This window comes from Lemur catta, chromosome 12 (assembly GCF_020740605.2).
Source record: "Lemur catta isolate mLemCat1 chromosome 12, mLemCat1.pri, whole genome shotgun sequence".
Lineage (NCBI taxonomy): Eukaryota > Metazoa > Chordata > Mammalia > Primates > Lemuridae > Lemur > Lemur catta.
Window position 1 is genome coordinate 11,571,084 of NC_059139.1, and position 72,089 is coordinate 11,643,172.

Sequence of the window (72,089 nt, forward strand, 5' to 3'; positions counted from 1 at the left end):
TTCAAATTTAAAGCCTTATACTTCAGATTCTATATTATACATAGAATTTTAAATGTGGGTTTATCTTTAGACGTAGTAAATATTGTAGAAAATAAGGCTTGATGTTCTGCTTCATAGAGATACATCTATCTATATATACATTTTTTGTAATAAACTTTTTACTTTGGAAAAATTTTGGGTTTACAGAAAAGTTCCAAATATGGAACAGACAATTTCCATACATTCCTCATGCAGCTTTGGTTTCCCTCATGTTATCATCTTACATTACTGTGGGACGTTTGTCAAAACTAATGTACCATCACGGGTACATTACTAGTAGCTAGATGCCAGCCTATATTTAGGTTTTCCCCATTTCTGCCTAATGCTGTTTGTCTGTTCCAGGAGACCATCCAGGAGACCACGTTGCATTTAGTTTACACGTCTCTTCAGGCTCCTCTGGTCTGTGATAGTTTCTCCGTCTTGTCTTGTTTTTCATTATCTTGACAGTTTTGGTGGTATTGGTCAGGTGTTTTATAGACTATTCTTCAGTTTGGGGTTTATCTGATGTTTTTCTCATGATTAGACTGGGATTAGGGGTTTTGAGGCTGAATAACACAGAGACAAAATGTCATTCTCATCACATTGTGCCAGAGGTTACCTGATGTCTGCATGTAATTGTGTGTCACTAGAGATGTTACCCTTAATCACTTGGGTGAGATCATACTTACTGGTTTCTGCACTGGTAAGAAATTTACTATGTTTCCCTGTCTTTGGAAGTGAGTCCCTAAGTCCAGCCCACGCTTGAGGGTGTGGGAGAAATAAAGCTTCACCTCCTGCTTATTTGGAATTCAAAATCATATTTTGATAATGTTTGCAATCTAAGTGGACCTGTATTTCATGTGCATGAAGACAGGAAATATAATACTTACACAAAGGCCTGGTGCAAACTCTTCTGTATTGTTTCTGATGCTTGTATTGGATGCCATGTTGACTGTCTTGAATCTTTTGTCTAAAACGCCCAACAATATTGACCTATGCAGGACTATGATGGAAGTAAGTGGAAAGAGATTTGCAAATTCTTTTGAATGTATTTTCATCTTCAGATGAAGTAAAGATGAATTCTAAATATGGAATAAAATAAGCTCATTGATTTTAAACCAAAGCTAGGGTATGACAAACACCACCTAGCTACACATTTATATGTATCAGTTTCAACTGTGTCTCCATGAACATGCTCAATGGCCATTTGATGAGTAGGTTTCTGTCTTAGTTTGCATCACTGCATCCTTCCTTGGACCTTAGCATTGATCCTTAGGGTAAATATTAGGGGTTCCATTATGTCCCCCTGCCCCCAAATTCATCTGTTGAAGCCCTAACCCCAGTACTTCAGAATGTGACCTTATTTAGATATAGGCTTTGGAAGATCAGTTAATATGAGGTCATTAGGGTGGTTTCTAGTCCTGTATGACTGATGTCCTTATAAAAAGGGGCAATTTGGTCACACAGATGCCCACACAGGGAGAACACTGTGTGAAGGTGAAGGCAGAGATCAGAGTGATGTTTCTACAAGCCAAGCTACACCAAAGATGGCCAGGAACCACCAGATGTTGGGTGAGAGGCATTGAACAGAACCTCTTTCCTGACCCTTGGAAGGAACCAGCCATGCCAACATGTTGACCTTGGACCTCTAGCCTCCAGAATTGTGAGAAAATGAATTTCAATTGTTCAAGCTATCCAGTTTGTAGTATTTTGTTATGACATCACTAGGTAACTGATGTAGCAGGGAATCAAATTTGGAATGTGCAACCCAGCTTTTGTGGCCCCAAGCTTGATTGTTTGTAGAGCTGTGTCTTGGTCACAGACTCTAGAAGAAATCTGCCACTTCCCATTTACTATAAGTCCTTTACGCTTTGACTCATCTACTAAATATTCATTCATGATTTTTCCAGGGTGTAGATCATAATGAAATTTTTGTTATTTCTGAACTGTATGTAAGGTCTTCACCTTCCAGAGTCATCTTCAATGCCTGACAGCTGTCTGTCTACCGACCTTATTGTGAGGACAAACCAATTCTGGCATGGGCAGTCAAATTCCTGCTCATTTCTAATAGTTGGATCACGCAGCTTTGCCTTCAGATTTGGTCACAAGTGAGATGAGCTGTGTTTCTTTTTCTGATAAAGCACCCCTTCTGGGGTGGAATGAAATGGGGTTGTTCCTTTGACAGTTGATTTGAAAAGTTTTGTGTATTTTCCATCTGAATCAGCCAGGGATGCATTAGCCATGGGCTACCTGTCCTCCCCACCGCCCCCCAGGTGTGTCTGTGTGTGTGTGTGTGTGTGTGTGTGTGTGTGTGTGTGTAGCGGGCTGTGGAAAACTCCATACAGCTACGCCTGGGACCTGATGGGCTGTGGTGGATGTTTCTTAATTCATTTAGGGACCAGAATATGTTCCCTTTTCATGGAGGAACTAATTACTTAAGTGACGACCTGGAGAGTGAAGAAAAGAGGTAGTGGGTGACCATAGTCATTAAAGGAAATTGAAAAGTAACTCTTTAAAGCTATTATCACCTAAGGCCTCACTATCATATATTCTATCCTTTCCCAGAAAAATTCAACTTATTTTTTAGGCACACCTGATAATAATCTAGGGAAATAGGACAGACTAAGAATCGTCATGTCTCTTTAGCATTTAAAGGAACTGAAATGTGGAAATGAATGAATGACTCATAGATGTACCTCTCCCCCACCATTACTTTAAAATTTAATTCAAATGCAACTGCAACCAACCTTTCTCTAGGAAGGTGGCTTGGACATTTGAATAGACTAATGAAAATGGGGCAGTTATGTGTGTTTTTCAAAAAAATGTAAAGTACAATTTTGGTGACTTGAGGGTTGTGGAAGATGCCATAGGCTGCCACAGCCTTCTGCTGTTCCTCCTCTAAAGAAAGAAATGCGAGAGTGGGAGGGCGCTCCCTGACTGTGGAGGGTGAACATGGTCTGGCCCCGAAGTGAGCTGAGACCCCCTGAGAACGGACTTGGTGCACATCCCTACTGAATTGAGGATTGCCAGTTGGGAGACTAGATCCGGATTCTGCTGAATCCACTGCCTTTATTTCATATTAGGCTTTTAAGTTTTAGAGTAAAAAATGTTAGTTCATCCCCAAATATGCCTATTTCATCTGTTTTTGGATTTAATGTATTTTTAAGGAAAGAGCCGCCAGCTCTGATTTCTCCAACTGTCAATTCCTTATCTCCTATCTGGAAATTACTGCAGAGCCTGGGTCATCTGGAGGGCAGTTTGGGGGGCAGTCTCCTATTCTCAGAATGACACCAAACCTTAAAGTGGAAGGTGTCCAAGGAGGGGAAGAAAGTATTGTCAACAGCAAAATGAGCTAGGTTAAAGAAAAACTCCCAAACAAAAAACTGAACAAATGAGAACTGGAGAGGCCTGAACTGGAGAGGCCTTTCAAGGTAGTGAAATTGTCACCTACCGGAGCAGACTCAAACAGCACAGCTTTCGGCTGCAGCCAGCGTGAGAGCTGAAAGGGCAGAGTCAGGGGAAAGAAGCGTGGAGGAGGGAGCAGAAATAGAATAAAATAAATCAAAATAAAATAAAAGCAGCCCAGTCTGGCGGGAAGGGACAGGAGTGGGGACTGACTGGCTGCAGATGGAGGCCGTAATTTACACAGGCTCTCAGCGACCAGCAGGCAGGGACAGGAGGTACCGGCTGCCAGGTCTGGGTGGAAGAAAACCGGAACCGTTTTTCTGTGTAGAAACTCACCCTGTCACACGTTGTGGCCCATCGGGAGTTGATTCCATTCCAGCATGAAAAACAGTGGCTCGTAAAGACGATCTTCAGGTATCAAGAAATGTCTGAATTATGCTTGTGTATTTTACTAAAAAAAAAAAAAGTAAAGAAGTTTATGATCCATGAGGTGTTTCATTTAAAATCAAAGTTTGAGTTAAAGGGTTAAATTCAATGATCTGTAAACGTGTTATATAGAGCCATAGATTCCTTGAAATATTGGAAAACTCACTGGAAATTATGCTGTACCTCGCCCTTGAGATGAAAAAATTAGAAATTAAATTTCATGGAAAAAAATTGTTGCCTTGAAATTATTATCAGTGCTTTGGAGACAATTTGTGGGACATGAGTGTTGAAGAATGAGGAATGAAAGGAGTAAAAATAAAGATGCTCTAACACACATTTACACACACTAACACACATACACACACTCTAACACACACACATACATGACCAATGCTGTCCCAATTCATGTTATTCTTCCCCCTCCCTTGCCTTTCCAGAGGAAGAGCTGTATTTACTACCCTTCCTGTTTCAGGATTTCTAAGTTTGAAATCTACCCAGAAGGTGGAAAGGCCAGTAAGAGAAAAGTCAGCTTGCTGAATAAAAATTCTTAGCAGAATGTGGGCTCCGAGAAAGCTATTTTATCTGATATGTGTCACCAAGTGACTTGTCTCTCCCCCTCCCACTCCCCCATTTCAAGTAGGCCTCAGGCACACATTTCTAGGGCTTTCTGTGCTCATGCATTATTCACAAGTAATCCCTTTCTCTGTTCCCACGGGGGAGGGGGCCGCATGAGCCCTGCGGTGAGCTAGCACTTTAGCAAGGGGAAGCGGGTGAGCAAGAGTCTGTTATTTCATCATCCCAGCAAGCAGCACAACCAACTGCCTTCCTACCTGTTGTTTGCGCACTAAATGGACACCAGCAAAACCTCATTAGAACAGCAAGTCTGGGATGTGTAGTTTAACGCCACTCCATCTCTGGCCCCTTCAAAAAAGAGATTGCTGAGCCCCGGGAGATGGTTTTGGAGGAGGAAGGAGGGTCCATTGAAGGGATCAAGGTCATTGCAATGGGGCTGGCTGGGATCACCTTGGAGACCTCTGGAATGCGTTATTTGTCTTCTCACTTTTAAAATACAGGGTTCTAAGGCACATGTTTGGGATGTTCAAAACGTTGAAGGGACAGGTAAACATTTAGACAGTGAACAGAAAAAGTAATGAGAGTTATAATTTCTTGAGCATGGAGAGAGCTTTGTGTTTGCTCTCTGACATATATTTACTCGTGCATGAGGCTTTTACAAGTGAATCCCACAGTAGGAGAATGACAGTGATCTCCGTGGCACCAGCTGCCTACTGGGCTTTGGGTGCTGTAGAATTTGTGGGATTCTGTGGGCTAATATATTATTATTTTTTTAACTGAAAGAGTTAGTGGGAATTTCCATTGTGAATTTTGAAATAAGTTGTAGAAGCAGGAAAAGGAGACTTTCTCTCTCTTTTTCTCTCTCTTTCTCTCTCTTTTTTTCCCCAAAGAGTTAAAATGAGCCAAATTTAGAGCTAGCTTTGAAAACACTCTCTCACTTTGTCTTAGGAATAGAGAGTGAGGAAAATTAAGTGTCATCAGCACTGGATCTTTGAATGTGGGTGAGAGGAAACGCAAAGCTCTGACTTAATTGAGCAGGATAATGTAAGAGATTTGGAGATTTTAGATTGTAAAACTTCTTTAGGGCCTATGAGTTCATTTGTTCCAAAGTTTCTCCTATTGCCATTGGGGAATCTAAGTTTCCTGGTGACCATCACTGGGGCTTCTGAACCAGGGTGACCTGCTGTGGGGGGTCTTAGAGGGCAGAGATCTTGGGCCAAGCTTCAGGTGTGTTGAGGAAGGAGGGGGAGGGAAGCAGGAGGAGTGGGAGAACCAGTGGGGATCAGGGGCTGGAGAGGGCAGGAGGGATTTTTAGGGAAACTGAGTAAGTGGAGACAGGGTGGGAAGGCAGCCAGAAATACCATCCAAGCAATCAACATCACCATCAGGGAGGTAGGGACAGTCTTCTAAGGCCATTTCAGGACAGATCCTTCATTCTACCTTCAGACTTAAAACTAGGAAAAATGTGCTGTTTTTCCCTTGCACTAAGGTGGGTGCTCAGCTTAGTGGACTTGACCTAATTTCATCTTTACATACAGGTCCACCGAGGGACCCGTCAGGATTGTTGGAAAAGACCCAACTTGTCATCCTGTGCTGCTACTTTTCCAACTCTCTTTTCCAAGGCCCTAGGGTGTATCTGGAGGGAGAAGGCAGAGGCTGGATCTTTTAGGTTTCCTGTATTAGGGTTTTCAGTAGTATTTCCTTTGGGAATTCTGTCAACTAACAAGACATTTGGAAAAAAACGCCCATCTAATTTCTTCTCATTTTACACATGAGGAAACTGAGATCCCGATCGGCTAATTGACTAATGGCCCAGATGGAGTTACGGCTCTAATCTTCTGACCACCAGGGTCCTGGTGGGGATTTTAAAGAGAACTAGGATATGGAGAAATAGATTTTGTATGTGCCAGCTACAATTCTATTTTGAGGTACAAATGCTTATATGGCAGTAATCACCCATGTTTTCTCCTGTCTATTTAATAACTATATAATAACATGTGAATTGGATGAGGTTAATAAATTCTTTGTTTCTTATATAATTATGATATGGTAATTCTAAAGACCTGTTTTGTTGGTTCGCTTCTTGTATGAAAATGGAACCAAACTCAAATTTCTTGTTTTAAACAATTCAGTGGATGACTAAAATTTAACCAAGTGGTAAGCCACTTTATATTTTTCAGAACACCCCATGAGAAACAGAAATAATTATGTTTGTTGAATTAAAAAATGCAAAGGAATGCTTGCTTTTCCCATTCCCTACTTTCTTTCTGGTGTGAAAGCCTAGCCTCATTTGATCACCCTCCATTCAGCTTTTAAACATTGTCCATCATTATTGTGTAGTAACAGTACAGTGTTTATCATCAATAGGGAATAAAACACAATCATTATCTAGAGGTGACTAACAATACCTAATGGTATTAGAAAACCAATATAAAGTATATAGAGCACAAAAATTTAAACTTGGAATTACTGTTATTTTCCAGTTTCTCTGGTGTCAGTTCTCAGTATTTTCCTGAAAGCATCCTCAAGGCTTGCTTGACCTAAATACTGTCCTCCTAAATGTTGTCCCAGGTGTTGTGGTTACTAATGTGAGCAAGATGTACTCTCAGCCTTAGCGAGTATATCCTAGAGTTATATAATGGATATTCTGGGAGCCAGGAGGAGGAGTAAATAAATTAGACTGGGCAGATGGAGCGCGGAAAGGCTTTTTACCAGAAATGAATACTTTCAGACCAGTTTGGAGGCACTGAGTAGGAGTAAGCTAAAAGAGAAAGAGCAAGACAAAAAGAACACTTGCTTTTGGAGTTTGAAGCTGCACTGGAAACGAGCCTTTCAGGGTGTCTGAAAGAGGAAAGTCTGTCTGTGTGGGATAAGAAATGAGGGGAGATAAATGGACAGTGGACAGATTGCCGAGGGCTGTATGGGCTGAGATAAGGGTTGTGGGCTAGATTTTTAAATTTAGGGCAAAATAGTGAAGGATTTTAAGCATGGAGTGACAGAGAAGAATACCAGCCTGCAGGAACAGAAGGCAAAGTTCTGTGGTTGCCATGGATTGGGGTGGCTCGGTTGGCTTTCGAGGTAAAAGTCTGCAGTTGAGAAGTTCGAGGGTAGTAAGTACTCAAGGCCGGGTATAACATAAGATCAATCAAAGCTCTTAAGACATGGATATCATCTTCAGAGTTTTTAGCAATAGAGGTAGAGAAGAAAAACAGGTGGCTACTGATATCCAAGTCCTCCACAAATACCAGGGAGAGTCAGGAGTTGGACAGAGGAGACGGATCACGCTGGTTACTGTGAGCCTCAACACTGGTGTTTTTGTTTCAAGGTGGGGGAGATGTGCTTTGGAGGCACGATAAGGAAGTAACAGGAATGTGCCCATGGAGGAAGGTGGGAGGCTGAGTTGTCTCCTCTTGAGAGGAGTTGAGTTACGTCAAAGTTTAAGGGAAGAAAATCTATGAATTTTCTACCTAAAGGATTCTAGAAGTATCAGGTAAGTAGTTGCTCAGAAATTATTACTAAATGTTGCATAAAGAGCTATGACTCTTGTATGGAGTAACAGATCCTGGTTACTCAATGTCTTTTTGCGCTTTTCCTGAGCTACTGAGATATTTGCAGTGTTTCTTTGCTTGTTAATATCTCTAATCTCAGCACTGAAAGTTTATGTCTCTCAGTGTGCCTTCAAGTGAAATGTAGTTTCATATTCATAATTTCATGGATATTTTCTCATTTTTCACCAGTATTTTCTGAGCGCTATTGTGTGCTAGATGCTGGAGGTACAAAAGGGATCAAGTTAGAAACTGTCCTTTTCATGGACAGTAGGTGTAGAGTCTTAGTAATACTTTTGAATGCTTAAATCTATATCTTTCCTTTAAGAACCAATCAAAAAATGAGCAACTCTTTATAGCAGCATTACAGTATATCATCTTCAAAGATCAATGTGTGTACAAGATATAAACAAATTAGTATTTAGGTGTGATTGTTAATCCTTAATCATTACTCACCATTGCTTAATCTAACCTGAGTGTACTTTTCATTCTTGAATCCTTAGAATTTGCTAGACATTTTCAAATAATAGCTCTGGTTTCCCAAGAAATATGGCATTCAAATTCCCTGAATTACTTTGTTTAGTTGTTTGGTTTTCTTCTCATATATTTCTTACCTCTTTGATACAACTAAAGATTTATATCTACCCAACTTTCTTGTTTTCTCTCTTTAAGTCTCTTTTTCCTTATGATGGCCTATAGTCAATTGAGGGAAATCCCTGTGTGAATATTAACTATTTCTGTGACTCTTGTCAGAGGTGAATACTTTTTCTTTCTTATAAGAGGAAAAGAATTTTCCTCATTCCCAGGAGAAATTAAGCTTATTAGCTACTTATATTATTGATAATTTGCATTAATTTCCTTTGTAGTAACAAATAGTCTGAGTTGGAATGAGAAAAATTCAATTTACATCTGAAATTGCTTTTATAAAGGGTTATATGTTTCCTCTAACAAATTATTTAAAAAGCAAAAAATGAAAAAAATGTAATAAGCCTTAAAAATGAAACTAAAAATGGATTTGATCACAGGTGTAAAACCCCAATGATTGTTAAAAAATCTGTCAAGACTCATATGGCTAAAATTGTGATTATTACATGAATGGTTTTATGATTTTTAAGCACATGTACAAGGTTTAAGGAACATTTATGTTATTAGCAAATTATTTCTAAAGTACTCTCAAAATGCCACATGTGTGTGTATATGTGTATATTTTTGTTTCTTTGAGAAGGGCAGAAATCTCCCTTTGGTCCTATTTACTTTGTTCTACCAATCTGCTAAAAGAGCACAAGTATTTTAATTATTTTATGATCAAAACTTATGTGGGACTGTGTGCATACAAGGATAGACATGAATTAACATGGAATTACATTCTTAATAATAATGAGGCATACCTTTGGCACTGTTAGTTGAATATCAAGCAGTTGAATCATTTCCTTTCATTCCTTGAAAAATTCTTTCCTAAGGATCGAAAAATGATTGTCCTTGCTGTGAAAGGTAACCATCTTTACAGAACCAGGTGTTCTGGCCAATGAGATATAAGTAGAATTCCACTTTGGGGCTTCTGGGAAAGATTTTTCTTCCTGGGAAAAGGCTCAGGTGCCAGGAGAGGGCTCTCTGGTTCTGCCCCTTCTTCCTGCCCTGGATCAGTTATGGGGCAAATGATGGCTCTGTGGCAGCCATCTTGGTTCAGACCATGAGACAACAAGCCTAAGGACAAAAACCCATCATATTTGGGATGATAGAAGATAGAAGAAAGATAAAAAGGATACAAGGGGGGACAGGAAGAAAACCCACGTCTCTGATGACATCACTTTGTTACTGGACCAAATTTAAAACCACTTCCCTGGGGGTTTATTGTATGTGATATACTTAAAAGTTAGCTGTAAACAAATTCTTTAATACTCAATGTTTCTGGACACTCTCTTTGATAAAAACAAAATAAATTTTAAAAAGGAAAGAAAGAACGAGTTAGCTGTGCTTACGACCCTGTTGGTGGCTGAATGCTAACTGATACATCATGGTGTTTTTTCTGACTCATTCTAAGTCTCATGTTTGATTAGTAAGTACAGTGGATATTTAAATCCAGGTTTTTGGATTCCAAGCCCAGTGTTTTCCTGGCCCTGCTATCTCCTTACATGGTCATAATTTGGGAAATAAATACACATACTGTGAAGTAATAATGTACATTACCCACTTTGAAAAATTTCCGTATTCTTATTTAAAGCCCTGCTTCTCTTATAACCTTCTGGACTTACTCTGCTCCCGCTTTGTCTAACAAATCCTGGGGCTGAATTTCCCTTTATAGTCACTTGTAACTGGACATTTATTTGCCTCATTATGACTTTGGGCACGTTACTGCATATCAAATTATATTTCCTGATCTTTATAAAAGGATAATTTATATTTACCTCTTCATACCCTTCACAGTCTTATTGGGTGGGGTGGGGCTCCATTCATTATCAACATTTGATTTTTTTTTCACTAGTGGTTGTTACACAGGTGTTCAAATATTTTTTTGTGTTATAAACATTTGATAATGACTACTAATAAGAAAACAAATTAATTTGTAAAATTTATAAAATCACCCAGTTGATGGAAATTTGGCACGCAAACATTCACATGAGAAAGAAGATGGAGGTTGGCGGATCTCACAATTGCTGCTGTGGTGGTCTGGGTCAGCTGCAGAGGGTCCAGAGCTCACTCTGGTTCTTTAGTAAAGAACCATTTTAATATAGAAGTAAATTATATATGAATTTAGTGTTGGAACCTCAGTTTATTATTTTCTAATACATATGATATGCACATAGAAATTACATACTGAATAAGGGCCCACAATGAGATGCTTCATTTCCACCTGCCTTTGTCCATAAAGAAATAGCTGTGCTTAACACTTTTCTTCAACCTGCACGCGTAACAGTCCATCATTTTCTTTCAGTTGATTTATCTCTTTTTAGGTATCAAATGTTAAAGATCTACATGTAGACATTTGCTATGTATTATACGTAACTGAAATCTAATCATGGAGTTACTTATGTACTCAAAGAAACCACAGAGATACTCCAGGCAGAGTTTTTATGAGCAAACTGGGGACTACAATGAGTCCCTTAAGAATGTTGATTTAGGAAAAACGAGAAAGGCCTCTGAGCACATGGTAAAACTGAGTTATAAGGCAGCAGGGTGGAGATTTACAAACATACTGATCAGGCGAAGAATGATCAGAGGCCAGTAGGACCTTAACTCTTGGTCAATTAAATGTACCAATATGTTTAAGGAAAGAATGTGTCCAACAGATGGAGGATTGTTGTTATTTTTATTATTGTTAGCCTCCAGTATGTATTGGCTGTTTTCTACATACTTTATATGTTATATTGTTTAATTCTCATAAAAACTCAGAAAGCACTACTCTTAACCCTATTTTATAGATGAGAATGTTAAAGCTGAAGGAGCTCAAATTGCTTGTCTAGGGTCCTATAGGTAGGAAGTGTCAGCGTCAGTATTTGACTTAGTCTCAAGAACTTGTATACATAAACACAACTATGAACATCTATGAAGACAAAAGAAAATTGTCTCCTCAGTGTTGCAAAAAGGAATCAGAGGATCAGAAGTTTGTGACTAGCCCCATAGTAAGTGTCAGAATTAAGACAATAACCCAGGTCTCTGGAATCTTAGTTTGATGTATTTTTATTATGCCAGAATTCTTCTCCTTCATGAGAAAGCCATTAAAGAGCAGACTAGTAAACATGAGATTGCCTCCAGGGTGGGGGCAGCAATGAAGAACTACTCATTGGAGGGAAGTAACTGCACACAGCTCACGTTTAAGGAGTGAAGAGTTATTCCCCACCTTCTTGAGGGCGGATTATCTACATAAATTGTTTGGAATTCTTCTGCATAGGAGATTTGTCTGTTCTCCTCCATTTATTTGTTTATTCACTCATTTATTTATATCAGTATGGACTCATGAGTGTTTATCTTATATTTTGGGTTATAATCTAACAGATTTTATTTATTTTCTTGCTCAAATGGTTTCAGCTTTGGCCATTGGTCAGTTGGCTCCTGTGTTCTTTTGACATGGTTAGCATTGTGGGCTTTTTGTTTTTCTTTGCACTCCTTTATTTCTGGCACTGCAAGATGCTCTAAAATTTCCTGCTTTGATCTTAGAGTCAGCCACTCCTCCAAGGAGCCCTGGTTCCTTTTACTGAAGAATGGTATTGGAAACTAAGGTCTAGGTGCTAGGTGTGGATCTTATTTTAAATAGTAGCTAATATTAATACTTAGAAGTCAAGACAGTGGTTGCTGTTGGAGAGGTGGTGACTGGAAGTGGTCCCCGAGATGCTTCAAGGGCATATGATCTATTTCTTGATCTCAGTCCTGGTTGCCTGGGTTTCTTCATTTTATGAAAAGTCATCAAGTGTACACTTACCATATGTGCACTTTCCTGCCTTCATGCTATATTTCAATAAAAATTCATTTAGAAAATAAAGGAAAACCAAGACAAAAACTAATAGTTAATACTGAGCATTAGGTAGACATACTCTGGAATCTGAATCTCTGGCGTCAAATAATTTGACAGCTATATAGATTTCAGCTTGCTACTTAATTTTTGTAGCCCTCAATTTCTTCATTTATAAAATAGAGAGAGGGTTATCATCTGCCTCAGATAGCTGTTGTGAGCATTAAATATCTGTATATACCTCCCATAGAGACATATGTGTTGTATGTGCATAAATATACATACAGTCAATCCTCATTATTTACAGTTTCCATATTTGCCATTTTGCCTATTTGCTAAATTTATTTGAAACCCCCAAAGCAATGCTCATGGCACTTTTGTGGTCATTTGTGGGTGTGCAAAGGGCAGCAAAACATTTGGGAATTGCACATGTTCCCAGTGAGCGCAAACAAGTCAAGGCTCTGCCTTCGTGTCCCAGCTTTCCTGCTATAAGCACGTGTCCTTTTCTCAGTGTATTTAGTGCCACATTTTTCACATTTTTGTGCTTTTTTTTTTTTGGTGATTTTTTTCATTTAAAATGCCCTCTAAATGCAGTGCTGAAGTCCTGTCTAGTGTTCCTAAGTGCAAGAAAGCTATGATGTGCCTTACAGGGAAAATACATGTGTTAGATAAGCTTTGTTTAGACATGTGTTACAGTGCTGTTAAATTTAATGTTAATGAATCAATATTATATATTAAATGAGAAACATATATAAAACAAAGTTATGAATTGATCAGTTGATCAAAATGTTGTGACCAGATGCTCTTAAAAACCTAACCCTGTATTTCCCCAAGGAGCAGTTGTTCAGTATTTCCTAATTTAGTTTTTGTGGCAAGTTTATAGAACATAATGACTACAAACAATGAGAATAAATTGTATATATGTGTGCATATATAGATATATGCATATACATATCTATGTATGTCTACCTATATAGATGCAGATATACATGTATATATACACAGACATATATTTAGAGAGATGTGAAAGCAGTGCCTATGAATATAGTATAATAAGCCCTTAATAAACGTATTAGCCATTATTATGTAGGTATCTGACTAGCATTGCTCCCTAATCCACAATCATTCTTGGGAAAGATAATTATTTTTTGACCCTAAGTAGCTCCTCTCCTCCAAGGTATGGAAGGAGCAGCAATAAACAAAGCAAAGGCCCTACTCTTATGGAACCTACATTATAATACAAGAGAGCTCAGTTTACCCCTGTATGCACAGCATCTACAATATAGTACCTAGTACTTAGCACAGACTCAATATTTTCTGAGCTATCTAAGAATCTTAAGGAAAAAGTGAGAGTATGATGGAGGATGAACAAAGTTAAGTCACTATATTAGACTGATATAGGCAAGTATGCAAATGAGCACTGGGTATAGGAGTTTTGTAATGACTTGCCCTTATCCTGAAGCCTAGTGCTCTATGAATAGGTGTCTTGAGTACTACATAAACAAGGAGAAACCAGTCTGATGTAAGAAATGAACGCATGTTCTAGCCTTCAAGTCAGTGCGACATTCCTATTTCTTTTCTAGGCTAAGGAAGCAAATCTGTTCTGATGCTATGCCAATTAAATACATGATCTGATTGTTCCAGTTATGCTCTGCCAAAAAAAGCAAAAAATGGGCTTTCCAGTGTTCATTGCGGATTATTGAACACATTCGGTGTCAGTGTGCCTGAGAAACAAGCCGCTATTAAAGGCTTTCTAGGCAATTTGAGTCAGGTTGCCGAGCTTTGGAAAACATTCTCCAGCCGAGTGTAGAAGACCAAAGAACTCAGAGAACATACATACTCTGAGCTATCTGAAAAAATACAATACTGAAGCACTGAAGCCAGTATCAACCATAGCCGGGTCAATGCAGACATCAACAGTATGAGGGTAGATTTTAATCAAAAGGAGGAGCACAGAAGGGGCAGTGTCATCTGCATTTGGAGCACAGGACAAAGATAAGCACAATTTATCTCCATAAAATAATCACAGTTTGAGGAATTCTATGGGGTGAGATCATTTGTTGGAATTTAGATGAGGCCCAGAATGATCCACTGGCTATCAAATCCACACATAAGCCTCTACTAGAATTGTGCCAAAATAAGTACAGTCCTGGAATTCCTCCAAGCAGTCATATCTAGGCCATCAAACCATACCACCTAGTTGTCTGGCTTCTAGGTGAACAATCTGGAAGAGATATCAGGAAGCCTGCTCCAGAAATACATGGGGGCCAGAGGTAGGGGAGAAAGCCTGTTTAATTTAAATCAGCTCTCCTCACATATAAACTGACTCCAGTATTTCTGAAGGCCCTTTTCATCTCTAAAATACAATAATTGCATGAAAGAAATATAATATTCTTATTTCAGGAACAGGAATCATTTTCTCAGCCAAAACACAAAACCAAAAAAGCACTACCAGTGTGCTTGTACCCTATATACTGCTAGTGCTCTTTCTTTCTTGAGGGCTGAATTGCTCCTTTTCACAGGGGAAGCCTACAGGGTAGAGCTGTGGAAACACCGAGGTAGCAGACACACATGCGTGGCGGTCTTTCAGTGAGTTGCTCAGCTCTCCCTTCAGGAAGACTCGCTTCGAGGTGGGAGGTTGGCCAACAGCCTCCAGTTGCTCTATCTTCAAATTTGCTGGGGCTTTCATACAGAGGCTTCCCTCTCCCTGGGCGGCTCCCAGCCAGTGACTCCTGGCCCGGCAGGAGTACCAGCCCCAGGTCGTTCCTGCAGAAGGTGGGCTTTCCTCTGATGGGCAAGCTTTACGCCAGGTCTCACCATCAGCCCGGACACCATGTTCTCAGGGCTTGCTCCAGGTTGAAGCTCCTTCTGCCACATCCTGCATCTTTCTCTCCCCTGTCACAGGTGTCAGACTGCTTCTCAGTCTGAGGACCATCCCCGACATCTTCCTGTTCCCTCTTTCTCCCCTCCCCTTTATCTTTCAGAGGTATCCCGGCCTCCTCCATCTTGAATATCTATTTCCACCTTTGAGTCTGCCTCTTGGAAATCGTGACCTGATACACATGAAGGAAAGCATTTGCTTGTTCAATAAGATCCAAAAAGAAAGGAAGAAGATAATCTATGCATTCCTGACACTGGTTACCTGGTGCTTTTTTGACTGAGCACCTGATGGAGCTGTTAGAATTAAGCTAAGTACCAAGTACGAGGTGACACAGACTGGCCACCCCTTTTTGGGTAGTGCTCAGGAGGAACAGATGACTCACCCTGGTGTGGACTGGGGGGTGAGGAACCTGGCTCCATCTTGGAACACTGGCTTATTTTGGGTGAGAAAGAACGGACAGATTCACTCATTCTCCACCCAGCTCTGAGTGTCTCAACTGAGAGTAAGAAGCGGCTTAGCAGAGAAGGGCAAAGGCTGTATCTCGATTCCATGCTGGGTTTCCCTCGCACTTTCCATTCAGGTCTCAGGGTGTATGTCTGGGACCCCTCATGTCCCTCAGGGTTGCTCGTAACGTTCATTTGTCCAGCACCCCCTGGATGGAAATGCTAGGGAGACCTGCCTGGTTTCACACCTCTCATGTGGAAAGATCAGCGTGCCAGACGTTGCCCTCGGTTTGTAGCTGGAGGAGTCTCCAGCTGAAAAGCAAGGGGTCTGGGGCAGAGGGCTCATGGACGTCACCTGAATAGAGGTCACACCTACACTAGCAGGTTTAGAACCTGTGACTTGGAAATTTCAGAAAATAATAATAAGATTTTCTGGCTTTTCTGCCTTAGGGAACGTGCAGACAGACTCGAGCAGAAATCTTGCCTTGCCCCAGCCAGCCCACTTTTCTCTCCACAAGGAAAGAGCTGGTTAAGGCGGTGAGTCAGAGTTAGGTTTCCCAGAAGCATGCATTTATGAGTTACCTTTCCTCGGGAGTAGGAAAATGCTTTCATAATTCAGGAAGGAACACCCAGTTAGGAGTTAGAAGCTCTGGCCCGTGCTTCCAACGCTTGCACAAACTCATGTAGCTTTGAGCAAATCACCAAACCTCTCTGACCCTCAGTGCCCTGTGCAGTCAAATGGATTGCTCTCTGATGGAATGTGTGGTCCAGCTCTACCATTCTCTGTAACACCACATATTGTCTTAATAAAACCTGGTACACAGAATATGACAATAAAAAGGCATATTTGATATTAGAGTTGCCCTTCTACATCTGGTTGGCCATCTTTGCAACACTGGCTCTTCCAAAAGAAAACTATTTTCATGAATATTTCCTTTGAAAATCCCCATTTGTCTGGAAGACTTAATAAAGCATCTTCTCTAAACATAGAAGCACATTATTTCCTACCTAATTCAGAATTTAGTTACCAGGCATGTTCATGTAAAAAAAACCAAAACATATTACCTAAACTTTACAAAGAAAATAGATTGCCTACAAAAGAAGTTATTATAATATATCTTATAATTTTTCTGGGAGTGTGCTGGAAAAAATATATGTTGTATATTTAACTTTTCCAAAACATTAGGTACCAAACAGAATATTAGATTAAATTTTTTAAAATTATTAAGTGATTCAGAGAAAAATAATAGAAATCTCAAATATCTCACATCGACTTCTTTCCTGAACTCTAAACAGTAACCTTTATTGAAAGGAAAGTAGGGTATATGAAGGGCAGACATAGAGAAGACAGCCACTCAGGGATGCATAGGGAATACAGCAGGCTCATTGTCAAGTTAAATGAATGTTAGCATCTGGTAGCTAGTTGCAGTTCCCATAAAATATCTTTATGTCTGTATTCCTTGCTGCTAGGATTGGAAAGGGAGGTCTAATATGTTCTCCTTTTAATCTCTTTGTCTACTATTAGCAGCAAGTGGAAAAAAAAAACAAAGAAAGCAGAATCACTTAGGTTTGGCCTTCTTATTATCCGGTCCCCAAATGGCACTGAGAGCAGACAGATGGGTGGCCAGCTGTAGCAACACAGGGCTGGAGACACGGGGCCCCACGTACAAAGCAGCGAGCACTGCTGGGTCCCCTCGCTGCTTCTGCCTCTGCCTCTGCCCACCCCAGAGGGGTTCTCTCCGCCAGCCCCGCTCACACTCCCCCGCGAGGCCCTGCATGTTTTGTCTCCACCTGGGGATGCTCATAGGGTCTGGTTCTCCGCAGCCAGCCAGGAACCATTTCACCAGCGTTCACCTCCACGCATGCCCCGTCCATCAGCCTCTCTGCGAAGAGGAAACCTCAGCACTAGAAAAGGAGACAGATGCTGCCATGGACGCCTTCCCGCCTTCAAGGGAGGTGATGTAACACAAAGGACTTGGTAAATAGTAACACCCACTTATCTCAGTAGTCTGAGAACTATTATTTTATGCCTTGTGCTCAGGTTTTATAATAATATTGATATTTTCAAATTCATATTTGTAGAACGTTCCACCCTACATGTGAGGAAACACGCCTAAGATGGAGCGAGTGGCCTAAAATCTCCAGCCAGTGAGTGACGAGCGAAGAAAGAGAACTCTAGTCCTCCAGCGCAGGGAGGTTTCTCATTCCAGCACATCGAAATGCAGGAAGAACATTTCCTCTACCTGGACATTGAAGGAGAGAATGGGATCAAGGTCACTCAGGGAAGGCGTCCTGGCTGGCCAGAGAGGAGGCTCCTCCCAAGTCTCCACCTTGGTACAGTCACTGTCAACACCTGCCCCACAGTCTCAGAATCCTGGATTGTCTGAAATCCAAGAAGGGAATTCAACCCTCCCAGGCACAGGGACCTTACTGGGCCCAGCCTCTCCTGGCAGCTCGTCCCCCTGCAGAGAATCAGGAGAAAATGGGTGCGTGTACTTGTGTATGTGTGTGTGTACTTGTGTGTGTGTATTTAGTCACACAATTAAAATATTAAGCAAAATCAAGTTAAGAGTAACCTGATTTGTACCCCTGAGAATTGGGCCATTTTGAGGGTTAGAGAAGACAGTGCAGAAAAAACCTTTTTGTGAACTAAATAAAGGTTAATCAGCAGTATTATTGTCATGCACCTGTAGACATGCGAGGTGTTATAACATTTTTTTAAACTAAATTTTGCTAGATTTACTAATTACTGTAGACACCCCTCCGAATTCAAGAAAGCTTTGAGCAGTTAGGATTTAGAGCTCAGCTCTTTCAAAATCATCCTGGAAAATGAACTTGTTAACAGAGAGTATCATCCGCACACATTCATTCTTTAGTGTGTGCCATAGACTGTCCCCCAAGAAATCCCCTCGGTTTATGCGTGGTTGCAATGGCAGAGTGTCAGGATAAAGGGGGCTTCTGGAGAGGGGAGGGGGGCTCAGATCAGAAGTCCCTGACCCTGTCCTCTGTCACAGCTGTAGTTCTGCAAGAGCTTGGGTTGAGCAACTTCCTTCCCTTCCTGGTTCTGGCAAGTCCTACGGGGGTTCCCTTCTTCCTCACATGTGGTGTCTGGAGCACTTCTGAGCATTTTCTTATGATTTCATTTTTCAGGGAAAACTTCCCCTTCTGCCCATAACACTAACATTTTCAGGCCACTCTTCTAGAAACTGCCACTATTCCTAAAGAGCATCTTCAAGACACCCCCTCCTCCTCACACCAGCTTTCCTTGGCTCAGAGTCCTGCATTTGGGTCTTCATCATTCTTCACCTTTCCCAAAGTGTTTTTGGTTTGCAGAAAAAGGCAGAAAATTCAGAAAAGACTAATGAAAGATTTACTTATTTTGATCCCACTGGTAGTAGTTTAAGAAAGTTGTGCATTCAAAACCCCAATTGTTTTTGAGTCTTTAAAGTTCAGTTCACAAACCTTATTACTCTATTTTATTCTATCCTATACTGTTTAGAAGTTTTCACAATAATTTATAAGTGGCCTTTAAATAATGTTGGCTCCATTTATGAACCTAGATAACCCCCATTTCAACCTAGTATATTACTCTATTAAGCAGGCACTTATAAATTTTATACTTTTTACTTTTCTTTAAGCACTCCATTATCTTCCTTGAAAATAAAACTTTCTCTCATGCTAGATAACTATTATAAATATAAAAAGAAACTTTAGGACCTTAATTATCTTTGCACAGACCTAGCATGCACAGACTTAGAATACTTTTAAGACCCTAAGTTTAAGTCAATGACTCAGTTGCATATTTTAAATTGACGTCATAAGACTGTCACTTCAATAGGCCAAATCATTCCAAGTACTTTGGAATGTTTGGTTTAAGAAGTTTGTCACAAAAAGCACATTAAATACACATGGATTCCATTTTTTAAAAATAATGATTGCCCATATTTACCGAACATTTATTTTGGGCCAGGAACTCTTCTAAGTTTTTTTTTTTAATTAAAAGAATTAAAAATATTTTTGCAGATGAGGTCTCCCTATGCTCCCCAGGCTGCGCTTGAACTTGTGGGCTCAAGCGATCCTCCCACCTCAGTCTCCCCAGTAGCTGGGACCACACCTGGCCTCTGGATTTCATTTTAACGTAAATAATATATGAGGGTCTTGATGCTCTTAAAATTTTCTTTGATAAATTCTATGTTTTCCCAAGGTTAAAAGATGCTTCCCTGTTTATGGATGAAAGTAGCCTCCTGGTTAATTCAGTTTGGGCAGGGCTGAGATTCTTGTGCATGGTCTTGGCAGGATTCGTGGAGCCCTATGTAATAGTTGTTATGTCGTGGGCTTTAAAACATAAAAAAGGTAGGTCTCTTTGGTCCTGTGGCCTACACTTGTGGCTCCAGGTTATATACACACTCCCCAATCCTTCTCTTTGTTCACAGAAATCTGCAGGTTCATCCAGGTTGATCACTTGATGGAACTTCATATTTTATTGGTTTGCAAGATTTGTACATATATTTTCCCTTGATTTCTTAAGACCATTGTACTATCTTAAGACAGTTTATAGAATTTCAAGATATTTAAAAGTACATTTTCTATTAAGTGGTAAAGATCTTTTTATTCCTTGATGTGATTCTACATTTTTTCATGGTTTTAAGATCTTATAACTTTGATGAATATTTAAAATGATTATCTAGTTGAATTTTGGATATCAAAATTGGCTTTCTCTGACTTGCTGTCACAATTTATGAGGCCATTCTAATGGTACATATACACCAGTAAGCATTCAGGCATGACTGAAAATTTTTAAGTTCATATGCCTACTTTCCATTTGGTCTTCTCAAAACATATGACTTTGGTTGGAGTAGAAAGAGAGTAACTAGAACTTCTTCCATTCCTGTGGGGATTGTGTTGGAGAGGTAAATCAATATTAAGAACTGCATGTAAGAAAAAGGAAATTCCTAAATTCATAATGGATTATATTGATAAGAGACAGCAATGCAGTGTTTCTCAATTAGGGTATGCTTTACAAGTTATGATGCTTACAGTGAAAATTCTAGCTTCTATTTCCAACTAAGCTTTCATTCAACATTCATCAACCAAATATATATTTTTTTAATTTCAAAATATTAAGGGGGAAGAAGTGTTTTTTATTACGTGGATATCTTATATTATATAATGCTTACATAGGGTGTTTGGTGTGCCCATCACTAGAATAGTGTTCATTGTTCCCAATAGGTAAGTTTTTATCCCACAACCTCCTCCCCCCTCCCCCTTTCTTGATTTCTCTTGTCCTTTATATTGCTTTGTGCCCATGTGTACCCATCTATTAGCTCCCGCTTATTAGTGAGAACATGTGGTGTTTGTCATAAGCCAAATATTCACGGAGCCCCTACTATGATCAAGCAGGGTTCCAGGTGATTTGAGATATATGAATGAACCAAATGAACAAAGACAGGTGACAAATAATAAACATAATGCATTAGTAATTTATATAATATTCCAGAAGAGACTAAATCCTATGGAAAAGGGAATAATAAAGTAGGGCAGTGGGGGAGGAAGAAAGGCAGTGGTTACAATTTAAATAGGGTGGCCCGAGGAAGCCTCATTGAAATGGGATAATTTGAGCAAAGATTTGAAGAAGGAGGACAGAATTAGCTGTGCAGATATCTAGAGAAGAGGTTTCTAGGCAGAAAGAGGAGCCACAGCCAAGGTGTAATTGACGACAGCAGGAGACCAGTATGCTGGATCGGGGATGAGGAGTCAGCTCTACTGGGAGCCAATTCAAGGGGGGCCATTTATGAGTTTTGGCTTTTTCCCAGAGGGAACTAGGGAGCCATCGCAGGGTATTGGGCAGAGCAGTGATATGACCTGACTTATGTTTTTAAAGGATCATGTGTTTTAAATAGGCCCCTGAGAGGCTATGTAGGTTCCACAAGGAGGCTATACTCCAGGTGAGAGACAAGGGCTTGAGCCGGTGTGATAGCAGTAGAGGTGGTGAGCAGTGGCTGGGTACTAGGTTGTCTGTGAAGGTAGAGCCAGGAGCATTTTAACACTGGATGTGTGATATGGTGTGTTCTTTTTATAAAATCAATGTATAGTTTGGTGGAAAATTTCCAACTCAATGTATTGAAGAAATTTCCAGAATTAAGCCAGCTTTCTAATGAAAGGGTCAAATTATAGCACATACAGTCTTACATTTTACTTATTTACAAATTATCCTTTTTCTCATGGCTGTGAAGGGCACAGACTTTATGATATGCAACCTAGAAACAGACCTGAAGACCTTCCACAGAACCCACTCATTTTCCACAATGAGACAATCATTTAAATTGAACCATTCTTAGCAGTCTTTGGAAGCAGCTCAGCTCTGTATTATCATGACTCAACTTAAACAGAGGCAAGACAGCTTTCATTTGTACTTGTTATTCAAATATAGCAATGATTAGGAAGAATACTGAGCCAGAGGTAATTTTTAAGGATCTTATTTTTTTTCTGATCTCTGCTTTAAATAAGACACTCAATTATTACAGAAATATAAAATTGGAAAGGGAGAGTCTCCTGTAAACTTGTCCAACAATTTGTTGAAGATACCTAGATGCTGTGGGGAGAAGGTGGCCAGGCTGTGCCTGCAGACATTTCAGAAGCCCCCTGAGGTTTAATCACAGGGGTATGGTTGGGTTGCACTGGCCACCCACAGACTGCAATTAGCGTGAGCTTTGGCCATGATTTTGTTGGCTCAGGTGGATGGATTTCTGAGTGCCCCGTGTAAGTACAGCAACTCAGCCCCTGCCAGGCAAGTCATGCCAAGCAGCCTGTGGAAGGTTCTATTCTGTCCTGTGGGTACAGTTCAGTGAGGCTTGATATCTGCTCAAGCACCACCTCTCTGCTCCTGACTGGGAGAGTTTGATGCCAAAGCTCCATCCACTAATGTGGCTCTAGAAGGTTAAATTTGGATTTGGAAAGAATTACCAATTGCCCACCAATGTTTTATAGATGGTAAGTGGTCTGAGATGCAGACACAGAGAAAGAAGCAGCTCAGGGGTAGGTTTTTGTGTGCACATATGCATCTCTGGAGGCATAAGTTTTGTCTTTGTGTTTTATCTGGCCCTGCAATACCTCAGGTCTTCATTAGACAATGTGATCGTGGAAAATCAGTAAAAATGGGAGGAAAAAAGAAAATGTCAAAGATAGGAAAACAGTTCACTTTACACATTTTTTTTTTTTTGGTATTACACGTTAATCAGTAACTTTGTCATTCTTCCATTTTGTCCAAGAATGTGGTATACTGAGGTGGGAGGCTTGGAAGGAAGAGACAGAGAGAGAGAGAGAGAATGAAAGAAAATGAGAATGAAATCTTCTGTAGTGGGATGAGGAATTTAAACTTTTTGGGGCAAAGACAACACGAATTTGGCAATATGTTACTAAGTGACAGATTTAGAAAGTTCTTTGTCATTTGATCTTCAAGCTTTTTCCTCCTCTTGCTTTTTATACAGAGCGTGGGCAGTAAAAATAGTTATGTTGGTTTTCATTTCGAGTCTGGTTTCACATCTTTGTCTTTTATGTGGTGGTGAGCTGTAGTGTGCTTGGATTTATAGAAATACCTCAGGGAAATGCTCACAGCCTACTCTTAGAACGTTTTCTTGATTTCTGTTTAATAAAATTTGTGTCAATATGGACTGCTTTATATTAAAGTGGGTTTGACCTAGGTTTGAATCCGGACTGCAATATCTCCTAGCCATGTGACCAGACATCATGTTACATCATCTGTCTCAGTTCACAATTTTATATGTGTAAAATGTTGATAATCACATGCCTGACATTTCACACAGTTGCTTGGTGTGTTATAAGAAAAATATATGAGGTAGTAAATTCCAAACTAAAAAGCCCACTGAAGGCTAGTTATTAATATTGAAATATTTCTACATTAATTTAAATAGAAATGATGGCATGGTCCAGTTTTCTGGATTTAGCTGTGGGCTAATAGACAAACTAAAGAGGGAGAGGAAATTTTTCTAGACCAGCATACGCATAAGTAGCTACCTCATAGATGTGTCTTTGATTTTTTCAGGCTGCTGTAATTGATTTATTGTGGTGCCCATTTTATTGCCTGTGTGAAGTTTGTGTGCAAATGTGATATTAGCCCATAATTATGTTATAAAAGTGTGAATTATACAGGCAATTAAAGGTTATGAGACTGAAAGGTGATACTGTCCCACAGGTATAGTTTTGTAGGATTGGGTTTCCATTGTGAGTGCTGGTTTCCAGAATTAAACAAGAACAGCACCCCACGCCCTCACCAGCCCTACTATAAAAGTAACATGGGTCTGCGTGGTTTAGAAAACTTTCTCTTCTGCTGGGTGTAGGGTGGGGCTTAAAATGAAAAATGAAACACTGATTGTGCAGATGGACATACCTATAAAGGCATTTGATGTACCACCTGGTACAGGCAATAAAAAGTTCTGCTTTTTTTTTTTTTTTAACTTATTTTAGAGGGTGACCAAAGACAATATTCTTTCATGTTCTGTCCAGTTCATATTTATTTTGTAGATGAATGACATTAATGGTAGATGCAGTGAATAGAATTAAATCAAAAGTCATTTTTTAAAAATTCCTAGCTGATGTTAATTTATTTAACGTGTTGGAATGTCTGAGAGATCAAAAATATATTTGAATGAACTACTTTGTGGTTATAACCCAGCTCCATCACTATGAGATGTTAGACTTTTGCAAGGTTGCTTGGTCCCTCTCAGCCTCAGTTTCCTCATCTGCAAGATGAGGGTAGGGATGTCATGAGGGTTCCTTAAATTATTCCATTTAAGGTACCTGAAGGCATACCCAGCACGTTGCAGACACACACTCAATGGTAGCTCTTATTTAAACATTTCGGGTAAATAATTTAAGCCAGGAAACCTCATATACTGAAATCCTCCTAAAGCCAGAATCAAAACAAAGTGTTCGAATTCTTCTGTTGGCACTTGTATTATGACATTTGACACGATTATTGTTATGTTGATGGAATTGCTGGGAACAAAGTGTATTCTGCTAGGTGAACCCAGGCTTCCTTTTCCCGGTACCACCATCCTCACTTTGATCTAAAGAGGGACATTGAAATGCAACAACGAAAAATAGTACCAATTTGCAACAATTGGGCTTGAAATCTTCCGTATGCATTGAGTCAGACAAGCACGCAGCAAGTGCTCATTAGCCAATTCATCTCCCAAACACAGCCTTGCTGTTGCTGTCCCAGTTACATAAATAGGATATACAGCACTTGACTGATAACTGCATCCCAGGAGTCTCTCTCTAATATATGGGCCATTCTGGTGGTACTCTGCTCCATCCTATTGGGTATGCTTCTTTTATGTTTCTGTTCCCTCCTCTCACTCTTACAGACTCCTTTTATCTTATTCTTTATATTCTTTAATTTTTGTTCTTCTCCCTATCATGTCTGAAGTTTGCAAAAAAAAAAAAAAAGCTGTAGACATTCTCTACTACCAATTAAGTGACAAGAATACAGAAATTGCTAACTCCTTGGAAGAGTATGATTGACTCAATAAAGGAAGGATAAAATAACTTGGCCTTTCTAAATATTGAAGTCATTGCACAGTGCTTCTGTTTGAATTAATTGTGGTTTCTAATAATTGCCTAAGGTAGAGTTCTAGTGCAAATAAAACTTATTTACTTTTGTAATTCTTCCTGACAGAATATGAATACAGCAAGTGGTAGCTTGATCTGAGCAAAAGACTCCAGAAAAAGGAAGTAGCAGTGGGTTTTGCTCCTGTTGCTCTGGGGTTATGCATTTCTTGCTGCTCTTTTGAAAAGTGAGTGAAGACACCAATGGGCATAATTATCACAAAGCAAAGGAGGGAATAACAATGCTTCAAAACAATGCAACTGACATTAGAAGACTGGTACATAGGATAGCACTTCCCAATGTCAAAGTGTTGCTGTTCGTGAGGGACAGACCATACTGCCCCGGGCTATACTCTGATAGTATAGAACAGGAGACATGGTGGGAAAAGAAAATGTGTGTGTAGCACAAAAGGAGTGGAAGGAAAATGAAGCAGTTATTTTGGGTAAATACCCAATAGCGGTATTGCTGAATCAAATGGCAGGTCTACTTTTAGTTCTTTGATGAATCTCCATACTGTTTTCCATAGAGACTGTACTAGTTTGCAGTCCCACCAACAATGTATAAGCATTCTTTTCTCTCTGTATCCATGCCAGCATCTATTGTTTTTGGACTTTTTAATAAGAGCCCTTCTAACTGGGGTAAGAATGGCTTTTATTTCATTGTGGTCTTAATTTGCATTTTCTTGAATACTATCTGGGTGACAGGCATACTATAATCCTAACTCAAGCATTACAAAAGCAATCCTTGTAACCAAAAACATGTGTAGCCTTGTAAATGGTTTTTTTAAAAAAAAAAGTCCTGGAGGAAATGAAGCAGTTTCCAAAGAACAGGTGAGTAGGACCCAATAAGTCGTGAAAATAGATCAACTTCTTTTCCAAGTTTTGTTTTAACATTGAATAAAACTACCGTAACTACATAGTCATTGCCGCAGAACTGTCTTGTCATGGTGAATTGTCCTTCTTCTTGGCTTGCAGTGATGTTATTGTCTAGTTCATTCTCTAGTTACACTGGCAGCCTGTCTCCTTATATGCTATTTCCTCAAGTGGTACAGTTGCACAACCATGTTTTCCCTACTTTTTCTTCTTTGTTCAAAGGGTGTTTACGTGGCCTTGGGGACTTTACTCATTGCGGCTGAAGTCTGAGTCTCTCCTGCACTGATGTCAAGCTTCAACTGGCATTTCTGCCTGTCATAGAAAATGAGAATTGTATTCTAGACAAATTCTCCAGGTGTAATTTTTCTACTTACCATGATTCTTTCCCCCCCCCCAATAACATGATATCTAAATGATGAATTATTATATTTTATTTATTTATTAATTCAAAATATTATGGGGGTACAAATGTTTTTGGTCACATGTATCGATTTTGTTATGCTTGGGTCAGGGTTGTAAGTGTGCCCATCACCCAGATCCAGGATTCTTAAAAAATGAGAATTGATCAAGATGTACAAAAATCTCAGAGTCAGCTTTGTACTGCTCTCATCCTTTGTCATGCACTTTTCAGAGCTAGGACATGGCAGATGTCTCCACTCCACATCTTGCTTTAGGACCAGCCCTATAGGGCGTGTGGAGCCCCGGGCAGATGTTTTTTGTGGGTCCCCTGTTTATATAAGCAATTCCATTTATTATGAAAATACTGTGCAAAATTTGTAAACACATATTTACAAATTTTATATATTCAGTAATTTATCACGGAAGATACAGAATGATGGGTAGAGAAGAGGCACCGATATGTTTATCGTCCAGAGTTCTTGATGATTCTTCATGGTATCCAGACACCATCTATTTCACTTTAGATCCAGGAATCATCTCTTTATATAGTGTCAAATGTGCTGTTCCCAGGTAATTTCATATCTCCCACTGTGAGAAAAAGGTAATGATGCTGTTATCATTCAAGTCTTGTAGCTAGTCAGAACCTGTCTGTGCTTAAACATTATAGCTCTTCTTTCCGCTAAGGTCCCCGATGCCATTTGTTTCCTGCTGGCTACATCATTACTCACGATGCTGCATCATCCGTCCTGCTGCCTGTGAACACTAGCTTCCGATGGCTCTTTCAAAGTTGTTTCTGTGCTGTTTTGAAGATGACCACAAATGCACAGAGCATGCAGGAAAATGTGCGCAAGCATTTATTTTATGACCGTGTTAAATTTATCATTTGGGACTTTATGCTATAAATATAGAACAACACATTTTTCAACTATGTATTCTCTTGAACTGCTCAGGCTGTAATCACAGCATTCCTAAAATGTGAACTCTTTTTATGTTGATTGCACCCCTGGTTTTCTCACAGTGTCTCCAGTGGGGAGGACAGGGGAGGGGCCTGCAGGTAGAGCAAGAAGAGTGGTCCCACTCATGCAAAGAATCCTTGACCCTTACCTGCCTCAGCTTAAGCTGGGAGAGCACAAAGTCAACATATCTGTTGGAGGCCAGAATGGACACAGAATGGAAGGGCCTGTAGTTGCTGCAGAGTAGCAATCTAGAAAACCTTTGCAGGGCATGGGTGAAGCAGGCCCTGAGGACTGTGGTGCAGAGCCTGAGGAAGGATAAGTGGACAGCCCTGGGTGCCAGCAGCAACAGGGTGCGCAGGGTAAAGATTGCCTGCCACCTCGGGTGCTGTAGACCAGAGGCAGCACCCCAGTGGCAGCATCGGGGTGACTGAGGATGCAGGGAGCCAGACATGCAGCTCAGACTCAAGCGTTGGCTGAGGGCTGTTGGGAGCCCAGAGTCCTGAGCTCATCCTGTGTCCAAGTGACTGAGAATCACTCAGAATCAGGATGTCAGCACCATTCTGGCAGCCCGATGTCACGCCGTCCCATGACAGCAATCCTGTGCCAGTCAGCAGAACTGAGCCACTCACCAGGCTGCTTTCCTGGAACTGGAGCTCAGCCCCAGGGCCCTGGGGTGACCCTGCAGGCATGAGTTCTGGAGCTCCTCAGAGTACCGGCTCCGCCCCGTGCGCAAGGTAGCGGCTTGCAAAGAACGTTAAACGGGAGAAAGCGAGGTGGGACATGCAAGTCCCCAGCTGGTTCAGGCAACCTGCCCAGACAACACTACCAGCTCTAGCCAGACCCAGGCACTGGGTGGGGGTCTTAGAAAGTGTCTTGAAAGGAACGGGGCAGTTTGGGTCCCTGAAGCCTGAGGACTGAGGCAGGAGCCCAGCTTACCTGAGTCCAAAGTCAGCATCACCTTCTGTTAATTCCTGCAACAAAAAGGGAATGGAAAGGATAAAACAGAGGGTAGACAGGGAAGGGATTAGGTCAAGAGTGAGCTGTACAAGCAGAATCTCACCTATGGGCCCGAATCCTGTCTCTTGGCCACAGTTGCTTGAATTTGGTAGAAAAGGGGGCTTGAGTCAGACAACCAAGAGTGTGGGTTATGGTGTGTTACAGGATTGTTTTGAATATTAAATGACCGAACAGCTGTAAAGTTCTTAGAAACAGTCATAAGATCTTAAATGTTAGCTTATTATCATTCCTGGTAATATTAATAGAAGTAGTATTTTTACTTGCATATTGAAATATGTCATCAGTTTTGGAAATAATTTTGGAAAGTCCTGTGGAAATAGGAGAAAAAGGAAGAAGTCAACAACTCCCTCCCTAGTTTCACTCCCAGAGGTTTTAGAAGGAACCGAGATGCACATTCATGAGTGAATCATCTGCACTGCTGCAAACGTCTGTGACTGATCTCTGTAGGGTGGGTAGGACTGCGGGACATGCTTCTGTTGAGAGGGACTTGCAGATTTCGAAGAGGATGGTGGGCCCCCAGAGCAGCACAGGCCAAGTGGCTGTACCTACTTGCTTACTTGTATTACAATATTGAGTGGTGGATCACCCGTATTTTCCATGCTGATGGGCTGTGTTTATTTTGTCAAGGTTGGCTCAAAGCGAACACGGCATTCTCTGCCTTGCTCATTTTCAGTGGGTCATGTGGCCCCTCCTGCCCATCTAGAAGTGGGGGTGTTCTGTCTGTCCAGTGGAGCTCACATCCACAAGCACACCCACGTTTTATGGGTGGCTCTTTTCCAGGTTGCTGGCTTGGCGTTTTTCAAAATGCCCTGGATGGCTGTTTGGAACTTGTCTCTGCTGACTCCACTGGGCTCAGTTTCAAATCTCTCCTAATCCACTAATGAACCTTTATTAAAGTGGGAGAGAGAGGTTGAATCAGTCTTTGGACACATTATTAAAATAAAGTAGAAGCAGTGAAATGATCAAAAGAGAACACAAAAGGAACACTCGGTCTCTCTGCCGCCCCCTATCCAGGGCTTTAATGCTGATTTTTTCTTTTTTCTAGGTTGGGGGTGGAGGGGGCGAGGGATGTCAATATTAGCAGCCTAATTTTTCATTTTGTTTTATTGTAACATTAATTTTGTTTATTTTTCAAGGAAGCTCATGAAGAGAGTGTTATTCACCAGCAAATCCCTTCCACCCATTTTGTTTTTTCTTTTTTTGTGATTTAAAATTCAGGTTGAACAAGTGGAAGGTCCATGAGGATTTAAATGACCAAATAGGCAATAAAATGCCAGTCTTTTAGAATTCTAAAAAAAGCATCTGCTGGATCAAACAGTTTTCATGAACCACCCTGCTGGCTATTACTGCCCTCACGCCCTTAGATTCCTCTGCCACCCACACTGCTCCCTGTGTCTGGGACACCCTGAGTCCCCAGTGACTCTGTGCTCAACTACAAAGCAACCACCATGTACCTTTTCAAAAATGTCCCCTCATCCTTAAAGTCACAAATCAAGGAAGAGATGCCTTCCAGATATGCAATTCAACTTCCAACACCAGACAGCGTTTATTCTAAAATTTCTGTTTTTCTGCTGCACTTGTGCTGGTCACTGGTTCATGCAAACATGGAGCAAACGACTTGCTATTAGACCCAAAGGACAGACCGATGAATGTCTGAACATTCCTGGCCCCCAAGCAACCTACATTCTGGCAAATAATTTATTTCATAAGAAGTTATAATAAACGAAATTAAAAGAGAAAATCCTACATATAATATTGTGCTTGGTATTTGTTTTTGTCAGTGTCTGTTTCTTCATTAGCTTCTTAATTGGGGAAAAAAGGTCATTACTTACAAATTTATTCTCAAATTGAGCCATGGATATTTTGATTTTTCTTTATTTTCTCTTTCTCTCTCTCACTCTGTAATATAGAGAGATACTCCTTGACTTACAGTGGGGTTATGTCCTGATAAACAGGGTCTTGGTACAATGACCTAATGTTTTATTGGGAAGGGAAGTAAAAGTGAGGGCTTAGGATATAAGTTTGAGCCAATTTCTTCTTACTCCGTATGATGTGTAGCCTGCTGACATCCCCATGTTTGTTGTCTTCTTTTTCTTCAGTGCCCGAGCTTGTGCCTTTGCTCACCTCAGCCCTACCCTCAGAGTCACTTACTGCCAGCTCTGACTGCCCGTCCCCGCCTCTGTCAGCAAGTGCAGACCTGGAGGATGATGGATGGCTTTGCTAGGCCTGAATTGTTCTCAAGTTCCAGGCTGCAAATCCTAAGCCATGTCTTTCATTAAGGCAGTCAAAACTGGTGTTAGAAATATTTTGGGGGTTAAAAAAAGAGCAACTTGAACAACTTACCTACCACTGAACTGTTTAATATTCTAGAATTTATGGTGCACAGTAAAAGGTAGAAGACTCTGTCGGCAGTCCTGGGGTTGGGATATTCCTGTGCATACTCGCGTCTGCTCTGTTTTGGTTTCACCTCACTTTAGTTATTTAATTTGGTGTCTGCAAAACCCTGTGTGCACATTTTTATGAGCCTTGGGACAATTTACTGCCAAGCCTGCTTGAACTATAAAATATGCTTCCAGTTTCGGAAAACCACAAATTATTTACCAAGGAGGCAAGGAAATGGAGGTCATTGATCTCATTTCTTACATAATTTTAAACTTCCTTTCTGAAGCCTGACATCTCCCAGCAGTCAGAGTGATGTCTTCTTTAGATAGATTTGATAATGGGGAAGAAGAGGTGAAAAGTGGTGAAAGTTGCTAACTGCTGTGCTCCTCTGTTTGCTTTTCATGCTCAATGCCAGGCATCAAAGCTAGAGCAGTAGAAGGTAGATATATAGTACCCCTTTGCCTATCTTACTGTGTTTATAAAGAGTTAAGCAGGAACTGCTGGAAAAACTCTACCTTTTGAGGAGAAAGTTATTTATGAAAGAACAGTATTAACCCGAAACAATAGAATGAACCATCATTAAAATGAAATTATAGAGCAGTATAGAAAGTCAATCTTTGAAACATCAACTGGTATCAGTTTCTTCCAAGATACTTCAAGAGTGACTACCTGTGACTAGCAAATATATTCAACATAAAAAAGAAAAAGTGTGAGGATGTGGAGGGCTATAAAATGAGTAGGGAAATAAGTGACAATCTTAAATCAACTGTAAAGGAAAAAGAAGGAAGAAAAGATAGCTCCTATGTGTCTAGCTTGAAAAGATGATGACTCAATTGAGTGACGCAGGGGAGATATACATTATTGGTTTGAAAGCCAGGAGCTCAGGAATTTCTCAACAGATGGCAAAATTCTTGTTGTGTAGCTTTATTTATGGGAGATGGGTACATGGATCTGTCCAAAGCGGGGCAAAATCTCACTTTATTAGGCTTTGAGAATCTTTTTCTTCCAAATTCTCTTCTCTTTTTCCTCCAAGGAGGCAGAGGAATGAGAGGTACCAAGTGCTAGTAAATTGTTTACCTTGGAGACTCCCATGTTTTGGAGGAAATAGCTGGTAAAGTCAGCAGATACCTTTTCTGGGGAGCCTCAGAGTTGTGAATTAGGAACTTGGATCCAGGGAACATCAGATTTTCACTACATCAGCAGGATTCAATTTAATCAATTAATAGAACCCAGAAATAAATTAGGTGACTGATAGTGGGGGGCAGAATCCCAACTGCACTTAGTTATAATTTCAGATGTAGAGTAAGGAGGTTCCAGGAAGCATGGCTGCAAGCATATGATGAGTTTTTTAATCTCTTCAATGCTTATGATTTTACTTATTCCTGTTTCTCAAAATGGTTAGTGGAAACAGTCGAGGAAGTAAACTTGTGTCCTGGAAGAGAAGGAGAAAGTCAGGGGACTATATCCCATTTCATAGCCAGGCGTGGGGATAGGGAGGGGATGCTGCAAACAAAGGAAGGGGGGATGGGCAGTTTGAGAAGAGGGAGGAGGGGAGTGACACAAATGCCTGAAGAAGGGACAAAGTGGGACCCAGGCTGATTCCACTGGGATTCGCAACACTCCAGACAAATCCAGAAGCCGGCAGCTAGAATGAATGTTTATTTCTCAATAAGGAAAAAAGAGTTGAAATGGACTGGAAGATATTGGGCTGTGTGAAAGGATTTACCTTATGGAGGTTCAAGTTAATAAATGACTTTATTTTCATACCCATGTGTGATCTACGTACAGTTCATTTCCTAGCCATGATGAGCTTTGTAAGGAGTTTAGCATAATGCCTGGCACCTGTTCAGGGCTCAGTAAAGAAATGTTGGACCTTTACCTCTGATTACACCCCCAATTTGTGCCTGATTCACTATTACTCTGTTATCGTGAGAACCTCAGCCGAGCTTTCTGTAGTGGAAACCTGTGCGTTCTAAAGTCAATATGCAAAGAGTTAAGACAATATTCTTTACTCCTTTTGAATTATTTTCTCAGTGTTCCAATTGACTCATATTTTTCAGCCATGGAACTTCCTCCTGAAATTGGTTTCCTTTGTCTCTGTTAGAGGACAATTTGAAACAAATGGTTTCTATTTGTTTTGAAAAGCAGCTAAAATCTTCAAATGATAAGTGCAATTTATTCATCTTTCACGTGTTCTTTGTTTTGAACTTGTTGAAGTGAATTTCCCTTTTAAGTTAGCGTATTAATAAGATAATTTGTAGCACATTTCATCTGGGTTTAAAATAAGGACTTTGGCACCTTGACCATCCAGCCCACTAGAATCAGAGAGCAGATGCCTAGTTATGGTTTCCTTTCTATCTATCCTGAGTTAGCTGAGATTCTTGAATGTGAGTGTTGCTAGCTTTAAGAATTTTGGAAAATTCTTGATCATGTTTTCTTCATATATTTATCCTGCACTGTTCTTTCTTTCTTCTTCAGTAACTCTAATGATGACACAGCGTTTTGCATGATGACTTGCATGTGATTGGTATGTGTGTTCTTTTGTTCTCTCCATGCTTCAGTCAAATATTTTATGCTGATCTGTCTTTGGGATCATTTAACCAATCTTCAGCTGTGCTGTTAAACTCATCCAATGAAGTCTTAGTTTCAGATATTGTATTTTTCAGTCTTAGGATAATTAATTTTTACAGATTCCAGTTCTTTGATCAAATTCTACATCTTTTTGTCACTTTGTTAATATCATCTTGCAATTTCTTTAACATTTCAAAATGTAGTCTTTGCATAAAAGGCATTGGAAGCTTAGAGGGGGGAGGCTGCAATGAGGGTACAGGATGAAAAATTATCTATCTGGTGCAATGTTATGCTATTCAGGTGACAGGTGCACTAAAAGCCTAGACTTCTCCACTATACCATTTAGCTATGTAACAAAAAAACATATGTACTCCTTAAATCTATTTAAAAATGTAGTCTTTGGATGCTAAATACAATATTCATTCTTCTCTTTGCATCTGCTTATATTGTTTGTTTGTTTCATTTGGTAATTGATCACAATTCTTTGCCTCTTTTTGTGTTAGTAATTTGTTGCCATATGCCACATATTATGCACAAAGCAAGTGTGGAAACTCTGTGTCATGCTACTCCTACCAGACTCAGCTCCATTTTTCCTCTGTGAGGCCGATAAAGTGAGGATCTCATCACCTTAACCCAAGGGAGACTGAGTTGGATCAAGACTGAGTTGACATTTTAGTAAGACTCCCTTTACTTCTAGTTCTGCTTTTATTCCTCAGGCCTGTCTCTCCCATACTTTTGATCAAGAGCTCTGAAGGATGGTAGAAGATTTGGTTTGTTCTTTGGCATCTTACACTGCCTTACACTACACCCAAATTTGATAAACATTTTGGGAAGGCCAGCCTTGTTTCTGAGCCAGACCCCTTTCCTCAAGTGAAACTTTCTCTCCCAATTACGTTGGGATTATTGGACATTTTAATCTACTTTACAGAAACTCTCCAACCTTGCGCTCAGCCTCAGAATTCGGCAAAGGTACTACAAGGAACACCAGCCAAGCATTTAGGGGTATTTTTGCTTCCAAATGATTGTGGTCACTTGTATCAATGCCAAAAGCTTCGCTGGTTTCTCCTTTTTCTCTTACAGGTGCTTTTGCATGAACCGGGTCTGATTTGTGCTGAGAATCAGGAAATGTCCCAGGGAAGCAACCTGTGAAAGACAGCTCACCTCGGGAGAACTCTCTGCTCTCTGGAATTTTTGTTCATCTAATTCTATTTGTTTCCACAATTCACAGATCTCTTTAAATACAATTTTTTTTTTTGCAATCAATTTGTCTTTTTTAGTTGGTAACAGGGATATATTTTCCTGCAACCAACTGCATTCTACCTGTAACTGGAAGTCCCTTTAGGGTCAACTTTTAAGAAGTCTGGGGCAGCTGTGTCCTTCTAGCCTCATATTCTATAAGGGAGTTTTCGCCTGTTCCAGGAGCTTTGGATAAGACCATCACAAAGAAAAGTGTGGACATATGTGACAAACTGAGTTTAAAAGTTAAATTTGTGTGCTAAAAGTTCAAACAGAATTGTATTCCCTGATAGCTTACACTCCTGTCATATGTAGTTATTATATAAAGACAATACTCCAATAGCCACAGTTGTCGCTCTTTTTTTTTTCAATATGAAAAATATTTGTTAAGGTGATTCTTATATAAGGAAATGCTGAAATATTTCAAATCGAATCTTATCGGTCATAATGGGACCCTTAAAGTTCTTCGAACCAGGATTACCCACATGAAAAGCTTGACTGTCCCTTTCTCTCCATGTGTGTACAGGGTATACAGGGAGCTTCCCCTGCAAACACTGGTGCAGAAGGTGATGATAGTCCGGAGCCTGCTGGATGTGGGAAGTATCCATTGACTCAGAGCACCTACGTCTAAGGAATTGGCTGTCATTATCCCTAAGTACCTGCATTTGCGATTTCAGTAGATCTTTTGATGTGTTCTGAATAAATATTACTTCTGGAATTGAACTTCTAGAGCTCCTAACTTTGGCCTACTCTGGTTTTCTCTCTGTTTTTTCCTAACATCATGATATCCCAACTCTGTTCTCTACATAAATTTCCCTGACCACATAGTGTACCTTGGAATTTCAAAATACTTAACAGACTTTATTTTACTTGACTCTTTACAATGAACTTACATGGATGGACATGGCTCCCAAGTTCTACTTTAGAAACAAGGATTCTGGAGGTTGAGAAGTGAAGCATAATCAGTAACAGCGGGTGACAAGATTTAAACCCAGGTCACTTTACTTTTTTGTTTTTTCCTACGATATCATTATGTGAGTCTATCCTAGCTCCAAGATGACAGATGGCCCTAGAGAAAAAAAAAAGCACTTCCTTACATCTGGTATATAGTTGAAAAGTGAAGATTCCACACAAATAAATATGGAAAGAAGTTTTACCTGTTCCCACAACTTCCTCTCTGGGGCCCTGTACACACCAAGGTTAGATAACAGAAAGGGGACTTATGTAACAACCCAAAGTGGAGAAATTTATAGAGACTCTCTTATCATCATATAGCATGAGCTGATCATCTTTGGAAATATGAAGGTTCTGATGATCTTAGAGGTGGCTCCACCTGAATTGCCCTAGTGAGGTCTATGTTCCTTCCTGCCTCTCTTTCAACAGCCTCAACTGCACTCATGGACTGGACACCCTTTCTTTCCCCATAGGTCCATCTAGAGCGAACTGGATGGAATTGAATGACTGGATGTCTAACTAAGGCAAGGAGAATAGAGACTCGAAAGAGTGGTGATTCCTAGGGGAGGCGCTCTGATAAATTGGGAGAACAACACTTACATCAGGGAACTAAGATGTGTGGGAAGAACTTCCACGCTTGTTGAGGACAAGGCCAAATGTATAGGGCAAAGCAAGCTTATTGGAGTCAAGAGTCCCATTGGAGAATTTTGTCACTTAAAAATTATAAAACATCAACAGCTTCATATGGTTCCACCTAATATTTTATACCTTTTTCTATTCTGAAACAATGATTTTTTAACAATGTAAGCTATATACACACATGCTTTAAAAATAAAATTCTTGACTATAATATAGTGGATATTTCAGCAAGTAAATGCTCAGCATGACTTCACCTTCACTTGAAGACATAGGTATTAGCCAGATGCTTGCTGTATGAGAAATACCCTGGGTACCCTAGCTAGAAATGCAGATGTTGTCAGGGGCATTGTGTTGGTGTCTTAAATAACACCAGCATTTTGTCATATTTAGAGCTGCCCCTGGGCTGCCTCCATGTTTCCAGATCTGCTTTTCAATCTTCTCCTTGCTTCTGGCATCTTTCTCTCTTGAAAAATCAGTTATGCATTTAAAAACACATGTAGCTATGTTTTAAACACAGTGTTTAGCAAGAGATATTCCTTACTGGGTGGTCCTTCATGTAGCTGGAAACAGAGAACATGACAGTTTGAGGTGAAGGAAGTAGAGAGATTGCATAGATGATGAAAGCTAAGCATGCAACAGCTTTCCCATAAGCAAGCATTTCAAAATGTATTTATAGAAAGGCAGTAAAGGAATAAGATGCAAATCAAGCTATTTTTAAACCATCATTTTCAGGGCCTAGGAAGAAATGATGAGAATGAATTCTTTAAAAAAACACTATAAGGCCTTTGGTGGTGTTTTTAGTTGAAGTAATTTAGAGATGATTAGGTATTGTTATTTTTAATTCAAATTTTTAGAACAAAAGTTTACCAAAATAGAAAGCTTTGCCATGTCTTTTGCCCACAACTTTAAAAAGTAAACTGTGAGCATTGGGTCACCATAACATTTCTTTTTTAGTCTCCTTTGCTTGCAAATTTATCCACGATCAAATTACATTGCACTCCTTCCTCCCCTAACTACCTGCGGCAGAGTGTTACATAAAAAAGTCCAAGCCTTGTCTTTTTGTCTGTTGCTCTGAGTAAATAGTAGAAAAATCAGATGCCTGAGTCCAGTGATTTGATTTCATACAAACGGATCTTGTTAGAATACTTCTTTACACCTGGGGTATTGGCAAATTTATTTGTAACCTTCCTCACCGAGTGAACAGCAGTGGTATTTATTGCATCTAAGATGTGTTATAGTTTCAAAGATTTTGTTTGTACCCCGGAAAAGTGACTAAATTAAGAAGTACTTAGTTGACTGATCAAAACCAAATCAAAGCAAACTCCTTTAAATCATTTCACTGTTGGCCCTACACCAGTGTATAGATAGTGTATGTAATGGTATATTTTTATTTTTTATTTTTTGGTTCTATTACCCAGCAGTGTGCAGACCCAGATATTTCTGCTAATTATATAATCCTTTGAACTTCAGATTGTGTATTGGTAAATGTGGATGAAAATCTACCATGGCTCCTTACAAAGAGAGCTCTCTACGTGGATGGAGGGTGCTCTGGTACCACTTGAGGGGTGGGCTGAGATGGCAAAGGAATAGGATACACTGCCTCTGGGGTGAACGGGTCCTCTGACCTGTAGGGCTTCTGAGTAGGACACAGAACTCTGGGGCTAAAGCTTAGGACATTGGCCATGAAGATAAGCACCCCTGCCGGTTATTTCTATTTTCTGTCCCCCTCCTGTCTCTTCCTGGTCCCACCCCATGCAATTCCCAGCCTCTTCTCTGAATCAGTGTTGAAGGTATCTTTACATAGCAAAGCTGTGCCAGACTATACAGCTGCCCAGGTTGCCCAAGATGTATATCTTGGTTTGGCCCTGGCCAGTTGAAGGAGTAATGAGGAAATGCATTGCTGTGATGGTTCCTGTCATTCATTTCTCCACGTGTATTGGAGATTTTTTTGGTGGGATGCATGCAAACTACTTGTGAACTCCCCGCTTTGTTCCTCTCCCATCTGCCTCTTCTTTCAGACTGCTTCTAAGAATTAGAGGAAGATATCTCTTGACGATGCTACGGACAGAGTGATGTGTAGTGTGCTGGGGGATGCAGGGTTGACTGGTGGAATCTGGTGTTGGGTGGGGGATGTGGTTGGAAGGGAAGGGGAGTAAGACTCCTCCACTTTCCCAGTCTAGAGAAACTATGCTGGTGCCACCTACCCTGAATGAGAAGGGGGTGTTTTTGTTTCCACCGTTTTTGAAATCCTATTGCTAATGTCGCTATCTTCAAAGAATTCTGCTGTTTACAATAAAAGTGAGATCTCCCTTCTCCTTCCTTTGTTACACAGCCTCTGATGGCACTACTGTCACTGGCACCTTTGAATTGCAGGGGCCTTTGACTACTTTTCCTCTCCACATTTTCTTTTATCCCTGTTGCTTCTCATCACTTTTTATGCCACAGAAAATGCTGAGCCTCCTGGCCAGCGTCCCTCTCAATTGGTGAATGTTCAGCAGAGAATGAGACCTTGCTACCCTAAGAATCAAGAAGAAGCTGTTTATAAAGTTATTGCATTTTTCAAAAAGTAGCTGTAATTAGTTGCGGTGTTAGGCTGTAAAAAAAATGGAAAATGTTCTTTTTTAATTTAACATCACTTGAATAACACAGATGCTCATTTACTGGAAGAAAACTTAGTGTCAGTGTATGAGTGTACATGTGTGCATGTGTATAATTACATGTGTGTCATTCCACACGTATTTCTGTAGTACCTTTTACATGGCAGGCATGGTGCTAGTTGAGCCATATAGTTAAGGGTAAAACAGCCATATCTCTGCCCTCAACCAATTACACTCTAGGATAAACAGCCCTTCTATGTTTAAATTCACAAAGACAGATTTACAACATGATAATTGTTGTGTTTGAAGAAAAGTGAAGAAAGTACAGAGAACTAATAAGATGGGTTAACAGGGGACCCTCGTCTAGCTTGGAAGTCTAGATAGTGCTTCCTAAGAAAGTGGTATTTAAGATGAGACCTTAGGGTAAGTTGGAGAAGCCCGGCTGAAATATGAAGCCAGGAGCCCGGGGTGGAAATGAGTGACATCAGTTGTGCTGATGGAGAGAAGCGTGGCGAGCTGGGCAGGCTGATGGACAGAAGGAAAGCGGAAGTGTCACTGGATCTCATGGCTTGAAGTAGGGAGACGTGTCGGGGTGAGGGGACCGCAGCAGGCAGCAGGAAAGGGAAGAAGCAGAAGGTGCGGGGTGTGTGAATGTGTTATTGTGGAATTATCTGGAGTTCAGTGTCTAATGTAAACCAAATTCGTGGTGTGACTGTGGAAGGCGGTGCTTGAGGAGGAGTGATGGCGGAGATCAGAGAAAGGGCAGTACGGGCTGCTGGCCAAGGTGTTGACGGTGCATGTGTGTGACGTCGAATTTGCCGAGCACGACGGCGGGAGGGGAAGGAAGGGAGAGGAAGACTGTGGGTGCTAAATTCTTTAATGAGTGACCACATGGTTAAGAGCACCAGGGGGACAAGAGGAGCTTCTTGCCAACTGCTCAAAGGAGCAGCTTACGAAAGAGAGTGCAACCATTTGTCTGCAAGTGGCACCCGGGAGTCGAGGCTACCGCGTTAGTTCCACTCCTGATTGTGGGGTATTTGGGGTTTGACAGAAAACGCAGCTTTCAACCCCTAGTTGAGAAGAGATGCAGTACCCTAGGTGACAGTGGGCTTCAGTGAAGTTAGGGAAGTGTGTGTGTGTGTGTGTGTGTGTGTGTGTGTGTGTGTGTGTGTGTGAGACAGAGAGAGAGGGAGAGAGAGAGAGAGAGAGAGAGATAACTGAGCTAATTACGGATGGGTTAGAATCATGTGGATTAAGGTAAGAAGAGACCTTAAAATTCATACTCCCAGGCATTCGTCCAAACTTTGAATTTCTTCTGGAACACTCCTTCCAAATCACAGTCAAGTGATCCAGCAACAACTAAATCACTCTCCTCTGACGTATGCCATTTCACTTTTGGTGGCTCTTCCTATTGAGAAAATGATACTGTATATGGTAGACACTCTAACATTCTAGCACTTTCTATGAAAATGTGTAGAAAAAAGTGCTTAGGGGTGTGTGTGAAGGTGGGTAGGCTGAAAGGTTATTTTATTTACATTTTTCAGAATAAGAATTTGTTCATGTAATACTCGTGTGATTTAAAGTATAAAAACTAAATTTCTATGTAGAAAAATTGCATCAAAACCTGAAAAATATTTTACAGTAAGGTTGGAATCATGAATGTAATTTGTTTTCTGAATAAGCTTTCTGATAGTTACCAACTGTAATCGTGCTTCATTTTTTAAAATTTTTTGAACTGTAAATATTTTATAGTTTATCCTTGACAGAATGAATGTTAGTACTTAAGAAGCAAATTGTGTAAAATAACTTGCAGATATTTTAAGTTAATTCAGAATATAATTTTTTTTTTTTTTTTTTTTTTTTTTTTGCGTGGGGTCTTTACTTACCTGCATCCTGAAAGCATAGTTGGTGTTTTACTTGCCTTAGAGTAAGCTGTGTAGTGAAGAGAGTAGTGGGAAAGCTCACTGTGTGGCCATTGTTTTTCCTGAGGTTAATTCCAAACTAGGCAGCTACTAACTAAAGGCTCTTCCAGAAAGACTCTCCTGAGCTACTGTCTCCCTGGGTAATAATCACAGTATCTATGTTAGACTAAACTACTGTATCAGGTTAAAATGATTAAACTGTCTTAACATGTCTAGATCTTATCTTTTCATGAAAATATTTTTTATTAACTTTTTCTTTTAACAGGGAGAACTGCTCTTAAGATTTTTCCCATGAGAACTGGAGATTAACCTTTGCTTTTTCTCCTTTTATCCTTCCCATAGCAGCTGTATATTTTGAGGCTGACCACTTGGTTATAAGCAAAATATCCCTAAGTAAACACACATACTTTAGAATGAATGAGCATTTCTGGTATGAGCATAGATTTCACAGTGTCAAACGAACTGGACTGAGAAAGCCACCAGGGTCCTTGTAGCTCAGGGCTCAGGTTTTATCTAGAATTCATACACCCTGTATAACATTTTGTCTGCGGCAGTTTGAAGCAATAGTACTTCCTGCTCTAAGAAACTAATGTCTAAACAGATAAATGCCATCAGATTGTCTGATAGGAGCTAGAGGAAAAATGTTGCCATTTTGAATGGGTTTGTGTTTGCTAGTATACAAAATGTATGATTGTATTATTGCTTATGTGAAATTATCCACAATTGTTAAAAAGTAGAGCCCATGTTTGCCAAGAAAATAAATTTTTCTCTACCCCTCTTTGTGCATTGTTTTCTTTTTTGTTTTGCTTTAAAATTTCCTTTTCATTTTCAACAGTATTTTCTTTTTAAAAACATATTGATTAATTTTTTAAAACAAAAATTATACACATTTATTGTGTACAACATGATGTTTTAAAATATGTATACATTGTGGAATGGCTAAATCAAGCTAATTGACATATGTATATTTATTAATTTTTAGTGATGAGGGCACTTAAAATCTACTCTCTTAGCAATTTTCAAAAATACAATACATTGTTATTCACTGTAGTTACCATGTTGTACAATAGATCTCTTGAACCTATTCCTCACATCCAACTGAAATTTTGTATACTTTGACCAACATCTCACTGTCTCCCACCCCCCAGCTCCTGGTAACCACCATTCTACTCTCAGCTTCTATGAATTCAACTTTTTCAGACTCCACATATGGGTGACATCATGTGGTATTTGCCTTTCTGTGCCTCCAGGCTCACCATGTTGCAAATGACAGACATTTCTTTCTTCATTAAGGCTGAATAGTGTTCCATTGTGTATATACACCACATTTTCTTTATCTGTCTACTGTTGATGGACACTTAGGTTGATTCCATATCCTGGCTATTGTGAGCAATGCTGCAGTGAACACGGGAGTGCAGGTATCTCTTTGAAATACTGATTTTATTTCCTTTCAATACATACACAGCATAGCCAGTAGTAAGATTGCTGGATCATACAATAGTTCTATTTTTAATATTTTGAGGAACCTCCATATGGTTTTCCATAATGGCTGTATTAATGCACATCCCCGTGTGCATTGTTTTCTGATATTGATAAAGCAGTAGATCTATTCATTTCACAAACCTTTATTGTGTACCTACTACGTGTCCAGCATAATGGGAGGTGCAGTTGATACTCAGGTAAAAGGCACATTCCTGATTAAAATAAGATATGATAACTATTTATTAAATAAAGGTGGCAGGGGTGGACAACTGACCACATGTGAGAAGGGTAACTAGAGAGTGGAATCTAGGGTGATGTACAGATTTCTGACTTGGACTATTGAGCTGATGATGGGTATAATTGTTTCCAAATGGAATATATTGGCACCTTATTTCTAAATAGTGATAGGCTGGAAGCCAAATAAAACTCTCCAATTTTGACTCTAAGCACACCTTGTGATTTTGAGTAGCTGGTTTGAAGACTGGATTCATTTCTACCCCATTACCTGATGGATGAGAAATGAATTTCAAGCACAAGAGCTGACTGAAAGAAATGTTAATAGTTGGATTGCCATTGATTGCATGAGGTGATTTATGAGGAAGTTCAGTGCATGCCTTACCTAGTGGGATAATCCTCCCATGTCTGTTTTCTGACTATTAATACACATTTTGTTGTGTAGTTTTGGTATTTTGACTCAAATTGAGCAAATGTATATATACTTTTATATAAACATACTAATTTAAAACTTGGATCTGGAGAACCAGAGGTTATTAATAAGTTAGTTATAATTTTCTTTAAAGAATTCAAGGTACCTTGAAGTGCTTCCTCCTCTGACAATGGAATTGTTATTGTTGGAGGACAATTCTTCACAGACATTTTGTATTTCTGCAAGTTTTGTGAGTGAGACACTGACTGCCCTTCATTACATACCATCTTTTTAGGGGTATTTGTGTTGCCTTGGAAGATAGAGCAGAGGCAAGGGATACTTACTGCCCATTATAAAAGATTCAAGTTCCCTGAATTCAGGGTTCTGCCACTACAACTCAAACAGTATGCAGGCAGTTGCCATCTGGCTTTCTTTGTATCACCCTGCAAAAATAGAGGCCTAGGGAACTGGCACAAAAATTGCTGATACTATGGCTACTGCTGTTGCCATGAGTAATAAACTGTTCTTCGTCTGTGACCCAGGAGTCTTGTGTCTTCTACCAGCATCCGTGTAACTTTCAGCAGGTGAATTTGTTAGCTTATAAGCAGGGTGAATTCTCAGATCCTTCAAGGTTCTTGACAGTTACTACATTTCAGTGTCTTATCTTCCAATCCACAGAATCTATATTCTACCATAAAATATGAAACGTTTCAATATTTCCAGCATGGATAGGATAGAATTCTTAAGTTGTAGATGAAATAACAAAAAGGCAAAAATCACACATTTGCTTTTCCTTGTGATATTTCTTGTGATTGCAAATGACTATGATGCTTGTGATACCTCCCATTTATTATATATCACAATTTTTAAAATTTCTCACCAAGAAATACTGGAGTATAAGAGAACATTTAAAGCAATGGCTTTTGTGAAATGTGAATGTTTACCATTGTTCACAGTCCATTTACTTTTAGTGCACTTAGCTTTTATTTAAGCATCATAGAAAAATGTTTTGCTTTCTTTTTATAATCAAAATTATTTAGGTATAATTTATGGGTAATAGCCTGCATCCATTTAAAGTGTACAATTGATGAGAATTGACAGTTTGACCATGCTGAAAGACCACCATCAAAATCAAGACACAATCATTTCTATCACCCCCAAAGGATTCCATGTACCCCTTCAATCCTAAGTGAATTTTGGTAACATGTGTGAGCCTTTTACATTGGGATATTTGGGAATAATTTCTACTGAGGAGTTTTTGCTGATTTCCCATTTTGTTTCCTTTTTCAATTCCTGTAAGTATTAATATTTGTTTTTTTTTTTCTCTTGGCTATTTGCTCTGACTTCTGTTTTTCTTTTAAGGGTCCTCTGTCTAGTCTTTTTTCTTTCACATCCCTTGGAGCAGAAAGACTGAATGCTATTTTCATGAGCTCACATAAATGGGATAAGTAATATGAATTTGAAAAATATCAAGATTAATTTGCCTTGCAGTAAAAAAAAGTCACAGGAAGAAGAAGGTGGTTGTTAGTGTACTAGAGCATGGTAATTGATCATCTAAGCAACAAAAAATGGTACTAATTTTTTGTGTAAGTAAATGATGAATTACACACACAATGCATACCTCGTTATTTACATTAATCATGGTGTTTGATTTTAGGGTTTTTCCTTCTCTCAATAATTGATACATTTTCTAGGGAAGGCTTTCTCAATGTTTTCATCTGGCTTTTTAATAATCATGGCTCTCAAAATCCAAAGATGTGCTTAGAATAGTATATTTCTCTCAGCAGTGTAAAATGGGTCATATGGGTCACATTTGTCTTGGGATCCTTCAAAGACTGAAATGTGAGCAGAAATCACAAAGCCACTTTCCCATGGCCCTACTTGTATGCAAAGCACAAGACACTTACCTGTTGTAATTCCAAATATAAAATAGTGCTATGAGATATCTTTGGTTATAGCTATCCTATTTGTCATATAAGTTCTAATTTATAAAGCAAGAATTTTCTCTCTTCTCTCATCAGTTTGGAAAGTAAACTTTATTTTTCAACATTTGGATGGAAATCAGAGTCTTCTGTCTGCTGTACCTAAAAAGAGGGAAATGCCCAAAATGGTTTGCAAAACTCTAAATTGGAATACTTGGAATACTTGAAGTCAATTATTTAGGATTTTTATATCACTTCTCCTCCAACCTCCCACTTTTCACTGATGAGGGTTTTTTCCTAGTTTTAGGGGGAAAATACACAGCAACTATAAAAATGTAAAATGAAGCAAGTTCATCTAATTAGTATGCAATCTATCTCTTTCCTTTTGCATCTGGAAATGCTCAAGTAGACACATGTGGAAACCCACAGCATGCACTTTTTTTTTTTTTTTTTTGAGTCAGGATCTCACCCTGTTCCCCAGCTAGAGTGTAGTGGCATCATTGTAGCTAACTGCAACCTCAAATTCCTGGGCTCAAGTGATCCTTCTGCCTCAGCCTCTCAAGTAGCTGGGACTACAGGTGCATGCCACCACATCTGGCTAATTTTTCTATTTTTTGTAGAGATGAGATCTTGCTTTTGCTCAGGCTGGTCTTGAACTCCTTAGCTCAAGTGATCCTCCCTCCTTGGCCTCCCAGAGTGCTAGGATTACAGGGTGCGAGGCACTGCACCCAGCAGCATGCATGTTTTATCCCTGTGTGTCTGCTTGCATCTCTCATGCCATTTTGCAGCATGCCTGTCTTTTGTTAGGAATGGGATAATAAAAATAATAATAATAATCATAAAAAAAACTCTTCAGGCCTTGGAGCAATTGTTGTGCCTTCTCCAAACATAGCTGGCCACAAGGAGCAATAAGTAATCAGAATTGAAGGGGGAGGGGCCTGGAGAGGCCAGCCCCACACACATGCACAAACATATTTTATAACTTTTATTATACTTAAGAACATTATTCTACTGGTTTCTGGATTTCTAAATATCATACTATAGGTAAACTGTAATTAGGAAGTACTCAGCTTAGGGTGGGGCCTGGGCTCTGTTTGCTAGAGTTGAATCAATTTGTGGGGCATCAAATGCTGAGAGAGATTATTTTTTGGAATCATCCACCTGAACACGAAAATCGTCTGATTTGCACTAAGATGCAGCATGTGCCCTCAGAACATTGGGGGAGTAGGCGGCCATCACATCTTCACAAAGATTGATGTTTAAGGCTATCCCACTTCCTCTCCTGCAGCAGAAGCATTGTTATTATTTTTTATGCCTGAGATCCCTACTGAATTATACCTGGTCAGTATTATCCATGCAGTTCTTTAGTATGAAGTGTTTTGATCCAAAAAAAGAGACATTTTTGTTTTTATTTATTTGCTTATTTACATTTGTTTGCTTATTTTTATTTGTTTGTTTTCGCTCCTGTACAGTTCAGAAGCACTGGGCCAAAAAGGAGGGCCAAGTTGTAATTGGGAAATGAAGGAGATTGGGAAGAATCAAATAAGTGGCTCACTGAACTGAGAAAACTGAGAAAGCAAAGCTCAAGGAAGACTGAGGAATCGTAGTGAGGGTTGCAGTGGGGTTGGAAGAGTTGTAACTGGGTTGTAGAAAAGATAAAAGCCAGGTCAGGCACTAGCTCGTAAACAGAGTGCATGTGCCTTGCTTTTACTGGGTGGCACTGGATATGGCAAAAGCATCCAAAAGGATGAAGAGATTAGTTTTGAGGTTTGGACTAGGTCAAGATTTCTGGCCCTGAGAAGTTAGCTGGTCATGGAGCAGTCAATGTGCACAGCGGAGGCAGGCAGCAGGGAAATCAGGCAACAGGGATCAGAAACCAAGAGGGGAGGCCTAGTGAACCTAAAGCCTACGACCTATGGGTCTAGGAATAAAAGATCACTAAGGCCAAAGACTCCAGCAAAGAAGGATCAGGCTGGCATCACATGGCCTGAGCTGTGGGGTACCAAGTACAAGAATGAAGCTTGAGGCAAGGCTTAATTAACCTAAGTGACTTAGGATCTTCTCCTTTCTGTGTATGCACAGAATGGATATGCAATTTTGCAAAGGCCTGAGCATGCAGTTTGCAGAGGGTAAGTTCTCCCTGACCAGGGTGTTTGAACACATGGAGAGAAGTAAGTTTCTGGTGCATAATCCAAAACTGGAATAGATTTGTAATTATAAAGAAAAATCAGAAGGACATGCTTAAAGTAGAAGAAAATGCCCAGGTTAAAAAAAGGTATAATCTCTTTTCTCATTCCTTTACATTAAATCCTACAAATATTTTCTTATTAATTTACTCATTAGTTCATTTATTCATTCATCAAATACTTATTAAATGTCTACTATGTGTCAATGTGCTTAACATCTTACAAAATTAGCTTTAATTATTCATTTTCATTATTTGCCTATTTCACTTTTCAATAATGGAAAGTCCATCTCTCTATTAATATTAACAATTAGAAATGAAGCAAAGGTTTAGGCAAGTCCAAGCTCTGGGGAATAACGAAACTTACCAGAAAACATTGATGACAGTGGAAAAAAACAGTACAAGATCCTAAGAGCCTGAGATGATGGTTTATGACTAAAATATTGATTTGAGAATGTATTAACTGAACCACTTAGCTATGATAATGGTGAGGTTGTGATTGACTGTATAGCTGTATAGAAGTTGGTCAAAGCCCCCTAACTGGATGAAAAGAAATCAATTTAGCATCTTCCTGTACATTTATTATTTGAATAATTTTAGCAGGGAATACTAAATTTACAAATGTAATGGCATTTTTTTTTTGGTACTGACTCAAGTGGTTTACCAAAAATAAAGTCTAAAAGGCTCTCCTTACTCTCAGATTTGTGACTTGTGGTTTGTTGAGCCAGCCCTTCTATTCTCCTGAAAGAATGACTATTTTTATTTAGTTCTTTTTTTAATACAATGTGAGTGTGTTTGGGTATATGTGGAAACATGGCAGAGAATGTGTTGGGGTAGCAGGGAATAAGCCAGTAACTCAAGAATGCTCCTTTATAAGCAAAGATTATTCTGAGTAGCAAGTTATTTTAAATTACAAATTTCTCCCTGGAGATTTTGTAGTTTTTTTCCTTGATCAGACTGAATATATATTATTTTAATCAGATAAAAAGTCAAGATAGGGATTTGGAAAGAGAAGATATTTTTGTTTTTGTTGTTTTTTGATTTTTTTTTTTGTAAGGGTGAGGGACTTTGGGCAGTAAGTGGACAAGATGGTGTTGTTGGTAGTAGTAAGAGCCACAGACAAGAAGCAAGAGCAGGGAAAGGTTTCAGAAAGGGAAGTGAGAGAAGCATTGACAGATTTGCCTTAGAAGTGGAGTGCCACTGCACATTAACTCTTCTTCTCAAGTTAAATTATTAGGACAGTTTGTATTTATAAATTTCAGTGTTCTTCAATTTGATCCTTTATTCTCAAACTAAGGTCAGCACAGTGTCTTTTTTTGATGGGTAACTGTAAAAATGCCACCTGTTTGGGGCATGGAGGAAAGGAAAACAGAAAAGGGAAAAAGTAAAAATAAAAGTGCTATAGGAAATTTATAAGAAATATTTCTTTATTATCTTTGTTGCTAATGTCCTAAGTTGTTCAGGAATGGATGAACCCTTTCCTGATTTCTAGGACCCAGTGAGTGCTTAAGTTAGGCAATCAAGAATGAACTCTCTGCTGACACAATGGATTCATGTTATATGCACTTTTAGATATGCAGTTTCCTGACTAAAAAAAAATAGGTAGAAATAAGAATTTACATATTGAGAACGATTGTGCCTTTCATTCCATATTTCAGTGAGCATGTGCCCTGCCATGAGAATGAGATGGGTGACGTGAAGCTGTGATCTCTGTTTCAATTCCTGGATGTTATTCATGGCATGAGCATCTCAGGATGCTAAGATTCTGATAATATTATTTAACCAACCAATCAATGGACCGATCAATCAATTGACCTTTATTTGGCGTTTATTGCCCAAATACTTACTATTTCCTGTGCTCTTTATTCCTTCCTGCTTTACATCTGGTGTCATTTCCTTCAGCCTGAGAAACTTTGTTTAGATTTTTTTGTAGTGAGGTTTTGCTTGCAATAAATTCTCTCAATTTTTGCCTGAAAATGACTTTAATTCACCTTCGTTTTGCAAAATTGAGGAGAATTTGTATGTGGATCTGGGGCTATTTTCTCTGTGTCTCCCTCCTTTCTGAAATTTTTCTTCCAGTTTTCTGCTATGCTAGACTCTCTGAACTCCCAACAGGATGTTGTTTCCTGATTGATTTGTATTTTTTCCTTGCACTGCAATGAGCCTGACAGTGTCATCAAGAGAAAAGACACCTAATTTTGGAGTTACTGTATGTCTTCACTTACTGCCTGCTTTGGATGGTACACCAGTGCCTGCAAACAGTCATTTTTTTTATATTTATCTAGAGTTTATAATTGTTATTTATTTATTTATTTATTTTTGAGGCAGAGTCCCGCTCTGTCACCCTGGCTAGAGTGCCGTGGCGTCAGCCTAGCTCACAGCAACCTCAAACTCCTGGGCTCAAGCAATCCTTCTGCCTCAGCTTCCTGAGTAGCTGGGACTATAGGCACGTGCCACCATGCCTGGCTAATTTTTTCTATATATTTTTGGTTGTCCATCTAATTTCTTTCTATTTTTTAGTAGAGACGGGGTCTCGCTCTTGCTCAGGCTGGTCTCGAACTCCTGAGCTCAAACGATCTTCCCGCCTCGGCCTCCCAGAGTGCTAGGATTACAGGTGTGAGCCACCGCGCCCAGCCTATAATTGTTATTACAGGAGATTTTGTCTGATACAAGCTATTCTACCACAAATGGAAACAGAACTTCCAGTCCTTTGTCATGTGCTATGTAAGAGATTTCCATATATTAGCTCTGGCCCGTATAACAACACTACAAGGTTAAGTATCATCATCATTATTATTGTTTTACTGAATAAGAAACTGAGGCACAGAGTGGTAAGAAACTTGCCCAAGTTTATAAAGTAAGGAACAGATGCAGGATTCAATGTTGTGTATGTTGAATACAAAGCTTGTGACTTGGTCAGTGATTCTTGGACTTGGCTGCAGATTGGAGTTTCCTGGGGAGCTTTAAAAATATTTTTAAAATACCCCTATAGATTTTTTTTTATATGACTGGTCTTAACAATGACTTGGCTATTGAGATTTTAAGAAGTTCCTCAGATGTTTGAAACATGCAGCTAAGGTTGAGAACCACTGTGCTGTGCCATGCTTCCCGTGATACCAACTGTCAATAAATCCTATGGCCAGATCAGTTAATGCCAATGTTATTTCTTCTCCCTAAATAATTATAGAATGAAAAGATATTTCATATATTGACACTTTGATGATTAATAGTGAAATAAAGACTTCTTGAATACCTTAAATTAGTTTTTTAAAAGCCAATCCATTACTAAGGGTTCTGGTTACTGTTATGGATATAAGCAATGCTGTTTGTGAATGTAGTAACTATTTCTACTTAGCTTGTAATAAGAATTATGTACTTGTTCACTTGTTTTATGAATAGGAATAGGTAAATTTCCAAGAGCTATTGGAATACTTTTATCTTTGATAATTGATATAAAGACAATAAACAGCCAATAATCAGAATAAAAGCTAATACTTCCATGGAAGTCACTTGTTGATGTCTAATGACTGGTTGTAGATAATGGCTACTTCATGTGGATGGTGTAATGACGAACAACACATTGTGGAAGACGACAAGTTTAACTGTATTTCAGCTTCAAATATCAGACTCGTTTGTGTGGCCTGAAAGCCTCTCAACTTCTCTGGGCCTCAGTTTTCTACCCTACAAGACAAAAGTTGGAACTGAGGTCCTTCTAGCTCCAAAGTTTTATAAATATCAGATTACTGGCTGGGCGCGGTGGCTCACACCTGTAACCCTAGCACTCGGGGAGGCCGAGGCGGGAGGATTGCCTGAGGTCAGGAGTTTGAGACCAGCCTGAGTAAGAGCGAGACCCTGTTTTTACTAAGTATAAGAAAAAAAATTAGTCGGGGAACTAAAAATGGAAAAAATTAGCCGGATGTGGTGGCATGTGCCTGTAGTCCCAGCTACTGGGGAGGCTGAGGCAGGAGGATCACTTGAGCCCAGCAGTTTGAGGTTGCTGTGAGCTAGATTGATACCATGGCACTCTTGCCTGGGCAACAGACAGAGATTCTGTCTCCAAAAAAAAAAAAAATCATATTATGTTCCTCCTTGGAATACCCTTTCTCTGCTTTCTGTCAAGAGACTAGAACAGTTACTAGAATAAAGCATATATGCAAACATCAAAAGTAAAAGTATACCATTGGAACAAGTTTTTAACTGCACCTATGCCAGTGAGTAAACCCCGTTATAAACTGATGATTTGGAAGTAAAGTGGATACTGCTAAAAAGCTCAGTTCATTAGAGAAAATTCCAGACAGGGAAAGCTTGACGTAGAAATGAAATGAAAAACAGTGGTCAAATTCAATAAATATCCACTGAGTCACATGTAACCCTCTGTGTCAGGAGGTTGCCAAACATGTCTTTGTTGAAAGTCCCATGACGCAGCGCTACGTTTTCACCTGGCAGGAGCTGCTGGTGCTGGTGGTTTTCCACATTCACGCCCTTCTTTCCAGAATGGTAGCACTGTGATTTGCTTTAGTCAGGGCTGCTATTCTTGCTGGGGGAGCTATGGCTGTGACAGAAAGGTAATAAACCCACCAAGAAAGGCTGATTTGTGTTGGCTGGCTACAGCATAGAATTTGGGACAATAGAACAATAGATAGGATAATAATGTGGTGTTTGGAAGCAGTTTTGCTTTGACCTGAGTATCATTCATAGGTTGAACACAAAGCTATTTTTACTGGTAGTCAAACATTTGGCAATCGTTGTTCAGTAACAATGTACTGGATGTCCTACTAAAGCAGCATGGTTCAGTGGGCAGAGCATTGATTGAATTAGAATGTAAAAATATTTGTACTTAAGTGTGTCTGTTTTGTTGTTGATTAATCTTGTGAATTTGGTCTCATCCTTTAGCATCTTGATGTGTGTGTGTGTCTGTATTGGTTTGCTTTGGGATGTGGACTCAGAGGTTAGGGTACCTTTGGTAAAATGAGTTTAAATTATTTAAAGGAATAAACTGAAAGGATAGCAAAAATTAAAAAATCAGAAAAAAACAATAAAATGGTGAGGGATATGAAAAAGCGGAATAACAGTACGTACTTATGTAAAGATATTCTAGACAGAATATTTGAGATGTTTGAGGCCTCTATCTTAAGAACATCAATGTAATAAAAAGCCAAAGATTGTTGACTCATAGATTTGCTAAGTATATTACATATTGCTTTACTTTTTTACAGTCTTTGGGTGGTTTTAGTTATGCAAGTACAGTACTCTGCTCTCTTGTTTGTAACTCTAGGTTGCTAGTGTCCAGGTGGAATTCAAGGCCATATTCCATTCTTTGAACAAGTCCTACAACATACCAGAACTCTACACATTTCACTCCCTTTTTAAAAAATCCTTGTTTGGCGTAAGTGCATGTATTCTGGTGGGAATCTATCATGTGTGTGTTTGTGGTATGTGTGTGTGTGTGCATGTATGTGAGATAATTTGATCATTTATACTTAGGCAGCATTTTTGTGTACCTTCATTGTAACAAGAAGAGCACATATGCATGATAAATGTCACCTAGGTGATGTTGACAGTAACATGAATTAGACAGGAGTAATTTCAGGATGCTTCAGACCAGCGGTACTCAAAGGTGTTATGTAGGAGTAATCCTGTTTACATCTTTTCACAAAATAGAAGAGTCTATTTTCAGCTTGGACTAAATGGGTAGTTCCTTTTCTTGCCTACCTGCCACAGGAGTTCTAGGGTTCAAACTTTTAGGAGGTGGCTTGCAGAACCTGGGAGGTGGGAGAGGTATGGGAGCTGGAGGAGAGGCAGCCTCAAAGGCAGGTAGCCAGAACAAAGGACTCTGCCAAGAAAAAGGAAGATGCCGAGTTATGTGAATAGAACTCCTATCCCCAATCTACTCCCAGGAAAACAGAGCAAACTGGATAAAACAATTCTTTCACTGATAAAGGTTCAACACTTTGAACCTTGGGAAAACACATAATGAATAATCAAATTTTCTACAAAAAATAATCTACAAAAGAGTGAAAGAACAATCTAGATCTTGATGCCAGACTGTATGGACAGGAATTACATGAGATACATAAAAGGGAGGATGAGGAGGCACTGAAAGGAGCTCTATCCAGCATGCAAGCTCTAATACTTAGGTAGGATTGACTGTATGTTGGTCCCGGTTCTGAGCAGTATTTCTCACGCTGATGCATTTGTGTGTTGACAATATTTTACCTATTGGGAGTACAGAAGCTCTCCCTAATCCAGAGGCAGTATACTAGGGAGAATAAGAGTTAAACTGTGCAAAAATACTGAATCCTAGCTCCTATACCTACTACCTGTGACTCTGGGCAAATTTCTTAAACTGCCTGGACTTCATTCAATTGTAAAATATGAGATAATTCATGCACGGAATTAGGAGAGTGCTCAGTGTTAGCTATTAGTATGATGGTGATTTCCTCTGAGAGAAACAGAGTAAAAGGATTTCGATTATTGAAAATGTAACTGGGCCCTGATGAGCCAGGAGATTTCTCATCATGAAGATGCATCGATATATTAGCAGACAAAAGAATATAGGCAACGCACAGTACTTGGGTTGGAATGAGGGAATTGACAACTTTGAGAGTTTCAAGAACTAGTGAGATTATTTATTCCAACTTTAAAATTTTAGGCTCCATTGAAATTTATTGTTTTTTTTTTGTTTTTTTTTTTTTGGTTAGAGATATCCATATTTGTTTTTGTTCCTGGAGTGTAAGATCTCCAAAGCAAGGCCCATATCTGATTCTTCATTCCATCCTTCCCTGTACTTAATAAAATATATACAGTGCCAAGATGGAAATACACTTTTGTTCCTAATAATATTTTGTAAAGGGCTCTTGTTTCCCAGAGTTGTTTATTTTGGAATGCTAGATTTTGATGGCAGACTATATACAGCAGTCCACATTGCTCTCTATAACGATCTCTATACATTTAAAAATATTTTTAAATTTTAGCTCAATAGGTTTAGGAGGTATGTAGTTCTTTAAAAAAAAATCTCTTGGCATTTTGAAGGTGAATAAAAGTTTGGGTGAGTATGACTGAATTACATCATGTAATATAAAGTTCATTCATTTTACTGGAAAGTTAACGCAAGCTTAAGTTGATACAAACCTTTAAATATTATTGCATATGATAATAAACTCAATTGCCTTCTCCTTAAAGAATTAGTGAAAACCCTCAGTTGGACATAACAAAGAAAAATTTTCTATTTTGGTTTATCTTAAAGTCTGCCTCGCCAGTTCCACAAGTTCTTTTGAGCCTGTAGCACTCATTTCTCTCACTGTTGCTCTGTTTTTGAGCCACATTAAAATCCATTGGTTTAAATGTTTCCTTCATTGTTTCTATCAGGTCCCTCCTTAGTATAATATATGTGAAATATATAGAATTATTTATAAAATAAATATTATGTCTTATGAATAAAATTGTATTTACTATAATTTATATGATATTAAATATTTTAGCTAAAGAGTTTTATACATTCCACTCTGAAAGTTTCTGTGTCCTCCTGCAGCTGCCAGTGTATTCTGCCCCTGGGTCTCTGCCACACTGAGGTGTAGGGGAAGCTTGTTCCACCTTCTTTTTTTCTGGAAGAGTAACCTCTGAAGGTTTGCACTGAACATACCCTCTCTTCTTGAATAGAACTGGGTCTTATGTCCAAGCAGCGTGAGTTTTCACTGGTATTTGATCAGTGCAGTTGCGCAGGGTCCCATTCTCAGAAGGGCCCTGTGCTTAATTTAATTCTCTGCTGTCTTGATATTCTTAATAACTTTATTAATAGAACAAGAAGCCCCTCATTTTCATTTGTCACTGGGCCCTGCAAATTATAGAGGCAGTGCTGTTTCAGAATGCCCTAAGCATCCTTGCGAGTCACAGAAGGTCGTAGGACCACTCTGTAGCCATTTCCATCACAGCAGCAGTGGCAGCACACTGCTCTGCTCACTGCATGGACCGGTTAAGTGTTTAAATGAACTCCGTGTTTTATCTGAAAGTAAACACCCCTCCTCCCCACATTGACACACATGCTGTGAGAAAGTAATGACTTTCTCATAGCATCATTCGATGACTCCTGACAACTCTAAGACTGGGGCTTCACTTCATGCAAAGTCATTAGGGACAGAAATGTATGCTTTTTGTTATGCTGTGATTGTCACCTCCTCGGATCTCATGCCCGATACTAAAAACGAGTGAAGCATGCAAATCTCATACACCCAGGCTTCTCCAGCTGATTCTCATTATCCTAGGATCAGGGAGAGTTTTAAGATGAACAAGGCAGGGGAAACCTTGCACTGCATTGTTCGAGGTCTCTATGGTGGCTCAGAGAGGCAGATTGCTTGGGTAGGGGAGGATTAAGGGACTGAGGGGTGGCAGAGTTGTGTTTGAACTTTGTTCTTCCACCTCTCAGGACATGTTGCTCACTCTAGAGTGGGCATCCCTTTTTTTTTCTTTTCATTTCTTCCACCTTCATTTTCTTTATCTATCCTTTATTTTCTTCTGTTTTGATCTTTTTATATACAAAAGTTAAAGAATGGTGGTGGCCACTGGAGAACAGAACCAATTCATATCTGGAGGAATAAGGAGTCGGGATGGTCTTCCCAGACCACGGGACTCCTATGTTCACCATGAAGGGAACTCATCTTTATCTTCCAGCTTGAGTTTTCTCCCTTTTATATTGTTCAGCTAAACAAGGAAGCATGAAAATAGCTCATAAGCCCAGTGCTGTTTTTTTTTTTTAACCACAGATTCACTTTAGAGTCATCACAGAGCTAACTTTGGCTGATACCTATTTTCTACCCAAGAAATTCTGTGACAATACAATAGAAAGCTATGGTCTCTGAATATCTTAGATATTTTCAACTATGTGTCTATATTAAATATCTGTGTCATAATTAAAGCAGTACAACAGGACAAATCAAGTAGGAAATATAAGCCTGGAACTATGCTTGGTAGATTTAGGGCCACCAAGACATTGACTGGTTTTGTGAAAGACCATGACAGTTAAGAAATTCCCCTGCCATTGATAAAGTTAAAAAAAAAATCAAAAGGATATTTTAAAATATCAGACCTTTTATCACTAGGAAGCGAAGAGTTTGAATTTTATACATATTTATAACATTTCCTCTGGGATACCTAGCATGTAGAAAAATGTTCAATAAATATTTGTTGAAAATAGTTTTTTTGAGTGTGTAGTCCTAAAAAGAAGATAAGCCTAAAAAAAGGATGTCAAGGATCTAAAGAACAGCCATCTAATTCTTATGTTTCTATCTTTCTTATTTTTAATTTGAAAATTAGGGACACATCATTATTTTGGGGAGTAACAGTTTTACCACTTTTCCCTACCAGCACCCCATAAGTTGCATCCAAGGAGCCTCCATTTGTCATGAAAGCTTTTGGAAACATTCTTCAAAATAATGATGAAAATGCTGAATCTTTTTTTATGTCAAAATATTTAGGGGATACAAGTGTTTTTTGTTATGTGGATAAATTGTATCATGCCAAAGTCAGGGCTTTCGGTTTACTCATCGCCAGAATAGTGTACTTCATAGGTAGATTTTTATCCCTCACTCCCTCTCATCCTCCCCCATTCGTAGTTTCCCATGTCCATTGTTACTCCTTATGACCATATATATCCTTCGTTTAGCTCCCACTTATAAGTGAGAACACGTGGTATCCGTTTTTCCATTCCTGAGATACTTCACTTAGGAAAATGGTCTCCAGTTCCATCCAAGTGGCTGCAAAAGATGTTAGCTCATTACCTTTTATGGCTGAGTAGTACTCCATGGTATACATATACCACATTTCTTTATCTACTTGGCAGTCGATGGGAACTTTAGGTTGATTCCTTATCTTTGCTATTGTGAATTGTTTTGTGATAAACATTTGAGTGCTGGTGTCTTTTTTATAAAATGACTTCTTTTCCTTTGGGTAGACAACCAGTAATGGGATTGCTGGATTGAATGGTAGGTCTATTTTTGGTTCTTTGAGGAATCTCCATACTGATTTCCATAGCTGATGTATAAGTTTACATTCCCATCAACAGTGTATAGATGTTCCCTTTTCAGTGCAACCATGCTAATATCTATTATTTTTTACTTCTTAATAATGGCAACTCTGACAGGGGTAGGGTGGTATCTCATTGTGGTTTTAATTTGCATTTGCCTGATATTTAGTGATGCTGGGCATTTTTCATGTTTATTGGCTATTTGTCTATCTTCTTTTGAGAAGAATCTGCTGATATCTTTTGCTCACTTTTTGATGGGGTTATTTGCTTTTTTCTTGCTGATTTGTTTGAATTCTTTGTAGATTCTGGATATTAGCCTTTGTCAGATGTATAGTTTGCAAATATTTTCTCCCTTTCTTTAGGTTGTCTGTTTACTCTGTTGGTCATTTCCTTTGTCATGCAGAAACATCTTAGTTTAATTAAGTTCCATTTATTTTTTTCTTTTTTTAGTTTTAATTGTCAATGGGACAGAAAAGGAAGAAATGTTTAAAAAATTACAGATTTCAGAGCAAAAATTTTAGTAATGGGATGAAGGATGATGCCATTTTTTTTAGTAAAAAAAAAGGTTGGGAGCTTTTATCTTTTTGAAGCAATTCAAAAATTATCCCAACACTGAGGCTTAGAAAGCAGCTAAATGTGTTATATAGTACAAAGTGCCTGGAATTTTTCTCCGGAGCACTATAAAATATGAGCTGTTTGTCCCCTCTCCATGATAGTTTATATGAAAGACTACCTAATCTATGCAGGAAAGAATGATACCTCATGTTACTAACATCTTTTAGGTTTTTATTTTTGAAAAGTTACTCTAGGAGCCACGTCCCACTTTTTAAAACCATGTATCTTATCAGTAAAATATTTTTGAATAAGGCAACATGTATCTTGTTATTTATAAGCTTTATTCATGTCCTATAGTCATTTTTTTTTTTTTTTTTTTGAGACAGAGTCTCCCTCTGTTGCCTGGGCTAGAGTGCCATGGCATCAGCCTTGCTCACAGCAACCTCAAACTCCTGGGCTCAAGAGATCCTTCTGCCTCAGCCTCCCGAGTAGCTGGGACTACAGGCATGTGCCACCATGCCTGGCTAATTTTTCTGTATATATATTTTTAGCTGTCCATATAATTTCTTTCTATTTTTAGTAGAGACGGGGTCTCGCTCTTGCTCAGGCTGGTCTCAAACTCCTGACCTCAAGCGATCCTCCTGCCTCGGCCTCCCAGAGTGCTAGGATTACAGGCGTGAGCCATCACGCCTGGCCAATAGTCATTTTGTATATTAAATATTAATTAACTTTTTAATTCCATCTTTTTAAATAAAAATGAATAGAAATATCAATATTTTTTCTTTATGCCTTTTCTTGTGCACTTCCTTGGGTATATCCTCCTCATCCTCACTTCATTTTAGAAATAATTAATTTAGGCCTTTCTCTAGCCTGGAAGTAAAAAAAAAACCATAGATTTTAGAGAAAAATTAGGAATATAACAAACTTAGACAAATCCAGTCTTTCCTTAGAGTATAGTGAGAGAGAAGTGTATACTATAATTGATTTCTATCAAAAGCTTATGTATCTGTGTTTGTTTTATTTCTGGGGTTAATTTTCAATTTATGGGTGTTTCTTATCCTTTGACTTGCAGTTTCTGCTTATAATCTGCCGATCATGCCTCTAATGATAGTAAATGCTGAGATAGGAAGGCCCTGTGTGAGCCTGCATTTCTTGCATGGAGAATAGTAAATATGTCTTGCTGGAGAAAGGGAAGTGAAGGTTTTGGATTATGTATGAATTTCACAGGTGGTCTTGTAAAAAATCTGTTCCCCCTCATGTTTGTTAAGTAAAATTGTTTATATAGTATCAAAGCCTGATAAATCTTCAGGACATTGAATATTCTGAGTATTAAAAATTTGATTTTAAGCTATAGATTTTGAAGACTATCACACTATTATTCTCAGTGTTAATCCTATTCCCCCAATTCCAGCAATTCGAGTAATTACATTATCCTTAATTTTATAGCAAATAAAATATTCAGTAATTTCAATATTAAATGAAATTTTGTTAAATATAATTGTCACATGAGTCCTAGCTCTTGCTATTGTATGCGGCATTTACTAAAATACCAGAAGGCAAGTCAAAGAAGCCCTTATCAAACACTGACCAATTTTCACTTTGAAATATTAAAATCTAGGTTCTTTAATACTTAATGCAATGTTAATTAGAGGCCAATACAATAAAAAAAGAAGACCCATTAAAATAAAGCTTCAGTTATTTGATTCAAGTACAGACCTACATTTGCATATGCAGAGAGGTGCTGCCACATTCTTAGGTTCTTTTAGGATCTTTGATTTTGCATAAGTAAAATCAAAATTAGGGAAGAAATGCCCAGAAGGCAAGTTGCTTAGTATTTGACTCATTCTAAATTTAATATTTATACTAATTGATTAAACTGCAAAGTTGAATAAGTCTCAGTTTAATAATTAATGGCATAAAGTGTGGAGGGCAATGGTCTTCAATCCTTAAGAATTAAAAAATTTTTATATCCTTCACATATGTAGATTTAAAGGTTTTCATTACAAGTCTAAATTCTTGCAAAGGATGCTTAGCATATTATAAATTTTGTTATTTAAAAATAAAATAGTTATACCATTCTTTTAAATATCTTCAATGTAATTCCAACAACATAGTAATTTCATATCTACTACCAAATATTTGTAAATACAGAAAAAGCTCTTTAAAATCAGATATTTTTGTGTCTACTTTATCTTCTGACCTACTTTTTATGCCTTTTCTCCAACATAATTTTTTCCAAATGTGATATATATTTTTATACTTGAAATAATTTTATTGATCTCTTTTTTGAGCTTCTCTGCAACAGATGTATACATACATGGTAAAAACTGAAATAAATATTTCCATGTTCCCCTCACCACCCCAGTTCATACTCAGAGTACCTGATAAAGCACTTACCATTTGTGGTTTTTGGCAGACATTTAAGTTTTCTAATATGCAACTTTATAAAATGTCTCATTTTTACTGTGAAATTTTCTCTTATTATCATGAAATGTAAACTTTCAGAATCTCTGAGGCAGACAGAATTCTGAAATGTCATACACATTTTCCCTCCCGGAGAGACAAACCTTGTATCTGCCCCTCCCGATGTATGGGTGAAACTCATGGAATTTTATCGGATTTCAAGTCGCTGATTAGGTCAGCAATCATGCAAACCAGTAAATCCAATGGAAGTTAACTGGATGGGTCTGATCCGATCATCTGAGCTTTGCATAAGGGACTGAACTTCCTTGAGGTCATAGACATTGCCCAGCCAGGAAGAGATGGCCTGGGAGGGAGATTCCCCACTGTTGGCAGCATAGACCAGGGGAACCCCACTTCTCAGACCTAAGTGCAGCTGACAGCATCCCCAGACCAAAACCAGAAAAGACAGGTGGGCCTTGTTCTCACAACCCTTAGGCATCCAATTTGGCCACCAATCAGAATCAGCTTGCCTCCAGATCCCTGCCTAGTTGAGGCAACCTCCAGGCAGCTGAAACCTTTAAATGTCCCTGGTATGATTGAGAGTGGAGGAGGCGGTCGGTCACTCCAAGCAGCAGACCTCTGAGCTGTGGACCTGTGAGCTGGTAAGTCTGGGGTTGGGTTTGAAGACGTTCCATGTGTGGGAATGTCTTCTACATCGATCTAAAATGAATATACTCTCTATCCACAAGTTTCTTCATATTGTGGAAGGCAGAAAACTGTGTGTGTGTTTGTGTGTGGGAGGGGGGAGAGGGAGCTGTGTCCAGTTGTTGCTAAATTATGGTGTGCACAACCTCAGCAGCCAGTGTGACAGCTAAAATCTTTCAAACATTCTCATGGTAGATCTGTTACCAAACTATCCCAGCCCAAGCTCCCGTCTCTGCAGTGCTGCCATGCACCAGACTTGCACCTCACCAGCACAAACAGGTAGGCAGACAGGTGTGGCTGGCAAGATGGCCACCACCACCAATGGAATCCTTGAGGACCCAGATGGAAAATTGGAAGAACCTGCAGATCAGAAAGTAGAGCTCAGGAGTCAGGATGTCTCAAACTTAACAGCAGTTGATAGGAAAGACACATCCTCCTGCAGACAAAAGACTGAAAATACTTACGAGAGGAGAAAGAAAGAGAAGAGGCCAACTGTGGATGCAGAGGAAATTTGGAAGATGATGATCCTGCTGTCATCCTTGTCTGAGGGACAGCTGGTCAGCTATGATCTGTGTTGCTGGTCAGCTTTCCTGGAGGCACCCATTAGAAGTCTGATACAGTCCATCACCAAAAACATGGCCACAGTCTTGGTCGGGGAGGTGGTGGAAGCAGCCTTGGATGTGTTGGAGACGTGGGGAGAAACTCCCCCACTGCAACCCATCATTTGAGGGAGGCTGTGTGGATGTTTAAGTCCAAGAGCCACTTCCCCAACACCAGGTACAAAAAAAGTGTTCTTCTAGGTGCAAGCCTGCATAGAAAGATCGGATCATGCAGGGGGAAGTACTGGTTCTGGTCTTCCCACACTGTGTGCCCTGGAACTTCTATATCTCAGTCCACCCTGGATCTACCCACCACTCTGACATCTTTCTCAAACCCTGACATTGGCTTCACCTAGATGTAGGCAGCAGCCTGTTTTAGAATCACTTTGACTAAAAATTTGACCCTTTTAGGGCACATTCAGCCATATTCCTGTTTCTTCCTACTTAGCAGACGAAAGGTCCACGAGCCTTGAGGATCCTATGGGCAGGGAGCTGCTTTCACACAGAGAAACCTCTTCCAAGAGACTATGATGTTTTCACATTGAAACCTGTGGTTGCTGTGTCTTAAGTTTTATGCTATTAATACATCTGGGTTTAAGCAGGTGAGGCATCTAGAAACTTCCCTTGTGATATTTATCCTCAAGGCCATGTACTGAGCAAGGGCACTGGAATTGTTATTCTTGTACATATTTTATATTCTCCTATGCATTTTTGTGAGTCATCTAAATTATTTTCCAACCTGTAAAAATAAAAATAAAATTACAAAGCATTTTTTCTTCTAAAGTGACTGTTTTTATATACCTGCCAATTGGGTTTTATGTCGGTGAGTGATCTTTTACAGTATTAGAATGGTAACATAGTTTCTGAGCCTCATAAAAGACTAGAGTGAGAAAAACGGGATCCCAAAAGCCACCTTTCTGCAAACAGCCATTTGTAATGATCATCTGTGCAGTTTAAAAGATGCAGACAGAGAGAGCCTATTGATAGTTCACGTTTGCTATACTCTGTGATAGTTCCAGTTTTTCCATAGGCTCCGAAATTTATTTCAAGTCGTTATTTTAGAGTGTTCCTAAATTTTTTTCATTCAACTGAGGATACATTCAGAAAATCAAACCTGAGCACAGCAAAATAGGAAAACAAATTATTAAAATATGGGGCAAAGTAGGTTCATTAAGAATCATGAAGTTATTACATATACTTTACTTGTGTAGACTCTACTTTTATTATAGAAAAAAGTGCTTTTTTTAAATAATAAAGAGTTGATGTTCATTATCACATCACTCTGAACATTGACAGCTCAGCTTGCAGATATCCATAGTGCTATTTCAGCCTGTTTACCTTTGCCGTGTGCCGCCTAAATCACAGGGTACAGGCAGAAAGGCTCTAAACCCCTCACAGTTCAGCTCTCAAGTTGAGTGGAGAATAACCCAGTTTTTCTTCCTGAAGCCAAACATACCCCCACACAAAATGTTGTTTTATTTCTTCTTACACTCAGGTTTTGCTCATAAAATAGGACTTACCATACGTTGATTCTATTATTGTTCAAGTGAGTATTACAGAAGTTTCTGAACTACACTGAGAATGGGCAAATGCTATGTCACACCACCACAGTCTGACATTGTTTAACTCCCGTTTTATTTTACCAACTTCCTACGTAAAGGAGTAATAACAAGTTATACCAGGTGGGACGGCTCTCTCAGGAATTAAAGTGATTGAGTAATTAAAAGAAATAAGATTCTGAGCCTCATAAAGGGACTTAATATCTCCCGATCTTTATATTACTCTTAGCTCATTTCTTTAGCAGGTGCAGTGGGGAATCGCAGAAATTGTGTTCTGGAAGCCGTGGCATGTCTGTGGCTCTCTGAATACTGGAGGAAAAGAGAACCTGACCCAGGCAGCCCATAGCAACTTCAGGCTTCAGTGTGAAACCATTATAGGCTCTCAGAAGGGCTGAGATCAGCATCTGCAGAGAGCAGTGACAGTGGTGACTGGACAGGCAGCTCAGAAGGTTTCTGGCCCTCCGCAGAACTCAGTGGTTTCAGTGGGGTCTGAGTAAACCTGAACCACTGAGGACAGAAGCAGGTTCCCATCAAGGTCTCAGAGGTCAGCTTGGGAGCAGGGCCACGGCATGGTTTTCACAGAGGGGAAAAACAGATTAGCTGAGAAGGTTCAGAATCTTTACACATTCTAAACCCTCTCAATATGTGATATCATACAGCCACAGTTCTTGAAAAGGGAATCTATAGAAACTGGTACCTTTCCAGGAGAAATCTTTGATAGCTTTCATAGATGGTTATATCATATGCTATTAATAATGTATTTCCCCTGGAGCTTCATTACCATTCTTAAAGTCTATGTCATGATACATGTTTGGATACTTATAGGAAAATGTGGTCTCTGGTTGGTGCTATTCAGGTGACAGAATGCCTAACAAATAAAGAGACAGCACTTGACTGCTGTTTTCAATAGTTCAGTATCACTCTTGGATAAGCTTGACATCCTCCCTGCACACCTTTCCCCCAAAGGGCAGTGAGCATGTGCTCAAGTTTAAGCAATGTACTTCCACTATTCCCAAGGACATATTATCTAGGGTCTTATCTTCAAAAGTACAAAGATCAGTGGCAACTAAACAAAAAGTTGTACCCAAACTAGACAAGTTTAAACGATAAACTGATGCATTTATGTTTTCTACAGAAGAGGGTACACAGCAGAGTGCAAAGTCTTCATGTACAGTGCAGAAGGGGGCAAGGCTCTCACAAAATGAACCAAGTCCAATCCTATATAACAGTTTCCTAAGTAACCTGAATATTGGAGAGAAGAGTCATAAAATTTCAAGTTAGCGCCAAGTCCAGGAATATCAAGACACGTCTAGTAGTCTTTTTAAGTAATATTTTGTTGTAAACCTATTAATAAGATAGATAAGGTTGTTTTTTTCTTACTTAGTATGTCACATATCCAAGAAAGCATGCCACTTTAGGCTAAAATGAGAGATAAGATTCCATGTTATGTTTTTCATTGTTTTTTTTTTTAACTTTTTTTTTTTTTTTGAGACAGAGTTTCACTCTGTTGCCCAGGCTAGAGTGCCGTGGCATCAGCCTAACTCACAGCAACCTCAAATTCCCAGGCTCAAGCAACCTTCTGCCTCAGCCTCCCGAGTAGATGGGACTTACAGGCATGCGCCACCATGCCCAGTTAATTTTTTTCTGTATATATTCTTAGTTGTCCATATAATTTCTTTCTATTTTTAGTGGAGACGGGGTCTCGCTCTTGCTCAGGCTGGTCTCGAACTCCTGAGCTCAAACAATCTGCCCACCTCGGCCTCCCAGAGTGCTAGGATTACAGGCGTGAGCCACCACGCCCGGCCCATTGTTTTTATTAGTTTGTTTTTAAAGATGTAAGAGCTGAAAACTCTTGTTTTGTCAAAACATGGCCACTCAATTATTCAAATTTCTTCTGAATCATACTCCCAAAAGTACAGAGATTTACTTTCAAAAATTACTTGTAATGACCTGTGAACTGCCAACTCATTAGGACCTCCTGCAACTTAGTTAAAAAAAAATGAAACCACTTAAATTGAAAGAGTGTGTTTGCTTAGTTGCTAGTTGAACTTCCTCAATTTCTAAAAGAATACAGAAAAGGCTGAATTATACCTGTTACTATTTCACCTGGACATACCATGTTTAGCTGTTTTACTGGAAAAGTATTGGGAAATTTAAAGGCTGTTAATTTCATTGCATTTTCACCAAAGTAGTTGTATGTGTGAGAAGGCCATAATCTCATCAATAATGCTTGTATTTCCCCTAACTTAACAGCAAAGATGAACTATCACCTGAGAATGACTGGAGAATTAAACCCAAATATAAGCAAAGTCCTGAGTCATGGCAACTTCAGGCTTCAGTGTGAAACCATCAGAGTCTCTCAGAAGGGGTTTCTGTCTCTGACAGCAGCTCCCTGCCCCACAGAAGGCTCAAGGGCCATGCACGTTTCTTCTTACAACTAGGAAGACACAGAAACATGCCTCAAGCAGGAATGTCATTTTCTGAACCTCCTTTGCATCCAGGATCTGCCTCATCTCTTTCTTTTGTTTGGTTATCTATTAATATTTTCCATCCTTTGTCTGCAGGGCTCTCCTTGATCTGTAGGTTCTTCCAAGTTCCTATCTGGGTCTTTAGGATTCCACCCTTGTTGGTGGTCCCAGGCCCGAGTCAAGTGGGTGTCTCACAAGACACATTTGTCTGCCCACCCGTGTCCATGGGTGGTGCGTAGACCTGGTCCGTGGCTGCACTGTGGACCCTGGACCCTAGTGGTCTGATTATGGATCTACAATGTGAACCTTTGAAAGGTTTTAAGGTCACCCTTGCAACTAGGTTTGTGCTGTTTAGCAGCAACTGGGCATAGCACCCTTTCTCCCCCGTCCACATACACATACACAGTTTTAATGAAGTAACTTGTGGATTGAGAATATAGTTTTTAAATATAGCTTAATATATTTTAATAGCAAACTGAGAACATTGGAAGCATGGATTGCATGTAGGGTAACTCAAATGCATGAATGCAATCTACTGTTTGATACAATGCACAAACACCACTTAGTCGCCATCAGTAAGAAATTTATTTGGTTTTAAAAGTACAAGTGCTAGTATTGTCCAAAAAAAGAAATGAACAGATTTATTTACAGTAGTTATGAAGTTGAACTGCTGAAATTTGTTCTGAGACATTTGGACCCTGCATAAATACTTTACATCCCTTAAACTATATTAAAAGTTCACATAGAAAAAGGGAAAAAACCAGAAAAACTGCCAGGACCTAATTTCTGTCCCTTAATTTCCCAGCCAAATCCTAGGCTTAGGTAACTTTGGACCCCGTGGAAACAAAACAAAACATCTAACGATTCAGAACTACCAATAACAGGTAAAGGAGAAAAAAAAAACACTTTTGAGAGTGAGATGTTTTTATGCACATAAAATCTTAAGCACTCTCCCCGCGAATGTGGCGCGCCAGCTGCATGTCTTTAGGCATGACGGTGACACGCTTGGCGTGGAGACAGCACCGTTTGGTGTCCTCAAAAAGCCCAGCCAGGTAGGCCTCGCCGGCCTCCTGCACAGCGCCCGCAGCGGCGCTCTGGACGCGCAGGTCTGCGCGGACGGCCCGGGCGATTCCCCGCACCAGGCGCTGGAAGGGCCGCTTGCGAATGAGAAGCTCCGCGGATTTTTGGAACTTTCGGGTTTCGCGGAGCGCCACGGTGCCCGGCCTGTGGCGGTGGGGCTTCTTCATCCCGCCCAGAGGGGGCGCCCTCTTGCAGGAGGCCCGGGCGGCCGGCGGCTTCCTGGGCGCTGTGCCCCCGGCGGCGGCGGCGGCGGTGGCGCGCGCGGTCTGCTCGGTCCGCGCCGTGGCTCCTTCTCCCCGGCCGAGCAGGGCGCGCTGGAGATGGCGCTGGCGTCGGAGGACGAGCGCGGCGCGGCTGTGACACAATTCGGTCTGTTAGTGGCCATCCATGTAGAAGACATTCCCCCACAACGGGCCTCCTCACACCCTACCCAGACTTACCAGCTCACAGTCTGCGGCTCAGAGGTCCCCATGCTCCAGGTGACCGCCGCCTCTGCCGAGAGTCACTTTGACCCTGCAGGACCGTCTCCCCTGCATCGGGGACGTTCAGGGTGAGCCTCGCTGCGTGGAGGTTGCCTTGACTAGGGAAGGGACTGGTCACAAGCTGACTCAGGTTGGTGGCCAAGCTGGAGAACGAAGGGTTGTGAGACCCAGGCCAGCCCGTCCTTCCTGGCTGTTGGTCTGGAGATGTTCTGTGATCCCGGGGAGGTTCAGTCGCTTATAAAGGGCTCAGAGGATGGGATTAAACCCAGCCGGTTACCTCCCAGTATGCTTACTGGTTCACAGATTTGTAACCTAATCAGGTCTGCGAAAGCCCATCAGGTTCCTGGGGTCTGCCCACCCACAAGGGAGGGGCAGACATCTGGAGTAGGCATCACGGGAGGGATGGTAGGTGGGTCACCTAGAATTCTGCCTGCCACAGAGATTCTGAAAGTTCATGGTAATAATGGAAACGGTCAGGGTAGAAATAAGACATTTTTACAGATGCACTGAAGACAAATGTCTTAAGCGTCAAATTCCGACTGATGATGCGTTGTCTATCTGGTGCTGTAATGGTGAACGTGGGTGGGAAACAGAATATGGAAGCTAAAGTAGTCACTCATCTTGCCGAGTTTTCACTCCCAGGGCTGGTCCTGTAACATTTCTTCTTCCAAAAGTGACACGTGGAAATCTGCTGGTAACATCATGAGAAAGCTGAAACTTTCCTGGTAAAATGATCAGATGTGACTGTCACTGACACTCCCCCTGGCTCCTTTTCCATTTTGAACTTGGATGTTATGCCTGGGTTGACCCATCCTGTTAATATCATTGCCCAGGATGGAAATGCCATAGGCCCAGAGAAGCCATTTCTGACCTCAAGGAGCTGCTGAATCAAGGTTACAGCTGTTACCTTCACAATTCTGGCTTCATGAAAAACAAAAAAACAAACTTGTCTCAATCCATTGTTAATAGACATTTCTGATACTTGTAGCAGAAAGCAATGCCCACCCATGCAATGCATGTACCATGAACAGAACAAGAAATTCCATGATATCTGTAGTCACAAAATAAGTAAATACCATTACTTTTTGTATGTATATTTATTATGCCTTTTAATAATAATGATTTGATGGAAAAGAATATATTTTTATGGGCTAAATCCCATGGCATTAGCTTTGAGTACTTTGGAGGTTGCAGCTATTATTTTTAATATATATTCCATGTCAGGGATGGTTTAGATTTTTGATAAATAAAACTCTAGAAGGATAATTGAACATGTCTACAGAGACAGTGAATATAGAGAAATTGTTAAAAATAAGATTAGCTCAATTCAGGTAGTGGTATAATGGTATAATGAGTGTTAATGATTTAAATCTTAGATAGAAATTTATGAGTGATAAATTATATAATCTAAAGGAATGAAGTTTGATCCACCAAGAAATGATAACTCTTTTTTTTTTTTTTGAGACAGAGTCTCACTCTGTTGCCCGGGCTAGAGTGCCCTGGCGTCAAGCTCACAGCAACCTCAAATTCCTGGGCTTAAGCAATCCTTCTGCCTCAGCCTCCTGAGTAGCTGGGACTACAGGCATGTGCCACCATGCCCGGCTAATTTTTTTTTCTATATATATTTTTCACTGTCCAGATCATTTCTTTCTATTTTTAGTAGAGATGGAGTCTTGCTCTTGCTAGTCTAGAATTCCTAACCTTGAGTGATCCTCCTGCCTCGGCCTCCCAGAGTGCTAGGATTACAGGCGTGAGCCACTGCGCCCGGCCAAGAAATGATAACTCTTCAATGTAACCCTGGAGAATCCAGGCAGATTGGATTTTGATTGCCCATGAATCAAAAGAGTGGCTTCCAATATGACAGAACGACATAAAGAATGGACACCTTTACAAGGGATATGGGCTGGGGTATTGAGTTTAAGAGACATTAATATATCATGAAACAATTAGTTTTGTTACTTATTTTCCAGAATTCTGCCAAAACAAATTGAAACAGCACCGAATGGATATGAATGAAATCATTAAATACAGCAAGATATTTCTTACTACTTTTTTTTGGTAAGTTGATTCAATTACAAAATTAATGAGGTCAAGATCATATCTTAGCTCCCTGGATAGCCTAGTTAATTTTCATAAAGAAAATTACATTTCATTACAATGGGCTCTATGACTAACTTTGCCAGGTCACTTATGAAATATGTGTCACTGGTCACAAGTGCAATTGAGTAAAAGTGCATAGTTGTTTCAGAGAAATAGCTGTCATCGTGACCAAGAAACTAAACACCTGCAAACATAGACTTGCAGAATGTAAATGCATCTTGGTAATTTTACAGCTTGGTGGTTTTTGACAAATACTTTTAATTGCAGATGTCTTTATTCAGATACCTTCTTGGATGTTTGGTATATAAAGCAGAGGGTTGCATTGGTTGATGAGGGAGAAAAACTGGGGTCTGTAAATCAACATTCTGATGATTCTTATGCCTTCTCACTCCACTGGCCCCCATCCTTTCCTCTTCCACCAAAAGTACCCTCTGAAATAATTAAAAAAATGTGAGCATTGGGGATCTGTGAAGCACAGTTGTTAAAACACTGATCTAGCCAGACACTCTCATTTTAGATATTAGAAAATGACCACTCATCTGAGATTACCCAGTGAGGCAGTAGCAAACCTGGGACTTCAACTCAGGTAGTGAAATTCTTTCTGTATAGTGTAATTCAATAATTCACATTTATATATTTCCCACTTAACAGACTGATAGAGTTTTCCAGATTGGCGGGTAGCTCTGCTTGACACTGTTACTTATCCAGGGATGTAGATTTGTTGCAATCAGATTATTCCATTGCCCTCTTGTTATCATTTTCATGAGGGAAACTTGGTTGCAAAGGCTTTAGTTGGCACTAAGAAGAGAGTGCGGAAGGGAACTGTCCATGAAATTGCAGCCTAGGCCCAAGAGTGGAACTCGGTCTGAGAGAGGACACGTGGCCAAACTTAACTGTAAATGAGGCTTGGCAGTCACGTGCCCAGAAGACAGAAGGACAGATTTTGATGGACAAGTAGGAATCTCTGTCATTGAACCCTGTTCATTCCTACAAATTGTGCAGCAAAAGCATTATCTTCAGGTTTAATGATAAATTTATCTTGTTAAATATGTTTGAGAAATCTTCAAAGTTCTTTCATATCCGTTTTCTCATTTGTTTTAGTTCTTTTGTGCTGTTAGAACAAAATACTTTAGACTAGGTAATTTATAAAGAAGAGAAATTTATTTCTTATAGTTCTGGAGGTTGGAAGGCCAAGATCAAGGTGCCAATGTGGGTGTCTGGTGAGGGCTGCTCTCAGCTTCCAAGATCGGGCCAGGTTGCTGTGTCCTCACATGGTGGAAAGTAAAAGGGCAAGAGAGTCCTCCCTTTAACCTCAAGCTGTTTTATAAAGAATCTAATCCATTCATGAGGATGGAGCGCTCATGGCTTAATACCATCTTAAAGCTCCTACCTCTTAATACTACCACAATGGGGATTAAGTTTCAACATGAATTTTGGAGGGGACACATTGAAACCATTTGGATCCTCAAGAAAACCTAATGAAGTTCAAAGAGCAGGAATATCCTGACAGTCTTAAAAGCGAGCTTTAGTCTTTAGGAAGTACAGCAGTAAGGGCCTTTTCAATTAAATGTTTGTCAAGCCTCTAAAAAAGGCAGCTCATTAGCAGAAATTATCCCTTTGGCCAGGTGACAAGATCTTTCTTCTTTCTTTTTATTTCTATTCCCTTAAACATATTTCAAACACTATAGATTTTCTGATTCCCTTATAAACACCTGGAGGGGAATATAAAGTGTTATTTGTTTTAGTATTCATATGGCCCTTACATACCACTTTTAACATAGGTATTGAGTAAATCTCATCTAAGTTTTAATATTGATTACTGCCTAAGTGGTAAGGATTGGCTGAGAGCAGTATTCCGTAGGGGTCTTAGTTGATTTATTTTGGGGCTTTTCCATTACTTTGATGTGTTAAGATTCGATACCAACGCTTTCAACATAGTGAAAGGACATAAAATTGACATTAACATAAAAATAGCTTTAGACAGATGAGTTTGTAAATAATATGAAACTCACAGATGAAAATCAGGTATTATGATAAATAATGGGTCGATAAGTGACTTGTTATGTGAGCAAACATAATAAGATATTTTCAAAAAGATAGATGGAACACTTGGCTGAGCTCATATTTGGTTTTTTGGTATTAATATATTGTGCATGATAAGATATCAAATATGAGAACATAATTTGGTTAACTGCAAAAAAGGAAAAGCGAAACTTCTCTGTATTTCTCTATTTATTCATACCATTGCCTCCTTCCGGAAGGGATTTCTGGCTGTTTTGAAGAAAAGATATTGTATTTAAGTGGCTCCTAGACTCTTCCGTGTAGAATCATTTTTTTTGACAAATGTTTAATAGGCATGGCTTAAAAAAAAAAAAGTGTTCACTAATCAAAGAAGGTTGGAAAATGATGCAAACGTTAGTCCCTTTTGGAGATTTGCAATAAACATTAGCATGGTAAATGCGCTGAAAAAAAAAATCTGTTTAATTTGCTTTATCCCTGTGTCTTCCATACTGGCTTGACTATGAAGCATATTTTTCTGCTCTCAAAACACCTATTACTGTTCTACAGGTCATGGATTCATATTTGATATTTATTTCTTAACCATTGGTATAACTAATCTCAGACTTTTCAAAACAAGATAAAAGGCATATATAAAATGTCACAGATATTTGATTTCCATTGACTTATTGAAATATACAAAATAAATGCAATTATAGAAATCTTTGACGTTGCCTGAAAATTTCAAATTTCATTTTCAGAACTAGCATTGCCGAGAATCAACCAAACCTGGCAGTCTGGGGGATGGGCACGCTTGTAGCTCTGACTCAGTGATGCAGATGCAATATCTGTAACCAAAGTGTTTGTACCCCCATAATACTCTGGAAAAAAAAAGAATGGAAAGGGAAACTGTATAAAAATTGGGGAGAAACATGTAATCACTTCCAAGATGGATCACCTGACAGACCCTAACGAA

General features: G+C 39.6%; 1 protein-coding gene and 2 long non-coding RNA genes across 6 annotated transcripts in view; 1 reads left to right on the forward strand and 2 right to left on the reverse strand.

Moving 5' to 3' along the window:
* LOC123648515 overlaps positions 1-4,755 on the reverse strand; it is a 15,718-nt gene extending 10,963 nt beyond the window's left edge. Inside the window, exons 1-2 of the long non-coding RNA XR_006738647.1 lie at positions 4,680-4,755; positions 3,760-3,874 (exon numbers count right to left, since the gene is read on the reverse strand). This is a non-coding gene — a long non-coding RNA (uncharacterized LOC123648515). The remainder of the gene's footprint in view (positions 1-3,759; positions 3,875-4,679) is intronic.
* A 2,387-nt stretch (positions 4,756-7,142) lies between these two features.
* On the forward strand, positions 7,143-35,517 carry LOC123648514. Of its 4 annotated transcripts, none has more exons than XR_006738644.1 (4): positions 7,143-7,912; positions 17,563-17,716; positions 17,821-18,224; positions 35,326-35,517. It is a non-coding gene; the product is annotated as an uncharacterized LOC123648514 (long non-coding RNA). The 4 variants fall into 4 exon arrangements; XR_006738645.1 differs by lacking the exon at positions 35,326-35,517 and adding an exon at positions 34,644-35,131; XR_006738646.1 differs by lacking the exon at positions 35,326-35,517 and adding an exon at positions 15,399-16,275 and having other exon boundaries at positions 17,821-18,354.
* Positions 35,518-66,394: 30,877 nt separating this feature from the next.
* On the reverse strand, positions 66,395-67,005 carry LOC123648135 (histone H3.3 type 2-like). The gene is made up of 2 exons (XM_045565867.1): positions 66,974-67,005; positions 66,395-66,887 (listed from the first exon to the last, which is right to left on the reverse strand). Exons 1-2 carry the CDS (start codon positions 67,003-67,005, stop codon positions 66,395-66,397), a joined length of 525 nt encoding a protein of 174 aa, XP_045421823.1.
* Between the last annotated feature and the right edge of the window lie 5,084 nt (positions 67,006-72,089).

Bases quoted from the DNA above. Each gene is read 5' to 3' on its own strand.
- LOC123648135 (XM_045565867.1), bottom strand. From the start codon at position 67,005: ATGGGGACCTCTGAGCCGCAGACTGTGAGCTG. The intron at 66,888-66,973 runs GTAAGTCTGGGT...ATTGTGTCACAG, and splicing joins GAGCCGCAGACTGTGAGCTG to CCGCGCCGCGCTCGTCCTCC.